This window comes from Pezoporus wallicus, unplaced genomic scaffold, assembly GCF_028554395.1.
Source record: "Pezoporus wallicus isolate ANWC-B61680 ecotype Strahan unplaced genomic scaffold, APGP_CSIRO_Pwel_v1 contig_6658, whole genome shotgun sequence".
NCBI lineage: Eukaryota > Metazoa > Chordata > Aves > Psittaciformes > Psittacidae > Pezoporus > Pezoporus wallicus.
Window position 1 is genome coordinate 4,532,175 of NW_026642312.1, and position 71,603 is coordinate 4,603,777.

At 40.4% G+C, this 71,603-nt stretch overlaps 2 protein-coding genes across 3 annotated transcripts; one reads left to right on the plus strand and one right to left on the minus strand.

Annotated features, from left to right (window-relative positions):
- Positions 1-15,100: 15,100 nt before the first annotated feature.
- Positions 15,101-23,285, minus strand: CCT5 (chaperonin containing TCP1 subunit 5). The gene is made up of 11 exons (XM_057428803.1): positions 23,096-23,285; positions 22,352-22,412; positions 22,083-22,247; positions 21,388-21,586; positions 20,436-20,628; positions 19,347-19,496; positions 18,927-19,046; positions 18,353-18,538; positions 17,233-17,370; positions 16,682-16,862; positions 15,101-15,388 (listed from the first exon to the last, which is right to left on the minus strand). Exons 1-11 carry the CDS (start codon positions 23,198-23,200, stop codon positions 15,261-15,263), a joined length of 1,626 nt encoding a protein of 541 aa, XP_057284786.1. The 5' UTR covers positions 23,201-23,285; the 3' UTR covers positions 15,101-15,260.
- Positions 23,286-24,070: 785 nt separating this feature from the next.
- On the plus strand, positions 24,071-34,668 carry ATPSCKMT (ATP synthase c subunit lysine N-methyltransferase). 2 transcript variants are annotated; one of them, XM_057428813.1, is made up of 4 exons: positions 24,071-24,363; positions 26,577-26,714; positions 27,720-27,770; positions 32,528-34,667. In XM_057428813.1, the coding sequence occupies exons 1-4, from the start codon at positions 24,085-24,087 to the stop codon at positions 32,723-32,725; spliced, it is 666 nt and encodes a 221-aa protein (XP_057284796.1). In that variant the 5' UTR covers positions 24,071-24,084; the 3' UTR covers positions 32,726-34,667. The 2 variants fall into 2 exon arrangements, with proteins under 2 accessions (XP_057284796.1, XP_057284797.1); XM_057428814.1 differs by lacking the exon at positions 27,720-27,770 and having other exon boundaries at positions 32,528-34,668.
- The last annotated feature ends 36,935 nt before the right edge of the window (positions 34,669-71,603 follow it).

A 71,603-nucleotide genomic window follows, 5' to 3' on the forward strand; every position in this document is an offset into this window, starting at 1 on the left:
CTAAAAATGTTGTGTCCGATAAAGTAAATTCATAGCATTACAGTACACAATTTGTAAGGCATGACCTATTGATATAAAGGAAATTCGAGTATGCTGTATTGATTAAGAAGATGTACTATGACAAGCCAATAAAGCATAGTTAAGTGAACTGAGAACTTTTAGTGGACAGGAGAAATAATTGTCAGCTGGAAATGCTGTCTGGTTATTTTGGTTGGTTTCTGCAGGGATCAATATTTGAAAACGATCTACATTTCCATCCATGATTTGAAGGTAAATACAAAACCACTACAGGTGGAACACTGACATCTTTGGGGAAACAGATAAAACTGTCTGATTTCAACAGGACCAAGCATGTCTTCTTGCAGAAGCCAATCATGTTGATGAGGATCAGGGATTCAGTGCTGCCTGACAAAGATGATGTGACAGAAGCTACTGACAGTGAGCAATGGCAATGAAGAGGAATGTTTCTCTTTCTCCTTTATCACAGAACCTTAAGACTTTGGCAGAAGGGGTTTCTGCTTCAGGAAGTTGTGTGATACATAGCTAAGTGATGAAATCAGCACTGTGGCTGCAGCATATGTGTGATGGTGATACGAGCAGGGTAACAATGGAGCTAGCACAGCAGCGCGCACAGTGGCAGACCTGCCCCGATCCAAGCCCTCAGCCTGGTCTCCTCTCCTCAGCGGCTTAACCATAACTGCAGCTGGATTTCTTAAATCAGTGAATAAACAGACCTGTTGAAGCCCCCCCAGGGGGTCTGAAAACAGATCTGCTTGTCCCCATCACCCCCGCAGCAGCTGCTCGGAGAGGCTGAATGGAACGGAGCTGCGTGCAAACATGCTGGCCCTTCGCACACACAGCCACTGGTGCAGGAGAGCTGGCCGGGTGCCCCGCACTGTAAAGGGTAACATTTCAGCTAAGGCAGGCACTAGGATCTGGTGTCATACCCGAAGAGGCATCAGGCGGCTCCAAAGGGGAGGGAAAGACCCAGTACTTCACTCCTCTCCAGGGTGGAACGAAGAGATAAATTGGGTAATTACAGAGCTCGCCAGACTATGTGAATTCTGGCAGCAGCATCTGTGGTCCAAGAAGTGTGAATCCAGGCACTAGTGCCTAGTGCAGCATACTGCATGCACAGGATAGGGGCATGGATCCAATGGCTTTTGGTAGGACACATGGCCTGTTTCTGGATTCCCCAGTGGACCTCACTACAGATTCTGCTCCCTGTTCTGTGTGTACACTCCTGAATAGTCATGGTCAGCAGCAGCCTGGGGTTTGTGATACAAACAAGAACCTTCAGAGTGTATGGAAGGTATTTGCCAGCACTTTGGTATTGTAGGGGCAGGGTGATGAGTCGAAACTGGATCCATTAATTGGACATATCCTTTAGTCATAGCACTCCTTACGCATAGGAAGTGTTGGTAAGAAAAAGTGGAAATGAATGCTCTTTGCTACAAAGATGGGAAATCGCAGGCAGATAGGAAAGTGATTAACCCAGGCTATGATAGTGGTCAAACAGTGGCACAGATGAGTCATCTCAGAATTAAAATGTTGATTATTGAAGGGAACACTTAAGCAAATTATCTGGGCTAACCACAGGTCAGCAATGCCCCCAGCGCATAGACCATATTGTGCTGCTGCCTAGACTCACGACAGAAAGGGGAGAGTAGGACCAGGGTGGATAGCAGGGCCAATGTAATTTCCTCCTATATGAAGATTAATGAAAGTCACTCAATTGGACTGGCTGACTCAGTGAGCAAAGGCACAGCAGAGGTCCAGCCTTCAGGACCTCTCCAGTTGGGCTTTTGGTGTAATTTCTAGAGCGTGGAGCATATAATCTTCTTTCTACCTGGTTGACTGGCATTATGTCACTTCCATCCCTTCCCACTTAAACATTGTAAGATATCATTAGTGGGACTGTGACTGAAGATTTTTAGGAAGGTCAGCAAAGGAATAATTCTCCATATTTCCCAGAGTTCCTTTGTAACCTTGTTTCCTGAGCAAGACTGCATGCTGACCATCGCGTGTGACCCTTCCGTCTCTGCACACAGATGCCAGGAGACTGTAGAGGGACCCAGAAATGAGTGGGAGAAAGCATCTCAGGGAATGCGATAAAGCAAATGCAAGACAACATAGTGCCTGTGCCTCCCTCCACCAACACTGCTTATTCTTGAGTTTTGACTTTCACTTCAAAGACAAAGCAGGCAGGACCTTTGATAAAAAAAAAACACAAAATATGACCTGTTGTGAACAACTGTCCTTCTGAGCACAGGGATGGAAAGAGATGATGGAATTTGTTGCCTTTCATTCTTCTTCGCGTAGGAACATTTTGGCAACAACTGCAACCCAGCTGATGTGTTCTAGAGCTGCTTGTAGCTGAGAAGCCATGAGAAGTCATAAAAACCCACATTGTCATGCCAAAGGACAAAGAGCTACAGGATTGAAACTGTCTGGATCAGAAGATATGTGGTTCCTGACTGGGAAACATGCAATGGCTCATGGAGTTTCAGCTGTTAGCCTGAGTGGAGATGCATGAACTGGAGGGAAATGCTTTAGAAAAGAGATCAAAGGTGTTTGATCTCTGCCTTGGTGTTTCCCACATCCTGTAGCTTGGGTTGCACAGTATCTTGCTACTATAATTTTAGTTCTTGTGTTGTGCTGGGCTATCTGTGTCAGTGCTGACCACAAGAAGAGAACTGACCACTACTAAATCCCGCAACGATTCTCCAGTATCCTTGGCTTCCCTACTTACAGTCTGTTCAAGGTCTGACAGCCAGCCGTGCCAGCCAATAGTCCAGGCTTGTCCATATACAGTCCTGCCTGTTGCTGTGGGTGTGTTTGTTGTTTTCCCCTGGGCTGACAGGCAGCTGAGCATGTTTATAAGCCCTGTGTCTTGGCCCAGATTTGTGCAGGAGAGGGAGGAAGGGGGATTTGGCCTGGCCCAGTGTGGTGACAGAAGGTGGTCACAGTTGTCATACAGACTAATTGCACTTCTAACCCTTCTTTGCTGTTTACAAGCTGCACCCCACTGAGGACACATGTCTCTGGCCGGCTCCTGTATCTCTGAGTTAAATCACGAGGCTCCTGCTCTCGCTTTAGGCCCTGATAGCCACCTTCTGTGTGCTAACTCGGAATGCAGCTTCCACCTGAGCTTTGCTGGCAGGTTTCTTAGCAGAGAGTGAGAAAGTATTCATATCTTAAGTGGTATAACAGTCTGTTATTTAGTTTGTATCTGATATCTAGCTATTTAGAGCTGGCTTCAGGAAAAACAGCCCTGTTGCCATGATTGCTGCTGAGATGTCTGCAAACAACCACTTGAAACAGGCAGATCTGAGTCCCCTTGCTTTGTCCCCAGAGCTACTCTGCACCTGGCTCACCTGGTTATTTTCCCTCCTTCAGCTCCTGAGGAGCTTTGAGGGGTCTTCTTTGTGTGATACTATTTCTTTTCTCTCCCTTGCTTGCTTTTCATCCATCTTTCTCACTCCTCCAGCCCTGCTTCTGTATCACTTGTCCATCCACTAAATTTCACTTTTATGGGGGTTGTCCTGCTGCCGAAGAGTTATCCCTTGATACAAAACCTTGGAAGGCTTTGCTCTCTCAAGAAGCAATAAAGGGTGCTTAGTGTACAACCTGATGGCTCCTTTCACTTGGCTGGGAGAGGTGCTACTCTCACTCATGACTTATTTGAATCACTGCTGATGTGGGGAGCTGTAGCAAGAAGAGGCATGCACTTGTGTCCTCAGGTTATACCCATACTGCTCACAGTACTTCAGAGAAGATTGCAGCACCTTTACCCTACCAGGACTGTTTATTGTTCATCTAGAAACATAAGTAAGCACTTCCAAGAAGAGCAGCTGCTGTTTGGGTGCTTCTGGTAGCAGGGTAGGAGTGGACTTCAGCAGGCAGGTTGGGTGGCTTCTATTCCCAGTGCTGGAGAAGGTTAGGGCAGAGGGACGCTGGGCCTCCTGGTGACTCTCTGCTTGTCTTTGAAGATAACCATTGCCAACCTCTGTTTGAGTTTACTGTTGCTGGGCTACCCCAGGAACTGCTTAACTGGTTGGTCTCTTCTGTTCTGCTCCATAATGGAAATCTGAGGATTAAGTGAGAGCCACAATAGGCAGCCCCTGAGAAGCCTGCCACCCTCCCACTGGTTCCTGACTGCATAAGGGCATGTCAGGAATTGGATAGGGTTGGCAGAGATCTGGCTGTAACAGGATGCTCCTGTCCTTTTCTTCTGTCACTGCAGGAGAGAGATGAGTTTATGGCATATGGTATGTGGCACTGGCCAAAGGAATGGGAGGGGGGGGGGGGGAAGGAACTGGCCACTCACAACCAAGAATAGCTTTGGTTCAATGGGTGGAAGCCTCACTGATGAGAAGTCTGGACACAGGGCAAAGTCCTGAGCTGTAAGTTAGGTCATCCAGTAAGCTGGGAGCAGTATTCATTAATCCTGACTTCATGTCTCCTTAACCAGTAAGGCGTATTACAGTTCTCTCAGAGTTAGACACAGAATTGGAAGACTTGATCCTGAGTTCTCATTTTCCTTTCCACCCCTTCTTACCATTAGCTCGTACACCTTGGACTTCAGCTTAGGACTGTGTTCCTTGAAACAAGAGCCTTGACTTCCTTCCACCTTTTCTTCAGTTTACTGTACACTGGACTCCTTGCTCTGCCTGCATTGTGGTTGCCATCACTTTCCCATTGTGCATGCCAATACCCCCTGTCTCCAGAGGTCAGAACCAATATTTCTCATTTTACTCTCACTACTATGTGATTTCAGCCAACATATAAAGGATTTTAATAGGTCTTTCTGTGTTTCAGTCCAGCAACAGACTTGTAGCCCTCCTCAGAGCTCGTCAGTAAGAGACCTGGAATTAGTCTCTTCTCATAAAGGACTATAATGAGTCTCACAGCTCTGGAAGACAATTCCTGTAGTCCCTAAACAGGACTTACATACAGCTTGATCAATTCTACATCAGATCCCCCTTTGGGAGTCTCTGGGATGGCCATATTTTCCACCCTGAAACATTATCAGTTAGTTGGGGCACAGCAGGAGCTGCATTGGGGGATCTCCCGGTAGTTACAGACCTCCCCTCTGAGGCTCTTGTGGCGATTAGCCAAACACTTTATTGTGAAGGTGGCTAGGAGTTCAGTTAGAGTTGGCTCACCGTCTCAGATCAGCCTATTGTCTCATCTATACATCTGAATAGCTGAGGAGTTCCTGACCACCAGGGGAATTATTGATGTAAGTATGCTAGATGTGGGTACAACCGGCCCTGCCACTCAGCCACACAACAACTCTAGAACAAACCTGAGTTTCACACTTGCAACTTAAATTCCGTATCTCTTGCCACAGACTAAATCACTAGAGAAGAAATGGCATGAACGTTTAAGTTGATCTCATTCAAAGACATTAACAATTTGCTGTTGTTACAATTATTTTTGCTGGGCTGTTTGGCTGATAATTCTTGAAGTCTAACAAAGCTATCTATCTGCACAACCCCACACAGTATTTGCACGCAAGTGAAGTATGTTGCGTATTGTTGCTGCTGGAGTAACAATCATTCCCAATGAAAGAAAGGCACCAAAACCAGTACCTCTCTGTTTAGTCAAAACGATTTCCTCTGAGCAGCTCCAGTAGCTCCTTTCTGCATCACTTAATGACTTGTTTCTCTTGCCTTGATTAAAATAGACCAGTCTACATTCATGGAGTTTGGATCTTATACCAGCAATGTTAAGTGCACACCTCACCACTATCCATATAGGTGCTAAATTTCTAATATTGGAGAAGGCAGGGGCAATAATGTCTGCATGGATCCAGGTCCTGTTTCCTGTATGTCTGGTTTTTGGCACAGCTACTCATTTTGCTAAGCTCTGATATAGATTTTGCTGCTCTTCAGTGACTCTTGAGACTGTTCAGCTTGCTAGAGGAGGATGGCTGGATAGTATCCACATGTTAGAATTATTCAGAGGCAAGTAGCATATCAGAACCAATGCTCAGGTTGGATTAAGTTGGATTTCACAACCCTCCTTATAAACTTTCTTGTTCTTAGGGTCTGAGACAATGGCATGGGGAAATTGCTATTCTCCTGTAGATAATCCTAATCAGATGATGGTAAGGAAAAAGAAAGGGGAATGGGAAAATCTTTGCTAGAAGTGAGGAACCTTTCTTTACTAAGAGCAAAGACAAACCATTTGCAAGGCAGGCTAACTTTAGGGTGGATAGTGTTCAGCTTGCTTTTCTGGCTTTTCCCTTTACTCCAGGGTTTCATGGGATGCTGGCAGCAATTTCCATGCTGCTTCACAAAGCTGTTGCTTTGCAAATCTCCCTCACTAGCCTTCATTGTCTTGTGATTTGAACATGTATTTACTTTAGTGGTAAATCTGCTCACTGTTTCATAGCCAAATCACTTTGTTTAATTAGGAACCAAGGGCTACAACCTGTCAGCCTGCAGACAAGGGAAGAGGTCATGTAGACACACACTGCTTAGATTAAAACTCACTTTTTGATATAGCTTGTCAGGTAAGGACTAACACACCAGTCAAGTCTGGGCAGTCACTAAGGAAAATAATTTCTTGCCTGAATCCTGGGGCTGAAAAGAAGCATTTAAAAACAGAGAAACAGCCAGTACATGTCTTGAGACAGACTTCAAGGTCTCACAGCTGAGGAATTTATTGGATTGTCTTCACATCCCCACATTTTCTTTCCTTGTAGTGCTGTTGATAGGCTAATGATTAGGGAATAGCTATGAATACTTCCTGAGAAAGGGCTGTATAGCCTTCTTAAACCCAGTTTTTCCGGCCTGCAGCTTTGCCATGAGAGTCATTTATGCTAGTACACAGAGAGCACAAATGTACACATATTACCACATATGTTGGTAAGATGTACACAGGAGAAATTCAACCTGCCTGGGTTAGGGGTTAAATTGGCAGCACATAAACTGGGATACGTGTAAATGATTTCTTGCACATCTTTCCTGTATCCCTCTTCCACGATGGAGAAGAGCCTATGTACGCATTGCTAAAAGTCACTGAGGTCCTGTCGTCCACAGGAATCCCAGTACATAGACCAGAAGCCAACAGGACCAGGTCTCTGATTTGTACAGTCAGAACACCAGAGCTGCTGAATTACCTTCTCTGTGTGCTCTGCAAGACCTCTGCTCTCTCATCTGTGGCACTACTTAAACCCTCATAGGAGCTAGCCCATCTTCCTTTAATGACCTGGAGCAGAGCCTACAGCTCAGGCTTGGAGGTAGGTATCACAATCCCACACTGGTGTGCAAAGGTCCTCTCCCTATTCTGCCTTACGTTCAGAGCGAAGCAGGAATATGTTTTTTGCAGTACCTTAAAGGGACAGATACCTTAAAGGGACAGTATGACAGGGATTCTCATTACCACATCTTAGTGCCTCAAATGCTTGCACTGCTGTGTTGCAGCGGCTGAAGCTTCCAGTGCTGGAAGCACGCCAAGGATTCAAACACTCATACCCACTAACTGCTGCATCAGGAATCAAGATTTGGTAACACGACCTGTTTTCCACCAGCTCCAGAGTGCTCTTTCCAGAACTAAGTTTCATCTTCTCCCATGCTTAGTTTCAGCCAAGAAATGAAACCACTGTTAAGCATTCACTGAACTTTGTTGGCCTTTAGCTTCTGCACTTCTACTCAAAAGCAATAATAGTGCTCAGTTTTGAAAAGGACACATCTCTGATTATGTTCTCTGCTATTCCTAAACAAGCCACAGCTGAAGGGTGCATACATCTTGTATTAGCAAAAGAAGAAATTGCTGCAAACTTTCTTTGTCAAAAGAGACACGACTGCGCTGATCTGTCCATCTCCTAGGCATCCGCATGGTCTCAGCATGAACGAGTAAGAAAGAGAGCCTGACCCAGATCCTGAGGAGTCAGAAATGGAGCTCCCATAGGATCTGTAGCAGTAGCTTTTCTTAGAGAGTGAGTCAACATAGCTGAAAAGCGAGGCAGAGCAACAAGTATTAAAAGGATGTGCCATTGTAAACTTGTGCCAAAGTTATTCAGCCAAGGATGGATTTTCGGTCATTTCAGTCACTCCTGCTTCCCCAGCACTTGCCACACATCACCTTCTGATCCTCTGAGCTCATTCCCAGTCACTAGCACTTGCACTATTTAACCTTAACTATTAGTGTTAATAATAGTTAAAGGCAGAGCTGGAAACTTGCCTTTCCCAGCCTTTGGCCTTCTTCCAATTACAAGAGATGTGTTAATGAGAAGACTTCTTATCTAACTGTCTAGTCAAGGCACTTGCAAAATGCCAGCCAGCACAGTAGCTGGATGTGAAAAGCAGGAAACCAGCTAATGTCAGCTCAGACCAAGACTCAGATTAAAACAGCAGCAGAGAGTGGGTCGAATAGACAACCATCTGGGCAAGTACATCAAAAGGTGGTTCAAGGCTCCTTGGAGAAGCTTTACGTTCACTGGAAAACCCAGCCGAGTGTGAGGACCATCACCTCCCGATGGTGGGTTAAGGGGACACATACCTGGCAGCAGAGGAGTTGGTGGTGTACACATGGGAGAAAGGTCAGGAGATGGCAGAGAGCTTTTCACTTGCGAGCTGGATGAAGGGAATGGTCAGTGAGTGATGAATATGAGCAGCTGGTAGAGAAGTTCACCATGAGACATCCAGTTAGAGAGCAGGAACTCAGCAGTTTTAATGTTGGACAGGCTTTTTACGATGCTCTGAGAACTAGGTGCCATAAGGCTCATAAATCAAATCAGCTTCTTGAAACCGAGACAGCATGAGGCTGAGCCCTGAGATCAGAGCAGCTGAGGTGACATTAGATAGTCCCCTCTGTCCATGGGCTGTGTTAGTGCCAGCAGGGAAATCACTGCCTCCTGATCTGGAGAGAAAAAATAAAGGGCATCTTTGAGGAATCAGCTCGACTACTTATGAGGTTTAGGGAAATGAACGGTTTTCTTTGCACAGGGTAAGGAAAGCACTATACTGTTTCAGAAATCACAAAATCTTTAAGTTCAAATGAGACATTTAAATATTTGAGTTCTATTTATTTTTCTTCTAAGAACAAGCCACTACAAATTAAATGTGAATTCAAGAAAATATTTTCAAGACTCTTCATATAATATTGAACCTATAAAAAGATTTTGAGGAAAAGCAATGCTGCTTCAGTGGCAGCTCAGTAAATTGTAAAGAGTTAAAGCCTCTTTGCTTATTGAAGTGGTACAATATTAATTCAAATATAAAACAATTGTATTTGCTTTTTTTCCAGAAATTAGTGTATGGAGAGAATGCACTGTTCCTGTAACTTTGGGCTATGATCCAGGAAAAGAGGTACATTTAAAGACCTCTTTAAAAGTCTAAGGCAGCTTCCTAATTTTAATAGCTACCTTATGAGAACCAGAAAAAAACATGTCAGTTCACCAGTGTTAGCCAGTTATTTGTTGTTCTTTAAACCAGATGGTTTTATCTACAACACAAAGAATGAGAAGCTTGCATAGTCATACTTAGTATATGTCATATTATGCTAGTCATACTTAGATAGTATGATTATTCAGCATAGTCATACTTAGATAGTAAGTATGATTACTCAGCATAGTCATACTTAGATAGTATAATTACTCAGCATAGTCAGATAATAAGAATGCCTGTACCACATCAGACCAAAGGGCTAATACAATCCAATATCCCACCTCTTAAAACAATAAATATAAGAACACTGATAATTCCTCAAAGACCCTTTCCAGCTTTCAGCAGGTTTTGGCTTAAGGGGAGCCTGCAGAGAGATGGAAACATTAGATTTAGCAATCCTTAATAGTTTTTCCCCCTGTGGATTCTGAGAGCTAAACTGCACACTGGAGTTCAGGGAAGGGAATATATAGTCCCTGGCAGCACAGACAGTTGGTGCAAAGAAGGACGAAAGAAATCTCCCTTGGTTTGTATTGAGGCAGAGAAGTGAAGCTCCAGTCGAGTAGAATGGGAATCCCTGAGACACAGTACAGGTGAGTAGACAAGTGCAGCACCTTCATTCACTCATAGCATTTTGAAGTTCCTTGTTGCTGCTGTTCCTTTGGCCATTGCATTGGGATACTTTGAAGATGAAGCTGGTGCAGTCATGATCTTTTCCTCATGGCAGAAAACACTGTGCTCTATTATGGGCCCTAACGCAAACAGAAAAAGCATTAGAATCCACACTGAGCATTTATAATCCTGTGCTGCTCAGCTGCTCGACTTTTCTGAGAGGGAGAGAGGGATTATGGTAGTACCCCATCCCACAGAGCTGATGCCTTCAGCAATCCTTGATAACATCACTCACATCTGTTTTCCTAATTCTAATGTCTTATTCTTCTTTCCCTGACTGAAGTCCCAGCTGTCCACCATTCACTGTAAGCAAGTGAACAGATTTTGCTGATTTCTTTGAGGTTCCTCAGCTTTCCTTTGCTCACTCCACCTTTGCTTGCACAGCCCTTTTTGCTCATACAGTGCAGAGTAGCTGTCTCCCCACTGCCCATCCCAAAGAGTTGAGTCTCCTCTAATGGCTTTCTGAGGTGTTCTTTTCAGACTTCTGGCCACTGTTCTCTTCCAAAGATCCTTGACATCCCTGTACCCAAGCAAGAAAAGCAGAGCAGGTCCAGCCACAGTGACCTGGGTCAGTGAATTGTCAAGATGACTTAGGCAAGGCTAAGGACAAGCCAGGAAGTCAAACCATCATCGGTACCAGCAAGGCACAGGCATAACTGAAACATAGTTCACGCAAGAAGCAAGGGCACGGGCCTGAGCTTAAACGCAGCTGTGGAGCAAAAGTTTATTCTGCTGGGATTCTCCCAGCTCTTTCTCACCCCCACTTCTTCCAGCAGTGTGATTCCAGGTGACACAGATGTGCCATGCCAGAGCTGGCCTTGAGTGAAAGTAGCCAAACCTCTGGTGGGGAGCAAGAGGAGAGCACTCACAGCCCTGGTAGCAGTGTCCCATGTTCGGTAAGCACCCAGGCACCAGAAAGCTGCTAGAGACCTGTTTCTTTTAGTGCCCATGCTACTGCCATTCAGCACTGCAGGGCAGGAGCATCACCATAACACAGTTACTGGTCCCAGGGAGGAATCTCACAAGGATGTGGATCCTACTCCATGTACACCAGGCCTGTATCACAGGGTCCATATCTTACAGAGAATGTACTAAAGCTCTAGCCCGGAGTCATTTGAGTTCAGCAAACTCTCTCTTGTATCACAGAGATGAGTTGTTTACAAAGCAAACACTGTCAGTCCATTTAATTGGCTCTTTAACATGGTGAGAAATGTTCCCTGGCAGAAAGTTCCTGGGAAACCCTCCAAGAAGTGAAATGGAGACGCACTTGTATACTAGGAGGACAAACAAGGCTACTCTTCCAGACCCAAACCTCACAACTGAACCATCCCTCCTTGGATGGTGGTAGGAGTCCAGAGGGTGTAATAATGATCCCTATGGCCAATATAACAGTAATTGTTACAGTGCAAGGGACAGTCATGCCATTCTGCCACAGAGGAGAGCAGCTCCCATGGCACCCTCTTTTCTGCACAGCCTTTGCGTAAGGACATACAGCCTGGCAGGACCTGGAGCCAGTCAGCATAGCTTAGGTAGGTCTGGGTCTAGATATCCTAATATCCAGGTGTCTTGATATTACAGAGGGAGTTTGCAGACCTGTGTGTTAGGGAGACTGCTTGACTTGCTGCACTTCAGACCCTGTCTGTGGCTGTCTGTAAGCTTATCAGATCAGCTTGTTCAGACAGGAACTGCTTGCATTAGGAGGCAGCTTTTCCCATGCAGAACACAATCAGAAAAGACCAAACATCAGGTTCTTGTCTCTTAGAGTGTCAGTTTGTAGAGAAACCAGAATGTTGTTTCACAACTCTGTTTAACACTATTCCTGACAAAAATCTGCTCAGACCTGAATCACTGTGGCACACCCAAAGCCAGAGCCCAGCCCCAGGTGCATGGCCCGGGGCTGCTGTGGGCCTGGTGTGACCCCTAGAGCTGGAGAGGAATCTGCGTGCTCTGCTCCTGGCAGCCTTGCTTGTGTGCCTGCGAAGATGAGCGCTGCGTCAGCATGGAGGTGCGAAAGATTGGAGAAGGAAAGGAGCCCAGAGAAAGAGAGGAGGCTGGGAAAAGCTGGCTGGTAACAGGGGAACTAGAACTAGCAGGACAAGGTAGGGCTAGGGTAAGGGTCCCAGGAAGATGTGAAAACCTGGATTTGAGGGCACATGAAACTAGGTGAAGCAACCAAACCTTTGAGGGGGATCCGGAAGGATTCAGGTCTTGCTGTTGACATACTCGTGCCATGTCGGGGGTGCTGGGAAAGTCCTGCCTGGGTGCTCGCTCCATTTTGCCCTGGTTTCAGCCTGCTACAGCAGCGGCAGGCGTGTGTTGCCCTCCAGTGGTGAACGTCGCCTTCCCGGGTGTAACGGAGCGGCACTTGACGGGACCGAGGGGCCTGCAGCCCTCAGCCCCACACACGCAATGGGGCTTGCTTTTACTTCCTGATGGTTACAAACACCCTATGCTTAATTTGAGTATCAGTGCTTGTCTCCAAAATCGAACTGTTATTTACAACTTTTGCTCTGTTGTATTTGACTGGAGGCAGACCACAACAGAAAAGCAAAATACCCGTATTCTCACTGTTCCTTCAAAGCACAAATTCAAGTACTTACTGCTTGAAAGTGTACCAGTTTGAGCTGCACTGGTTTCACTAATTTGGTTTAATACTTGCACAATGTGATTAAAGTTGTTTGCCTTCCAATTGCCTCCATGCACCAATTATCAGTGCTAGCACTACACATTCATAATATTGAAGACCAGAAGTACAAGCCTCTAAAAGGACTTTCTTTTGTACAATTGTTTCAAAGTTCCATCACCAAACTTCAGAGTTCCCATTTTAAGATCTGACTCAACAGTAAAACCATGTTTATTTACAGAGCACAAAACCTTTATTTTCGTAAGTCATATCAGCAAAACCACAGGATTTCACCAGTTTTGAAGTAAATTGTCCTGAGTTCCAAGACGCTTCTGAACTAGGCTGGGGTTTACCATCAAAACTTGCCCTTAGAAGAAAAGGCAACCCCAAAGGCAACACACCACCTCCTAATTCTGAGCAGGTCTCAGCTCACACATCCTTGCTGAACTACCAGCCCATCACACTGAAGATGTGTCCACTGTTAATGGGCCAAAGCTCCAGTGCTGCATACCAACTCCATGCACCACCTGCAGAGCAAGACGACAGGCTTTCCCCTCTGCCTGCCCACTGCAGCAGTGCCTGCACAGAACCCTCCCTCTCATCTCCTCCATCCTCCTGGTGGGGACATTCAGCAGCAGTGCAGGGTTATGGCATTCCCCGATGCAGACAGGACAGGTGTACTGTCTCTGCCTGGGATGAAGCCAGTTTTCTTCACAGTAGGTAGTAGGATGCTATGCCTTAGATTTGTGACCAAAACAATGCTGAAAACAAAGCTCAGTCACACAGCATCAGGGCTTACCCTGCTTCACGCTCCATCCCCACCCCCCAAGAAGCAGGCTGGGGGTGCGCAGCAGGTTGGTAGGGGACACAACCCAGTACTAACCAAAGCAATAGCCCCTGCCACATAGCACCCTGCTCACCTCTAACAGTTTGGGGGAAGAAGAGGGGAAAAAGGCTCAGCATTTTGGGATTTGTCTTCTCAAGTAACCATTACTTGTGACAGAACCCTGCTTCCTGGGGATGACTGAACACCCGCCTGTCCATGGGAAGCAGTGAATGAATTCCTTGTTTTACTTTGCTTGTATGCGTAACAGTCTTTACCTCAACCCATCAGTTGTCTCACTTCCACCCTTCTGATTCTCTCCCCTATCCCCTGTGGGAAAGCAAGTGAGGAGCTGTGCTGCCAGCAGGGCTTTAACCACAACAGGGAACAGGAGTTGAAGGGAAAAACTAGTGAAATGAGTAAAATGTAACTCTTTCCTCACTTCCTATCATATGGACAACTTCACTATGAGGTGGAAGAGGTACATTAGTACAACTGAATGACCCTCTTGAATTCTAGCTACACCCCTTCTCTATTTGTATTACTGGAGAGATAGCTGTATGTGAGCCAGTGTGCTTTTAGACTCACAGTTACAATCACAAATCGACATCGAATGCCAGACTTCAGCAGCAGTAAACCTAATTTAACTGGGGTGGTCTACAGGAGTACCTGTAAATTACGCTGATTTAGGAAAAGGCAAAAGAGTAACAACGAAACAGCCAGTGTACTCATTTTCTAACAATGAAAATATAGCTGGTTATAATGAAGTCCTGGAACACACCCATGATAAAAGTCAAACTTGTTATTTCTAAGCTTCTTTCTGTATCAACACTCATTGAAGGATTTTGTTTGACTCAAGTGATGCACCATCACAGCACGCAATTATCAGAACAAGACCTGCTAGCTAAACATTTCCTCTGTACTACTAAGCTCTGAAACTTCAAAATGAAGTACATGTAACATAACACAAGTTGTGCTCAGTTGGTATTTTCAATAGTTCCCTAGCTTTTGAAATCTGCAGAAAGATTTGCTCATCAGTTCTGGTCTACCACTTTTTTCTTGCTACCAGTTTCACAAGCAAGGCACCTTACTAGTAAATTTTACTCTACCATTCTAAGATAATAGTAAGTGCACTTATCTGTAGTGGAATAGACAGAACTTTTGGATAAAACCCCACTTGCGTGAATGGGTTTAGCCCTGAAAAAAAACCTTGCACATAGATCAGGAACAGGGTACTACAACAGAAAAAAACGGAAGCAACTAGAAGCATGAAATATAGCTCCCTTAACTCTGCAGACTGAAACTTCACTCTTGATCTATTTAATGTATGAGAATAACTGGAGGCTACAATAAACTTCTGCTTGCTTCACTGACAATGAGAATTTACATTCTCATCTAAAAATGAGAATCTGTGGGCTTTGCATACAAGCAGCTAATGGAGTTACCTGCAGAAGCAATGAAAAAGGACCCATGGAATTTTATTACAGCATTATCAATGTTTGTCTCCTATACATTCAATAAGTGTTTTCTATGAATATTCACACCTGCATAAGAAAATATGCAATGATACTTCTGAAACAAGTCTTGAAACCACCAGTGCTCAATTGTGTTTTATTTCCAACAATTAGCCATTACAGTATCTGAAAGAAAAAGTATCCAAAATAAATAGCTGAAGATGAAGCATCAGAATACTACCGTCTTCGCTACTGTGGTGGCCCCCTTAATGTTTTGTGCTTTTCAGCCTTTACTCTTCAGACTCTCCAGGCCTACGGATATCATCAATCTTCAGAATCATTCTAACGACCTGAGTTGCCAGAGAAATCTGCTGTTTCTTGCCAATCAAGGTTTCTATAACATGTTGCTGCTTCATATCTGCAAAAAAAAGAAGCAGAAGAACTAGATGCTCTCCTGAAAACTAGACACAACATTTAATCTGAGGTAGTAATTTCAATGTCATTGTAAAGACCATTTTAAAATTACTGCTCGTGGCCACCATAGTCGAGAAACAATTTGCACAAATTGGAGTTTTATGTCTGGGATCTTACCAAACATTTTGGACCATGAAGATGCAAAATCTTAACTTCTTGGCACCACCAAGAGCTTGGCCCCATTCTCTTTGCATCCTCCCTTCAGATACTTAGACTCATTAACCAGATTACCCCTGAGCCTTCTTTTCTCGAGGCTGAACAGGCCTGACTTCCTCAGCCTTTCTTCGAACAAGAAACTCTCCAGACCCTTTATCATTCTAGCAGCCCTTTGATGGACCCTCTGCAGTAACACCATGCCTCTCTTCAACTGGGGAACCCAGAACTGGACACAGTATTCCAGGTGATGCCTCACCAGAGCAGAGTAGAGAGGGTAAATAACCTGCTCCAACCTGCTGGCAGCACTCCTAATGCAGCCCAGGATACCATTAGCCTTCTTGGTTAACTGCTGGCTTGCTGACAACTCATTGTTCACCAAGACCCCCAGGTCCCTCTCCTCAGAGCTACTTTGCAGCACACTAGCCCCCAGCCTGTACTGGCGCATGGGGTTATTCCTCCCCAGGGGCAGGACCCTGACTTTGCTGAACTTTGTTAGGTTTCTCTCTGCCCAACTCTCCAGCCTGTCTATATCCCTCTGAGTGACAGCACAGCACTCCAGGATATCAACTGCTTCTCCCAGTTTTGTATCGCCAGCAAATCTGTTGAGAAGGCAGTCTATCTCTTCATCCAAGTCACTGATGATTAAGATAAACAATACTGGACCCAGTATTGACCCTTGGGGAACACTGCTAGTTACAGGCCTCCAACTAGACTCTGCTGCTGATCACAACCCTCTGAGCTCTGCCATTCAGTCAGTTTCACCTCTCTGTCCATCCAGCCTGCACTTCCAGAGCTTGCCTGTGAGGATGCCATGGGAAGACCTGTACCACCTGGTGGCTGAATGATGAGTTGCCACAAAATAAAGGTTTTCAAGCAATTAAGATATTTTCTATCTAGTAGACATGCATGTATCTGTCCACCTGCATTCCCACTTATTTTGACAAGGGGCAAGAGTTCATAACTGAAGTGACATATATGTTAAAAAACCCTGCCAAAACCATAAAGCAAAGGAACACCCCAAGACACTTTGTGAGAAAGAAAACCCCATTGTGCTCCTCCTTCTCCACACTGCAGTTCTTACCATTTGTTCCTTTCTGCAAGCAATCAATGCCGAGGGCAGGGTTGTTTTCTTTCACTTGCCTAGCCCGCACTTCGGTCATTGTCTGTATTGGATTCATACCACTGTTCTCAGACAGTGCCATAGGAATTACCTCTAGGGCATCTGCAAAAGCTCTCATAGCATACTGTTCCAAAGATGGGCACTAGGGGAAAAGAAACTTAAGTTCATACAGCTATTATGAACAAAAATGTTAGCAAAAGCTGATTTTCACACTAGCTACGAAATATGCGATGTGCAGATTTTCTTGGAAATAGTATCAACTGAATGAATACCTACTACTTGCAAATTAAAAGCATTTTAAACTGCTGTTATCATAAAAGAAAAAAGTACTGGGAATGACATTTTACAGAAGAGAAGGAAAACTTTCAGCACTGGTTATCAACGAATGTCAGAAAGTTCTATAACATACATTGTGGAAGCTCTTTGAAGGTTTTTTTGGAATCTCTTAAAACAAACCAAATCCTTATTTTCCCTGCATAAATTAAAGAAAGTTGCAACTATTTCTTTCTTACCTTATCTGCTGCTTCACTGACTGCCAAGGCACAAGAAATTTCAGCTGCACCACCACCATATACAATACGATTATCACGAACAAGATTCCGAATGACACACAATGCGTCATGGAGAGATCGCTTTGCTTCTTCAATGATCTGCAATTATAAACCAGCATGTATTTTACAACATATACAGGTGAAGGCTATGAAGATGCATTTCCTAACACAGAAATGGAAACTGCAAATAAATTGTAGGATCTTTTAATGGCTCTAATGCAGCTACATTAATGCTATTTCCCAACATAAAATGTTAGATATTCAGTGGCAGAGCAGGAATTAAAAACCCCCAACACCTTCTCAGTGTTACTTGTAAGATATGTAAATTCAAGCAACAAAAACTTGCACAACAAGGTTTTCAATGTTTCCTATTTCCAAAATGTAAAACACATAAATTTAAATGCCAACATTATTTTCAGACTGCAATCTGTGTCAACTCCCAGCTTCAACAGATGCAGGAAGATTTAACAAGTTACGCTAACCTTTAAAGCTGCATTTTTCTTTCTTTAAGAACTCTTCACACCAGAGGTTATATTCTTTTCTTCATAAGGTTTTCACCTGGAGTAGGACTTGATTTAAACTAAATGTAATTTAACACTAACACTACAACCAAGAACCAGTTTAAATTATGTCAGCATTTAAAGTGGTCTCATTCAGGAGGTGGAGGGGGGGGGGTGCTGGTTTGGGCTTTTAAAATTTTTTTACTGGTTTAAATCAGAGATTACATGCCAAATTTATAATAAAACCCAATCTTTTAAAAATGGTGGTATGCCTTTACCCATAAAAGTGACACCCTCCCATGAGAAAAAAGAAATTAGACCATCCACAAGTAAAATTACTTCTCTATGAACTATACGATCTAATAGTGAGAAACAAAGTTTTCATTCAAAAACTTAGTATGTGAATCTAACAAGTGATTTCTAACACATATTCATCACTGCCTACAACCCTCCTCCCCTTCTATTTATCCACACTGCAACGAAAACTTAGAGAAATACAAGAAGAGTTAACATGGTTTTGAAAGAAACTACACATTCTGCAATGTATGTATAAAACACTTGTAACAAACCAAGCATCTCACCATTTTATTTCCTCCTCTAATGAAAATGGTCACAGCTCTGGAATTCTGACACTGCTCAATGACAAGCATTCTGTCCTTGGTTGTTCCAAAGGAGATCTCTCGGACAACACCCGCAAAACCCAGTTTCTCTGCTGTGAGTTCACAGAAGCGAGGAACAATGCGGCCTCCAGTTGCAATGGCGATTAACTGAAGTTAAAGAACCATCAATTATTTTGAGAAGACTTTTCAATTGCCTTTTTCATAACAAACTAGCGGGAGAGACTGTCAAATGCCTAATCCAAAAGGTTACCTTCCCATCACTTCAAAGTATTGCAGGTAATATCTTGTTTCTGCAAAGAGCAAGACTAAAAGCAGAAACATTCCTAGCCAATATGCATACACTCCCACTGTAAACCATAATCCCATTCAGTGTAGGTTCTTCCCACAGATTCCCTACAGTTTTTCTCCAATACCTACCCATACACGTAATTACACAGTTCTACCCAGAAAGCCCAAACTTTTAACTGGCACAGCATGATACTTAAGAAATGTTTGAGAACTGGTACAGAGCTGAATTGTAGAATATTTTACTTACTTCTATTTCAGCTCCACCAACCCAACGAACAGCAGGCAGCTCATTCTGGAGCAGCAAGTGATTTGCCTCATCATCAAAACCCCACTGGCAAATAGCAAGGTTTGCACCGGTGTCTTTTATCTGAAAGCAGCATACAACATCAATCTCCTGATCAGAACTAACAGAGTAAAGAAAAACAATCTCTTCATGATTTTAATTCTCCTCATTTTCTCAAGATGTAAGTCCAAAAAAAGAACTATTTGGCATACACAGAGTTCAAAGTTAATTTCAAACTAGCGTGGTGTCTTTCTTATGTCACCTTAACTTTTATTATTATTGGTTGGATGTTGCCTCCTATCTGGATTATTAGCTCATTTCCAGGCACTATGCTATTTTGTGTAAGAGTCATGGAAAATGTAGAAAACAGAGGAACAATCTTACTTGTTTCACCATCTCTTCAAACTTCTCCTTTTCATATTTCTGCAGTGCCTTGTAATCTTCAACAGATGTGACATCAAGCTTATGCTTGGTTTTAGGCTTAGGTGGTTCAAATGGACAAGTAAGGATTGCAATTTTAGCATCTTTAAGCTCCTGTAAAATTAAAAAAATCCCAAAATAGAATAAAAAAAAAAGAAAAGTTGAGTTTTGACCTCAGTAACACCTCTGTCTTATATCTGCAAAACATACAGATGTATAAAAACACAGGGATAAGAGGAAACTCAAGGATCATTTGACTTTAAATTGAAACTAACTATATGTAAATAATTCTTTCAGAAGCCTCTAACCCATCTAGAGCAAATTCCACGGCTTAGACACTGTTTAAGCCCATAAAGAGACATCAGTGGTAGAGATGGTTATCATTAAAAAAATACAAATAGAAAAAAATCCTCAGTGAAACTATTATTTGCCCAATCCACTGTGACTACTAGAAGTACTACATACTCATCTTCACAGCCACCTTTTATGTACATGACTGATATTATGTATCATCCTTTTTCTAGGATAAACAGTATCAACTACTAGAAAAATATTTTAGAATAGTCAAAATTTAAAATTGCATCCTTCGTTCTTGAAGTATGTTGCACAAAGACTTGGGGGACCTTAAATACACCAAATATAATAGAAGGAGAGCTTCCTGTTCCAAACAGGACAATGTGGCAAAGCTTATGAAGCTTCATAAAGCTTAAGAAGCATTTCTTGATACCAAGTTGCATTAAGCATCTCAAGCGCATTACACATTATGGATGATTATTTCTGCTTCAAGATAGAACTATGCACCTGTCCTCACTTGGCCATACAGTGATCCGTCCTGCCATCATTTCTCAAGACTGCTCTAAAATTCTACCTTGGTCTCTTCCAACACCAAGAATGTAATGCTCCTCTCCCCTTCCTCTGTCGATATATGGTTGAAAAAACAAGCCAAACTGCAGCACTGTTTAAATACTTAAGAAATGCTAGGACAGCATTTAAAGTGAGCTAGACAAGCTATTTGATGATTACAGATAAGACGCAAACAGGGGTATCACTTACTTTAGGCATCTGTGGATGACTGAAATCTTTATCCACAATCACTCCTTTAACCAATTGCGTATCTTCCAGTCTACCACCCACTTTGCCTTGTACTTTGATCAGCTCAAAATCAACATCTTTACGTTCCATATCTGCTACTGTCAGTACAGCATTTACAGCAATTTCTGCCATTTGTCTGTGACAGCGATTAACTCTAGGTTTAAAAAAAAACCATAAAGTTGCATTATGTTTCCACAGTTTGGAAGAAAAAAGCTATTCTATCAATACTGAAAAGAAAAACTACCACTATAGCTAACAACTTTTGTACAGAACAGGGGGTCCTTCTTGTTTGTTCATAGAAACAAAGGTGCTAAATACGGCAGAAAACAGAACACATAACATGATTTGTCTAAGTAGTCTTTGTGGGCATAGTCTCAAAATACGTATTTGAAAGAAGCAAGGAGAATTTGTTAACAAACATTCAAGTCACAGAAACCACTAAAATACCATTAAAAAGACAGCTCTGCAAAGCACTTACAATGTCTGAATTTATATACACTTAGAACCTATAATGAAATATGCGGTTATAGAGCAATCTAACAAACTTTTTTCTTTCTAACATTAGGAAAAAAAACAAACCCAACCTTTGAAATGTAACACACAATTATTTTTAAGAGGTCTGCATTACTCTTGGAATTTGCTATGATGAAGAAATCTGAAGTTATCAGGTTAGAATTAAATTAATTTTGCACTCTTTAACCTCAAAGAACTGTCCCTTTAGAGAAAAAGCACATTTTTTTTTACCCTGAGACATAAGTCCATTGGGAAATTAGCCAAAATCAAACATAAGAAAAGCCTTCGGCAGCCACTCCAATAATGCAAACAATTTAATAAACCGTCAAATCACCAGGGTTTCACCTTTCAAGCATTTATAATGAAACTGATACATTTTTCTGAAGTTTGTGTGACTTACACTTTAGAGCCTAAGGTTGTCTTTGCTGTCTGGATCAGCGGTTCAATGTTCTGTGGATCAACCGTAAAGCTGTCACTGATTTTGTCTAGATGCTCAATGGCAATGCGAGCTGCCTGCTCGTAACCGTCTGCTATTCTGATGGGGTGAATACCACGATCCAGCAATTGCTCAGCCTGTTCCAATAAGGCTCCAGCCAGAACTATAAAACAAAATTTTATAATAACATTTACTCTTCCACAGGTCACAGCATCAGCTTTAATACATTATCAAAAGATTAAGAGTACACCTTCTAATTTTTACTGTAGTATTTTAACAGATCAAGCTTTCCTGAATGACAAAAAAACCCTAAACAACCCTGGACTTGCTATGCTTAGAAAGAAAACTGCATGCTCTTAGACCAAAAAGCCACATGGCCACCACAGCAGGACAAATAGAAGGTTATGAAAGAAAACCATGAAGAAAAAATTCTGAAAGTACAAAGAGGACTCTCAACACCAACTTAAAATGTAACCACAAAAGTCTTTCTTATCACAAGGCTTCTAATACAAGAACTGACAAGAATACTGAAATAGTAAATACTCTAACAACGTGCTAAAGAAAAGCTACTGTTACTTCACATAACATTTCTTAAAATAACTAAATAAGCTTGATGTTAAAGCTGGAAAAGCCAACTTAAATTTAAAACCTTGTCTTACCAACAACTCCAGTGGTTCCATCCCCAATCTCATCATCTTGAGACTTAGACAGCTCCACCATAAGTTTGGCTATCTGGTGGTCCACATCCATCATATTCAGGATGGTAGCACCATCATTTGTCACAGTCACCTCACCATCTTTATCCACCATCATTTTATCCAAGCCTAAAAATATATTCACAGCATGAAAGAAAATATAGAAAATGCACAAAAAGGAAAAAAAAAATTACTGAAAATTACTGAAAAGGAAGCATTAAAATTATTATTACCATTGGGACCAAGGGATGTTCTCAGAGTACTTGCTACAGCCTTTGCTGCCATTATGTGAGACTATAAAACAAAGGAAAAATTAAGTCACTATTATGCATCCCAAAATCATAGTATTAAGCTAAGAAAAACATAAGAATAAGCTGCTAACTCGAATTTTGTAATTTAACTGACATAAGTTAATTACGACTGAAAAAAAAAGTCAATATATATGTATTGCTTTTACATCAAAAACATTTTCTGTGCCTTTTCTTGCACTGCTTGCACATGCACCGCTATAGCTTGCCAAAGCAGAGGACACGACAGCCCCGAAGCTTAAAAAGGCGAAACAACAGAAGAAAGCAACGCAAGCTTCAGAGAGAGAAAAAAAGCGGGATCTAAAGGAGGATGCTGCGAGGAGCCTCCCTGCCCGCCGCGCCCAGAAGGCGCTGGGAGGGGCGCGCCGAAACTACAGGGGAAAGGACTCCACAGCCACGGAGACCTCATACACCTCATCATGCCGCGGGTGGCGGATTCACGGCACCGGGGGGGGGATGCCTTCTCTCCCCCTGTCCCCATCCCTCCCTCCCTCCCTCCCCTGCAGGCCCACGTGCGCCTGACACGAGACAGAAGACAAGAATCGCACCGCCTCGCCCCACCGAGCTCCATCCTCCCGCTGAGGCCTAACGGCGCCCGTTCCCCGCCCCTAACGGCAGCATGGCGCGGCGCCCAGTGAGGGCCCGCGGACAGATCGGCGGCCCGCTCACCTTAAGCGCCTCGAGCCCCATAAGGCGCGTCTTCCGCTCCTGATCCTTGAGGATGAGGAAGGGGCGCCCATACTCATCAAACGCCAAAGTCCCCATGGCCGACATGGCTGCAACTCCTCCTGCTGCTCCCACACACCGGGCAAGCACGAGCCGGATGCCGCCACGCCGTGACGCAGCACGCTCACCCGCACGCTACTCCGCGCATGCGCGGCCAGTAGCTGCGCGACATATTTGGTGGCCGGGACCTATATGGCGCCTCCAGCGGACTTTCTGGAAGCATTCAGAACGGAAGTGCTCGCGGCCCCGTTCCCTAGGTGCTGGAAGGGGCGGGGAGGGAGGGGGGAGAGAAATAGAATACGGGAGCCAAGCGCGGTGGCAGTGAGCGGTACCGGGTGACTCTGTTAACGTGAAGTGGTAGGGGCAGTCACGCGGCGGAAGAGTGAGCACGCGCCGTTCCTCTGCGAGGCGCCATCAAAAAAGGTTTCGGTCCCTCTTCCCCCCCGCATGGCTAAGTGGTATTGCCCTCTCATATAAATATGGCCGGCTAAGAGGGGGTCCTTGTTGGGGCTCGGGAGCCTCTGGGGTTGGTGGTGAGGGTAGCTCGTGAAGGGGTGCGTTGTGCTACGAAGAAAAGTTACTTCTCGGGGAAGACCCATAACTACTCTGGGACGGTTAGGGAAGCGGGCTCCCGGCTGCCCGTGGCGGGGAGGTCTTTCCTCACGCCGTCCCTGAGCTGTTCCGGGGTGCTGTGCTTCCCGGCTGGGTGGGGGGAACTACAGGCTTACATGGAAACCGGTTTTATGGCTTGAAAAATAACGCTTTAGCCTCTAAAAAGCAATAATAGTGACGTTTTCAGTAGAGTCTTGGTATCACCTAAAGGGGTGTAAGTAGTTACTCTTTTTCCTTCCAGATATCCCAGTACCGCTTTATCTTAAACGCGTAATAAAGCCATGAGAGAAATTACTCTTCAATGTCTCTTTTTAGGTGTGATGTCCAAGGGGGTAGCAAATGAGAGCCATGCAGCAGCCCCGCAGGACGACTGCAAGGGCTCCTCAAGAGGGAGGAGCCGGGGGCTGTTGGTCACTGCTGGTGTTGGTGGGACCTTAGTGGCTCTTTATGCTGTGGTCATACCCTTCGTGACGCCGGCTGTCAGGAAAGTGTGCCTCCCCTTTGTTCCTGCAACTTCCACCCAGATCCAGAATGTGCTGAGAATGTTAGAAAGCAGAAGTGGCTCCCTCGTTGACATTGGTAGCGGGGATGGCCGTATTGTAAGTCTTGGGCATCACTTTCCTTGTATATTGCCTCTCAAAGAAGTGTCAGATGCTCTAGCTATGGCTGATGTTGTTTTCTCATATTTATGAATGTCTTGTCTTTGGCATCCAGTGTTTTTGTCGGAGCCTTAGAAAAAGGCTCAAAGCGAGAAGGGTTTATATTCAGTTTAGGTGAGTAAGCAATGTTTTTTTTTCTCCAGTCTTGCCTGCAGCTTGATGATGCAGTGTATAAAATGATGAACTCATCCTGTTGGCTTGCGGGGATTGCTTTGAATTCGTGTGAAAAGATGCAGTGGAAGTATTGGTATTGTGATTGCCAAAGAGCTGTGATTCCACCCAAGTTTATAGCTGCAGCATGTGAGGTTTTGAGATTAAATAGCACTATGCTTTTGGAGCTGCAGCTCTATGCTTATTGTATAATGGTGATAGAGGAACAAAGAATGAGAGATGAGCAGTGGATTACATAAATAACAATCCTGATATCATTAGTGTTGTATTTTTCACACCTTTGTGCAGTGCTGGCTGCCCTGCTTAAAAAATCAATGTGAAACTAGAAGAATTCCCAAGAGAAATGGTGAGAATCGCTAAAGTAAAATCAATACTGTGTTTCCAGGACACTGTCTGAACTCTGATTTGGAAAAGTGGTGGTGAGGATGTAGTAGAGAATGGTGTCTTTTTTTTGTAGTTGTGATGTTTTGTGAACCATAACCATCTGTTTCAAGTCAGGTTTAGTAATAGGATGGTGCGTGAAGTGAGTTTTTGATGGAAATGAGTAAGCTCTTGAATGCTGCCTTCATCCATAGTTCATGTGAGTGAATCAACCGTTTCTCAACACTAAAAATACTTGATTTGGAAATCCAGACCTGTTAAGGTGGCTTAGAAGGAATTGTACCCAAATAGGAAAATGGAGAAGAGCATGTAGGTATACAAGCTGCAGTTTTTGATGCTCTCTCTTCTCAGCAGTCTGACTTGACACTCACTTGAGGCATCTAATTAAATAGGCACTCTGTGTTTAATTCTGATATTTATATGTATATATATATTTATTTGTGTTTGTGTGCTGAAATGGAGTCTGAAAACTGCTTGGAGAGCCAGGCCTAAAATTGAATACTTGGTGTGGCCTTAATGTGTCTGTCCTAAAAAAAGCTGAGCTTCTGTTCAGGAGTTTTTAAATAGTTGGTGCTTCGGTGTGATCAGTGGATAAATATGATCATATTTTTATTTCCAATCTTGGTAAAAATGTCAGGTTTTTTTAGTGTATTTGCATGTGCTGTGTGCATTATGAAAGATGCGCTATTTTAATAGTGTGAAACACTGTCCAGGTAATGCTGTTTGAGATGTGTACTTCCTGATTGCACCTTGCCTGTTCTGTAATTCATAGTTCATCAGGCTTCTCTTGGTGAGAACCTGGCAGTAGCCTTTTAAATTATGACTTAAGTCTTAATTCTAGGTAATGGTGATGTTTCTATGAGAATAGAAACTTTTTCTAAAATCTCAATAGGTTTTGATCTTGTTTGAAGACACTTGGCAATACAGCTTAACAATTATAAATTTTAGGGTCTAATTTAGAGGAATGTCTTTAAAAATCTATTTATCTGAATTACCTTTTGCCTTTTAAGATGATATATGAAGCTTAGCAGTGGATGAAAGCTCTACTATGAGATTTGTATGTGGGGTTTCTTTTTCAATTTTTTTTTTTTTTTTATCCTACATTTAAATTTTACCTTTTTAAAATGTAGGTCAGCAGTTTATTTTCAAGCTCTTTTTATTGGTGGGTCATTTTGTCTCGGATTCAGGGGTCTCTCAAATGCCTACCCATCACTGCTTTTCAAATAAGTAGTCTCACTGTGAGCTTTTCTGTTTGTGTATTTCACTGTTTTCTCTATGGCCAATTTCAGTATTCCAACTCCAAGGCAGTGTTATGAATATGTTAAATTAAACTCTTATGCGAATCATAGACATACTACAGGCTTATAGCTTTGCCCTGTGAATGTTTAAGTGGTTCATTTTGTTCATGTGAATGTATCTATTAATTTCAATGGGACTAGTCATAGTACTAAAATGTAATTTGTTCGCTATACTGCTAATCTCTTGGGAATTAAAATCTGTATGAAATACAAAATGCATTCCTTTGATTTATATTGTCAATAAAACTATATGTGAATACACTTTTTCTGCTTCTAAGTGAAGATTTACTTTCTTCCTTGTAGGTGATAGCAGCTGCGAAAATGGGTTTCAAAGCTGTTGGCTATGAATTAAATCCTTGGCTGGTCTGGTACTCCAGATACCGTGCCTGGAGAGATGGGGTACATCACAACACCAGATTTTATATTTCAGACTTATGGAAGGTAGGTGGTGAAATACATAAGAAAAAAACTGGTCTATTTGAGAGATTTCCATAGTTTAGAAATTCTTTCTTCAAAGAACCAGAATACTGACTGGCCACAAGATGCTGTACTGGGCTTTGAGAAAAGTACTTGAGCCTGTAGAAACTAAACTCGCAGGACAATTAGCTTCTCTGCTGATTTTGTGCTTTGGTGAAGTGCTGTCCTTTTTCAGTACAGACTCCTTGAACGTACTGTGGCATAATTGTGCCTGATGACTGATGTGGGGTGCTGTAATGTCAGGTATTGCTGAGAGCTGATACTGTGGGCTCAGTAAGAAGCCTTTATTCACCTAATGTGTGAGATCACAATTTCATCTGACATTTCATTAGATGTTTGTCCAGCTGTGTAGTGTTTTACCTGGTTTTGAGTGTTGCTTTAAGGTAGCTTACATGTGACAGATTTTTTTCACAGTTTACTGTCATTTGAGTCACAATTGCTTTTTCAATGTGGTGTGCCTTCTTGGGTCATGTTTATGTGGATAGTAGGAATTTGGAGGAAAAGTGCTAGTGTATTATTTTTCCTTTTTTCAGAAGGGAGCATTGGAAAACTTCATGGCACTGAGTGGGAGAACTTAGGCATTGGCATGCTTGGCAAGTTCTTGTAGCTAGCTAACATTTAACAAAAGAGGGGTGGGCAAACTTGAAACATACATAATTTTAACATACAGGAGCTGTGGAAAAACTAAGCCATGAGTAAAATCATGTTCTAAATTAACACTTTCTGTGCCACTATAATTAGTGCTGTATTCTTGGCCAGGTGGTAAAAGTTTTTTGCTGTTCAGCAGTATAAAGTTGTCTGTTTAGAAATTTGTGTGATGACAAGTTGATACAGGACATCCTTTCTAATTTTTGGTCTAAATCCCTGGTGAAAGTAGTGCAGCTACAGGGATTAGGGTAAAGAATGGTGAGAGCTTCTCCAAATACAGACGCCATTTTCATCAAGACTTGTTCTCAAATTTTATTTTAGGTTTCTTTTTCCTGTTATACAAATGTCGTTGTTTTTGGGGTGCCTCAAATGGTAAGTTTTTTTGCATTTTTTAATTATTTTAATACTGAGGCATTCAGTGTTAGTACATTTATCTGTAAAATGTCAAAGGTAGTTAGTACTAATATTTTGATACTTCATTGTTGCTTATTTATGTCCATGATAAAACCTGATAAAACTTGTGACTATGCAGACTGGAGCTCTGAAAATAGGCATGTTTTTTTTTCTGTCCATTAGTTCATAACCAAAATGAAAACTGATGTGCTTAAGTTGCTTGGAGGGAAGGTGATAGATTGATTCTTGACAATTTTAGTTTTTCATACTGAAAAAATGAGGAGCTTGCAGGGAGAGGATGGAATAGGATATTGGCTACAGCTTATTTTTGGGAACCTTCTTAGAGGAGACTATTGAATTTTGCCTGTAATCTCCAAAACCCGGATTACCTCAATTAGACCAGCAGCAGATATATTGTGATAATCTCTTGCCCATGTTAGACTGTGAAAATTTAGCAATATTTCAAGTATAATTGCTTAGAGAACAAGTCCACAAATTCTTTGCCTTATAGGAAGGCTTTATAAGCCTATGTTCATTGGATCCCTGGGGCAAAAGTGTTCTTCAAAACTGGTGTAGCAACTGAGTTGCAGTGACTGCTTTACTAATACATTCGATAAATTTGGTCAGATGATGTAGGTTTTTTGTTGCTGTTTTTTTAGTTTTTACTATGAAAGAGGAAAATTTCTTAAATATTGAAAATATTTTTGGTACTTTGATTTTTTTACTGGAATCTTGTACATAGGTTGAATGCAGATGGAGAAATGAAACAGAAATATCCTATAAATGTTTTTGTGTTGCTTCTTCCTCTGCTAAGGCAAATGTGGGATGAAATGAGTGAAGAGTTTTATGCTATACTGTACAACGTACACTGATGATATTTCTGTAGCAGTAGCATAAAGATGCAACAAGAAGCATAATAAAGCTTCACTATTCTCTGCTTTTTCTTTACCAGCATTGGAATTAAGATACGTACTTCAGATTTAAATCGTAACACATGTTGGAAGCTGAAGTGAAAATAGTTATTTTTCTTTTTCCCTACTTTTGTGGTGGCATATCGGTGGGAACTGTTACGTTAGTTGTGCTACGTATGTTGCCCGGTTTGGATATTAAGTGCTCTCTAGCTTGAGTTCCGGGAGGGGGCAGTATAAATATTTGAATTTGCAGTCAGAAGTTCTGCAGTTGCACTGAGGGGAAAAGTGCAGGTGAAGAAAGAAATTTCACTAAACTAGAAATAAACAAGTGCCTTGGGAAAATGTGAGTAAACCCAGCAGAAATACTGGCTTAACTTTAAATGTAATAGTATAAAGTGGGATAAATTAGTAACAGGTGTGATAGAAAGAGTAGCTCTAGGGCTCCGAATAATGTCAGTAAATTCAGTAAACACTGGGCTAAATTCTTCCAATAAAAATACTGTCATAAATGTGATAGATCCAAACATATGAACTACTGCATTTCCTGAGCATTTGGTTGCTCATGATCCCCTTTAAATTTACTTTGGAAGTTGTGAATGCTTAGCTACCTGAATGATTAAATTGATTTTCTAGAAACTTTAATGCATTTTTTAGTTTTTACTGAGGGCAAAAGGTTTCTTCAGCTTTTTTAATAATACTGCTCTGATTTGATGCTGTTAAGCAGTGCTTTTATTTCATATCCAAGATTTGCTTACAGAACGCGGAGTTATTGATTTTCAGAGAAAACTAAGACCTCTCTTGTTTTTGCAAATGTGTGGGGAAAGGTGGGTTTATGAGTAATTGCAGGGGCTTTTACTTACTCAGGGTGAGATGACAGAAATCTTACCAGGTGTGCATGTTCTCAGGTTCTCTGTATTTTAACTGATTATATACTGTACAGAAGGTTTAGTAAGCTGTATATCTGTGTAGACATACAAAAAGCCCCCAACCTGACTTGGTGAAAGATACAGTATGATTGTAACACCTAATGTTACTGATTTAGCTTAAAAACTAGTTTGACTGTTTAGTTCAAGGGTATGATTCTTTTTTGCCTGAGTATTAATGATGTTTTGTAATTTGAGCTAATGTAGACCTACAGTGTCACTAATTTTTATAATTACTCATTAAAAAATAGGCTATATCTGTATTTGTAATTTCTGTAATAATTTAGTCCTTCATTTTCCAGAGTCTCAGCTTGGTTTGAGATTCTGAAGTGGGCTTATTTTTAAGTGCAGTAGCAAAAATATTTTAAAGTATCTGGTGTATGGATTAAATCAGAGCATAGACTGCTCAAAAATATCCATAGGTAACTCTCTGATGTCTTAGATCTATGACTATAATTTTCCTAAAGTACTTTGTTGTAGGCTTAAGTGTAGCTGTAATAGGATGTTACATCAAAGGCACCCTGTGTGAGTATATGATAGTGGAAGCTATCTGCAGCCTTGGGAAATACATTTTCTTCAGTCAGTCTTGTTTTCTAATAATTTTCTGTTGCTTTCTTTTTCTTTTTGTGAAATTTTCATATGTTTTGTGTCCTTTGTGACTTATATTGATTTGTATTTGTAAATAATTGCTGTCCTTTTAACCTTTTGATATCATGACATTTAGATATCAAGTAAATAGACTTTTCCATGTAATAGAAGTAACCTGTGGAGCTTGCTGCTGTTATTAACTCTCTGAGATAGATACAGTATGTAAGAAATAAAGGAATTCCAAATGGGTGTGCACTGATCAGATAAAACATAATGTCATTTTTTTCCAAAGGACAAAAATGGCTAAGTTCCCCCCCCCCCTTTTTTTTTTCCTCTTCTTTTTCTTTTTTCTACCCCCTCCCCCCCGAACATAATTAATATCTGGCATGGACAAGAAATTTCTCTGAAGTCTAGATGTGGTAATTTATTTCTCACTTAATCCATAGCAGAATTTGCAAATTAAGTATTGGAGACAGAGTATCTGACTGGGATGGGTGTTTCTCTTTGGAAGAGTAATGATATTTCCTTTTGTTTTGTATCTGCTCAATTTTTGCAAATGGAGGAAAGCTAGACTACAGGTCTTCAACCAGCAGGAGTGGTATTTTGACACAGTCCACCACAGCATCATTGCATCCTTCTTTCTGAATTGGGGAGGTATGGATTTGGTGGATGGGCTGTTCAGTGGAGAGGGTATTGGTAGGGTAGTAGCAACTGGTCAACAGCTCAGTGTTCAGCTGGAGATCAGTCATGAGGGATACTCCTCAGGAACCCTTATTAGAACCAGTACTATTTAATATCTTTATCAGTGGCACAGACAGTGGGATCAAGTGCACCCTCAGCAAGTTTGTAGATGCCACCAAGCTGAGTGGTACAGTTGACACAGCCATCCAGAGGGACCTGGACAAGCTCAGTAAGTGGGCCCATGTGAACCTCAAGAGGTTCAACAAGGCCAAGTGCAATGTCCTGCACTTGGGTTGAGGCAATCCTCAGTATCAGTAGAGGCTGGGGGTTAAGGGATTGAGAGCCCTTCTGGAAGGACTTAGGGGTACTGGTGAATGAAAAGCTAGATGTGAGCCAACAGTGTGTGCTCATAGCCCAGAAACCCAACCATATACTGAGCCACATCAAAAAGCGTGACCAGCAGGTCGAGGGAGGTTATTTTCCACCACTGCTCTGCTCTGGTGAGATCCCAACCTGGAATACTGTGTCCAGCTCTGGGACCCCTAATGTAAGAAGGATTTGGACCTCCTCGAGTGAGTCCAGAGGAGGGCCACGAAGATGATCAGAGGGATGAAACACCTCTCCTATAAAGAAAGGCTGAGAGATTTGGGATTGTTCAGCCTGGAGAAGGGAAGGGTCCAGGGAGATTAGTTATAGTAGCATTCCATTACCTAAAAGGGGCTTATAAGAAAGATGGGGACAAAGTTTTTAATAGGGGATGTAGTGATAGGACAAGGGGGAATGTCTTTAAACTGAAAGAAGGTAGATTTAGAATAGCTATGAGGAATAATTGTTTTGCAGTGAGGGTGGTGAAACACTGGAACAGGTTTCCAAGAGAGATGGTAGATGTGCTGTTGCTGGAGACATTCAAGGCAAGGCTGGATGTGGTTCTGAGCAACTTGGTGTAGCTGAAGATGTCCCTGCTCATGGCAAGGTGATTGAAACTACATAACCATTAAAGGTCCCTTCCAACTAAACCATCCTATGATTCTATATGCTGTTTCATGCAGTGCAGCAACTTCCATGCATATATTAACAGGCTAGACCCTACAAAGTTCAAGTTCGATAGTATTTAACATGCCAGTACTTTGCCATACAGTGGCAGCAGTGTAATTGCTTTGGGTTGTTGGCTGTGTAACTTTTTGAGTGTCCCAGGATATGCCATGGGGTTAGACTGGAAACTACAAGATGCATTGGCCTTTGAGTATCACACACAAGTTCATGTGACTTGGGGTATCACAAATTCTTCTCTCTACAGAGAATCCCACTGAAGAGAATGATAAATTGGGACATGCAAAGTCTTTACTTAATGTGTGGTTATCTAAGGGCTTATTTATGGGGTTTTGATAGACTTTTTAGAAGTTAGAGCTACAGTTTTCTTGATCTTGCCAATCAGGGCACAATAACCATTTTCTAGTTTCAGATACTCTTTGTCAATGCATCAAAGGCAAAATGTATGTCATGAATACTTTCCTACATTTCTTTTCCAAAAAGTTTTCAAATCTTGGACTTCTCTTAAATACTTGAACTAGATTCTAAAGAGAATGGTTCTGTTTTTTACTGCTTCTGAAAGCTTTTTCTTGTTATTCAACAGATGCCACAGTTGGAGAAGAAGCTGGAAGAAGAACTGGAATGTAATGCCAGAATCATTGCCTGTCGTTTTCCTTTCCCTTGCTGGATCCCAGATCATACTACTGGAGAGGGAATAGACACTGTGTGGGCCTATGATTTGAAACATTCCAGAGGATGTGAAACAAAAGGATTGGAAATTTCACCAGAGACAAAATCCTAAAAATCTAATTTGTTTTTGAGCTGAAATTTTTGGCTTTGAGTTCACATTTTAAAGAGTGAACAGAGCCCCAGGATATGGAGATATATAGTCACTAAAATAAATTAAATACACCAGTTATCTGAAAGCAGACAAAGGTTTGTGAAACGTGTAGCTAAGTGGCTTAATGCAGTTAGTAAAAATTATGAAAAAGTTGTATAAGAATCAGAAAACTTTAGCATGGAAAATGGGATAAAACACGGGTCACTGCTGTTAAGGGGAATATATGTACTAGTTAAGATGCTCAGATTGATGAACTTAATATATGCATTCTTTTTGAGCCTATGTGGCTTTTGCTACTGGTGTTGGAAGCGGTGTGCAAGTGGCTTCTCAAATGAGCCATGGCTCCCAAATGTCCATTATGTGTGCTGAGTAGGCATAAAGCTGAATCAAACTGATGCAGATTGAGTGTGATGATGATACCAACGTTCTGCACCTCAGCCTTGAATGTGTATTTTTTGAAGTTGAATAGGACACAAGCAAATATAACAAGTTGCTTGCTCATTTACACAAATGCAGCCCTTGATGAGTTTTTATTTAACTTGTGAGGTGAAGACAAAACTACAGAAGTGTGTTCTTACTGAACACTTGTTGGTATAAGCCTTTGCAAATAACCATAATTTTTCCTAACCTCTCTGATTTAGGAGGGGTTTCAGAAGTCACCTACTTGGCAGTGAAGTTTCACCACTTCTATGTGTTCAAACCTTGGATGAAGTATGGGTAGGAGCTGCTTACTTGAATGTGTCATAGAGACTGTCTCTGATTCTAGGGATAGTTGGTCTGGCTAGCTTGGTTAAATCTGATTAGACCTCATTAATTTATAGTGAGATGGGAAAGGAGATTTTCAGTCAGGCTTCTTTTACACTTTTCTATGCCATCTGATGAAAGCTCAGAAACCCATGGTATGGTTGCATGGCTTTTCCTTGGAGGGTTAGGCAAGTTCTCCCCTTGTCTTTGCTGATATGCAGTGAGGTACTGCTGCTACTTCCGTGACGTTTTCCTTTTCTGAGATGGTTACGGCACTTCATATTTTGTCGCAGTCTGCTTACTTGGTCTGTGTTTTGTTTCCCAGGTAAAATTTTCACAGTTTCACCCTTTAAAAATTAGTCAAAGTTCGTAGTTAACCCCTCCTGGCACCATTTAACATATAGACTGTTAAGCAATGGCTATGTAAGTTTGTCAGACTTTTACATGTATGATACCCATAGAATGAAGCTAAAACAGGCTTGGGAATTGCCACCTTACTTTTAGACTTTTGTTACCACAACTAAAGTTACTTCAGGACAAGAGAAGTGCTGAGATCCTGTAATTTCAGGTAAATACAAAGCCTGTGACATTTTATTAGGCATTGATTTACTAGGCACATTTGCTGGACTATAGTGTCTGACTTGAAGAGAAGTTAGATGTTATTTGGGATGTGTAGTCTACAATTACACTGGTACCCAGTTTTTCATTCTTGGTGGGAGGGAAGGAGTAGGAAGAATCTAAATTACAAATCTACACTGAGGAGCAGCAGAATGGTTTTGTCCTGATATTTTATACAATGCAGGAGAAGAAAGGGGCAAAAGTACCTGCTATGGATTTTGCAAGGAAGAGCTGATTTCAGCCTTGCATGGCAAAGCACAGCTGTAAGCTTGGAGACTATGTACTGAGGAACGGTGATTTCTGGCAATCAGTCTGTTACAGCCTTTCACTGTAGTGTAATGTAGTGCATCTTGTGGAACTACACTGAATGCTTTCTACTATGATTTAAGTGTTATGATTATTACACAGTGACAGGAGAGGGCTAAAGCGACTTGCCTAACACGGCTGAATGTACTTTAATATCCCAAGGCCATAAAACCTCAGACAAAGGAAATCTGAAATTATTTCAGTTGGCAAAAACACATACAAAGGGGAAATCAGCTAATTATGCAGTTGTTCTGCAAATGTTTATAAAGGCAGAGGCAAAACAGTTTGATCGAATGAATTGTGACTCATCAGCAGTGCAGTGCGCTGACCCAGGTTTCTGCTGCCTGCTTTCATGAAAGTTAGTTTGCAGGGAATGAGGCACCTATTTTTCTGCTGTGTTTGACTATATATTTCTCTATTGCATTATCATTTGCCTGTTAAAAGGTAAAACTGCGTTTCTCAATTCTGCTCATGGGAAAGGCTTTGGGGTGTGTCATTCTTAGTTCCTACCTATCAGTCCAGAAATATTTGTTGAGGAGGGCAATATAGAATTGATGTGATGGCCTGAGCTTTGGGGGCACTAAGTACTGTCCTCACAGCAAGGAAAGATGTATGAATGCTTTTAAAGGCAGAGAGCTGTTTCTTGCTGTGGCCATTTACTTTTAGGGGCCTAGACTGAGACAGAGTAGTCTGAAGGTTCAGAATTCCTTATTACAAAAGAAAATGTGCAGTATTTCTTGTTTTCATGGCAGCAGTATGAAAAGGAAAGCAAATTGCTCTAATTTACATGGGAGCGGAGGGGGGAGCTGGGAAAGCAGTTTCTTGTCCTCAATTTTTCTATCACTTGCTATGTTCATTTGATAGTTCACAAGGTTAAATACTTAACTGTGACTTCAGTTATCACTGCATGGATTATTATGTTGATACAGTTCCAATTGCTAGGGTAGTGTAGTACGATTTCATTGATATTCTGCTGCAGAACACAAATTTCTTTCTTCTGAAAAACAGGAAAGCCTTAGAGAACTGGCTTAATCAAATTATAGCATAGGTCTGAAGCCAGTAGAAGGAAATGCAAGATGTGCATGCTGTTCAATACCAAAGTAATTCAGATACACAGTAAAACCTATAGTTTATCTTTGTTTATGTCTTCTAGTAGAATCTGTTGCCTCTTGGGACTTGCTTGTTTTATTCCTTCCTTGCCCTGCCAGATCTTAGCAAAACCAGTTGCTACGTTGTTGAATAAGTAATGCTTTCCAGAAATAACGTAGAATTTGATCAGTTTGAAAGTAATGCAGGTCGGAGTTCTCCAGGAGTCAAACTTTCAATGTTTTTTTGTTTCTTTTTACATTGAAACATATTATGTCCCCACAGGCTTTGTGATGCAAGATCAGTTGTACCAATGTGGCATCTGAATGCTACAATTCAAATTTTATAGTTTCCTATTTTGGGTAAATTTGTTTTCTCAGGAGAGGGAGAGGGGTATGGCTACAAGAGAGGCACTTGATATGCAGGTTGCTCACAGTGTATGCACAGTCACTTCAGCTACACAGCAACGTTAACCAAGGTTGTCCAGATTTGTTTGTGAAATGTGCACATATTTTGTGAGCATTAGGCACTTCTCTATTACTGGCTGTATAGAAGTTCTTGATTTATCCTCTGGTCTGATTACATGCTACCACTTAATCTAATGTTGCTCCAACTAATTTAATCCCCCGTCTCTGAGCTGCTCTTTATTTCTGACTCATGAGTTGTAGCCAGGTAAGACAGTACAGAATCAGGTTTAAAGTAAAGTATCACATTTCATACTTATGTATGAGTATGGTCTGAGAGGAAAAAATTTCTGAAGTCCAGGCTTTGGGAAAATCACCTTTAATGTGGGATGCAGCTCATGAGATGACTGAGATCTCCTGAGCTCTGCATAAATATTTTAAGAAGGACTTGAGATTTGCTTTTCTCATGTGTGTGTACTTTAAATTTTTTACCACAGTACTACCATTCTAAGATCTACAGGAGAAGTAAGCAGAGATAGCATTTGTTTATCTTCTTATGTTTTGAGCTATGGGAGAAAAGGGGCCAAAGGATTCCCTTCCTTAAGTGTGGCATTTTGAACTTTTTCAGAAGCAGTTTGACAGACTTGCACGTGAGCTGTGCCTATTTCTCACTGTCATGAGCATGCCATGACTCAGCAGTGGGTTCATGTCTAATACCATTACACTTGAATGAAAACTGATTATTGATAGATCACCTTGGGGCGGATGGTGAAAGAGTCTGGGGCTCAAGTGATCTTCTCACTCCTTCCATTTTCCACTGATGATGTGGGAAGGAATGGGAAGATTCAGTTCATAAACGATTGGCTTCGAGACTGGTGCTACAGGCAGGGCTTTGGATTCTTTGATAACAGCTGGTTTTATAGGGCACCAGTCTGGACAATGACAAGTGGGAAAGGTTTATCTCACAGAGGCAAAAGGATGCTGGGGCACGAATTAGCAGGGCTCATTTGGAGAGCTTTACACTAGATTTGAAGGGGGATAGGGTTGTAGCTGGGCTTGCCCCAGTGGGGCAGCACTCCAGAATTGATGAGGACTGGGAGGCCTCCTATAATCCTGGGGTGAAATCGGTGTGCTCAGCTCACTCCCTGGAATGTCTGTACACCAATGCGCGCAGCATGGGAAATGAGCAGGAGGAGTTGGAAACCTGTGTTAAGTCAGGAGACTATGATCTGGTGGCAGTTACAGAGACGTGGTGGGACAGCTCACATGACTGGAATATAGTCATGGAGGGCTATGTCCTCTTCAGGAAAGACAGGCCAGCCAGGCGGGGTGGTGGGGTTGCTCTTTATGTACGAGAGCAGCTACAATGCACCGAGTTCTGTCCAGGGACAGATGATGAGCGAGTTGAGAGTCTGTGGGTGAGAATTAAGGGGCAGTCTGGCAGGGGGGATACTGTTGTGGGTGTCTGTTACAGATCACCAGATCAGGGTGAGGAAGTTGACGAGGCCTTCTACAGGCAGCTGAGAGCGGCGTCACAGTCACAGGCTGTGGTCGTCGTGGGGGATTTTAACTTCCCTGATGTTTGCTGGAAGGACCACTCAGCAACCCAGCCGCAGTCCAGGAGGTTCCTCCAGTGTATGGATGATAACTTCCTCCTGCAAATGGTGGATGAGCCAACCAGGAGAGGAGCGCTGCTGGATCTCATCCTTGCTAACAAGGAAGGTCTGGTCGAAGCAGTAAGGGTTGAGGGCTGCCTTGGTTGCAGCGACCACGAGATGGTGGAATTCAGGGTCTTGTGTGGTAGGACTAGTAGAATACCAAGTAGAATTGCAACCCTGGACTTTAGCAGGGCAAACTTTGGCCTTTTCAAGCAATTGCTAGGGGAAATGCCATGGGCAAGGCTGTTTGAAGGTAAAGGGGCCCAAGATAGTTGGTTGGCATTCAAGGATTGCTTTTTCCGAGCTCAAGATCGGAGCATCCCAACACGTAGGAAGTCAAGGAAGAGGGCCAGGAGACCTGCGTGGCTAAATAGGGAATTGCTGGGTATGCTCAAGTGGAAGAGGAGAGTTTACAGGTCATGGAAGGAGGGGCTGGCCACTTGGGAGGAATATAAAGCTGCTGCTAGAGGATGTAGGAAGGCAGCTAGGATGACTAAGGCCTCCTTAGAATTAAACCTGGCGAGAAGGGTCAAGGACAGCAAAAAGAGCTTTTTCAAATACATGGCAGACAAAACTAACACCAGAGGCAATGTAGGCCCACTGATGAACGGGATGGGTGCCCTGGTGACAGAAGATACAGAGATGGCAGAGTTACTGAATGCCTTCTTTGTCTCTGCCTACTCTGCTGCAGGCAGTCCTGAAGAGCCCTGTACCCCTGAGACCTTAGATGAAGTCAGGTCAATGAAGCGGTTTGCCTTAGTCGATGAGGAATGGGTTAGAGACCAGTTGAGCAATCTGGACATCCATAAATCCATGGGTCCAGATGGGATGCACCCGCGGGTGCTGAGGGAACTGGTGGAAGTCATTGCTAGACCACTGTCCATCATCTTTACCAAGTCTTGGGAAACGGGAGAGGTGCCTGAGGACTGGAGGAAAGCAAATGTCACTCCAGTCTTCAGAAAGGGCAAGAAGGAGGACCCAGGTAACTATAGACCGGTCAGCCTCACCTCCATCCCTGAGAAAGTGATGGAACACCTTATCCTTGGTGCCATCTTAAGGCATATCAAGGATAAGAGGGTTATGAGGGGCAGTCAGCATGGCTTCACCAAGGGGAAATCATGCTTGACCAATCTCTTAGCCTTTTATGAGGAAATAGCATGGTGGATGGATGATGGCAGATCGGTGGATGTGGTCTACCTTGACTTCAGCAAAGCATTTGACACAGTCTCCCACAGCATCCTCACAGCTAAATTGAGGAAGTGTGGTCTGGATGATCAGGCTGTGCCCTTGGGGCCAAGAAGGCCAATGGCATCCTGGGGTGTATTAGAAGGGGGGTGGTTAGTAGGTCAAGAGAGGTCCTCCTTCCCCTCTACTCTGCCCTGGTGAGACTGCATCTGGAATACTGTGTCCAGTTCTGGGCCCCTCAGTTCAAGAAGGACAGGGAGCTGCTGGAGTGAGTCCAGCACAGGGCAACTAAGATGATTAAGGGAGTGGAGCATCTCCCTTATGAGAAAAGACTGAGGGAGCTGGGTCTCTATAGTTTAGAGAAGAGGAGACTGAGGGGTGACCTTATTAGTGTATATAAATATATAAAGGGGGAGTGTCACGAGGATGGAGCCAGGCTGTACTCAGTGGCAACCAATGATAGGACAAGGGGTAATGGGTACAAACTGGAACACAAGAGGTTCCACTTAAACTTGAGAAGAAACTTCTCAGTGAGGGTGACGGAACACTGGAACAGGCTGCCCAGGGAGGTTATGGAGTCTCCTTCCCTGGAGACATTCAAAACTTGCCTGGACACATTCCTGTGTAACCTTATCTAGGTGTTCCTGCTCTGTCAGGGGGATTGGACTAGATGATCTTTTGAGGTCCCTTCCAATCTCTAGCATACTGTGATACCTCATATTTCTGTAGTTTCACTTTTCATGATGGTTTACAAATACTGAAGCATTTGCTCAAGAAAGGACATGAATCCTTCAAGTTCATGCTTGAAGGGGGCAGCCTAGCATTAGATATAATACCAACAAATTCTGCTTTCAGTCATCTATTTTTCTTTTATATTTGCCATATTTGTAGTTCTCTAGTTTTACAATGTAGCCCCAACTTGTTTTTCAGATGTAACATAAGTTTCTTCTAGAAGGCTTCTTGAGTTCTTGATAGGACACTGTGGTATCCATGTTTAATTTAAAAAACACCATTAAGTGAGCTGCACAATTAATATTTCCAGTATATCTCTTTGACTGATAAACTTCTGTTCATCCTTGCATGCTTCAACTGGGGGGACTTATACATGGATAGGTACTTTTTTCTCATTCTTTTTGTGAGTTGTTCTTATTTCAGTGTGGGCTTTTTTCTTTTTTTTTTTTTTCATACTTTTTATAATTTGACTTCATAAATTCATCAGATCTTTTCCTGTTTTTTTTTTTTCTCTTCTTCCATTTAACCTGGTTGCCTGTTTTTTTTTTTCAGCAGCTTTGCAGGAAGTGTGCATTTGTCAAGGAATGTCCTTTTTCTCTCCAGTGTTTTTAACATGTATTTAACTAACCTCCTTGATTTATTTAGGTGTCTGTGTGCTGACACAGCATGACTTTTGTTTCCACTAAATGAAAGAAAAACATCCACCCATATGGTACTTAGACTAAAAAATAGCCTTGGTCTACAACAATTCTGACTATTTAGTAGCTTTAAGTACTTAATTTCACATTTTTATTGTATTTCATCACTTGGCAAATGAATACAGGCCTTTTATCCATTCAGTAGTTCTTTGGATTGGGGTTATTTGTTCAGGTGGGAATTTTGCTGATTTCTTTTTCTAAGTATAATGTTGGGGTTTCTATTAGGGGCTTTGGTTGAAATGTCAGACTGATGTTTTTCCTGCAAATTGCTGTGTAGTCCTCAAAAGATCACGGTAATACAGTCCAGTGAACTGCTAGCATTGGTAAAAATTAAAACCTGCTTACCAGTAAATATGCAGGGATACTTTTCAGCTTCCTGTATGTGTTGTGGGTTTTAAAACTGAAGTAGGCTTTTGAAGACCCATATAAAGCTTGTGGCATAAAGTTTTGAGGTGAGCACAGGTCTTTACAAGGTCAGAAGCAGTAAATTCATGGCTTTCAACCTGAGGTTTGTGGTTACTTTCTGAAGAGTCCACAAAAAGTAATTTAAAAAGCAGATCTGCTATCAGTAGGTTTATATTTGCTCCCTGTGGTTGTGTCCTTCCGTTGCAAAATTTTAATATGTCTGAAATGATCAATTGAGAATCCCTGAAATAAAAATACAGTTTTATGTAAGACAGTAGCTAAATAGAAATGAGTTTGACAGAGTGAGCATTTTTGGTTTTGTTTTTTTTTTTCATTCTTTCTGTTGTTGCTTGCATGCACTGTTGAGCCTTCAACCTACGCAGTGTACAAACGTATGAGCCTGTGTCAGCAAATCACAGAATGGTTTGGATTGGAAGGGACCTTAAAGATCACCTAGTTCCAGCCCTTTGCCATGGGCAGGGACACCTTCCACTAGACGAAGTTGCTCAAACAGCTGATGCTCAGTGTGCAGATATAAGCAATGAACCCATCTGTGATTTAGAGGATGGCATGTGATTTAGAGCTGTGGCCTTGTCCTGAAAAGCCAAGACCTGACTTTTCTGGTGCCTCTTCTGATAAGCATGAAACTTTGCATTTCACTATGTGAGAGCAGCCACATGGTTTTGCATGTTGCCATTGCATTCTAGTAACTTAATAATTCTTGCTTTTTAGTTAATCTATGGTAGATCTGATTTAAGGGTCTAACTGAGGGGTTTTTATTGGTGGTTGGTTGGTTTGGTTTTTTTTTCTTTTTAGGAATTATTTAAACATGGCATTTAATTTTTAAAACACCTGATCAGCTGCCACTGAAGCCTTTCTCAATATCTGACAGACCCTATGAAACTCCTTAATGCTCTAATATCTGCAGATGACCATGCCAGAGCTGGGATTCACATGAGCAGAAATGTGCCTAGCTCTTCCCTAAGCCCTCTTGATTTCCTGACTGAAAATGAATGTATGAGGGGAGGATACAAAATGAATGATCAAAACTTGAGGACCAGTATAAGTTCTGAGAGCAAAAAATGAGTGGTATGGGATATAGTAAAAATCTAAGGGGCCTTCTCTGCTACTATCATTTTAGCTGCTAAGGTTTGAGGCTTTTTTTTTCTTCACCTAAGGTTATATAGCTGCTCTTCAAAGCGTACTCCTTTTTCTCCTTCACATTGTTTTTTCAAGTGCTTTGGAGTGTACAGAAATAAAAATAATTGATATGTCCCCTTCTCTAAATTTGTTACAGGACTCTCATTATCTGTGTTTGTGTATATTTTATTGCTTCTTCCCTTTGTTTTCTCCGAGCACACATAGAAGCCAGATTTATACTCTTGACTACCTTTATGCTCAATGCGTAACTAAGCTTTGTGGGTGTGATCAATACCAATTAAGTTTATTTGGAAACAGAGATCTTGCACTGAAGCAATTCTAAAAAGATTTTGAGCAGGAATGGGACTAGTGATGGTCATGATGTGAAACCACTAATGTTAGTTAGTGATAGGTGTGGTAGAGCCTCTTGCTATTGAGGTACTTTTAATTCCAGTTGTCAGTCTGATGTGTTAAGCAAAGCCAGGGAATGAAAGACTAGTAGCAAAGCAGCAGTGTTGTGTGGTAGCTTAAAAGAAACTGTATTTTCTAACAGTATAGTCAGAGGCTGCCTTCCCAACAAAAAAAGTCAAACCAATGAACCCAGCCTTTAGGGTGTCAACATTACAGATATAAAATGGAGACTACGTTTATCACTCTTAGAAAATTCTAATATGGAAAAAGTTGCCAACTTCAGCAACTGGGTATTATTTGCGAGAGTGTGTGAAGCAGATCCAGGCTGACTTAATGAATAGTTTAAGTTTGTTAGAAAAAGTTAGCACTTCTTGTGACGTGCTATTAGGTTGTTTGCTTATTCTAATGAAAGTGCTCATCAAACAGCACTCTTCTCAGGGTTATTTGTCTACTGCATGAAAATAAGGTAGTCTGTGTGCTTTCCAGGATACCTGGATGCTGGATCTTTTATGAGGGTTTGTCTATAGCTATTTTCTTCATACTTGTCTGTACCTTGGGTGATTGTGAATGTCAGATGATTTGAGGGGCATCTTTTACCCACCTGGGTGATACTTACAAGTGTAAGGACAAATTAGAGCTTGAAGCATACCTTCAATCCCTTTCAGGGTAACACTGATGCAGCTTTCTTGTTAGAGTGCTCCAAGCGGTGCTTAACGCCAAGGGTATTGGAGCTCAAGCTCCACAGCAAATAACCCAATCAAAAACATTGGGCTTCACTTTGCATTTTTGTTTTTAGCAACCACCTCCTCCCTGGTCACTAACTCCCACGCAAAATAAACAGGGCCCCCATGGCCTCATTCATCAGAATGTGTTCGTGGTTTTCAGCTGCTGGTGCAGGTGACTGCATGACTTTCCAGCTTTGTCTAGGCGAGGTCTAGCAAGGCCTTCCCAACTTAAATTTTGGTGTAAGCAGGCTCAATGTCAGCTTCAGCTGTCTCAATCAAGGGTCTGCCTAAGATACCTTCTTAGTGTCAGAAGTCATTGAAACAAGTGGGCTTTGGGTGCTGAAGACTTCCTGAAGCTTGCTGTCTTAGCGTGATGGGACACAGCATCAACATTTTTGGCAAACTTTTATAAAGACTGCTTGAGTTCTGCTGAATTTGATCTTTCTACTGGTTTAGGAACTCTGTGAAGCAGATGATAAATTCACTCCAGTTTTCCCTTAGCCTAATAGCAGTAGAACATTGTTCTTTAGTTTTACACTGCTGTTTGTTTCTGCTACAGCCTAATCTTTCCTTCACTTGGAGGGAAAGACCTAACACCAGAGTCCTTCCTCTCCAGCACAAACTTGAGAGCAGGGCTCTTTCTTCAACTGAGGGTCTTCCCCTTTGGAAAGTCAGCAGCACAAAGATCCTTGCCAGAAGTGTTGGCAAGACTTTCAAATTCTTGTTGCTGATACAGATGCTATTTGTCAGGACACAAGTAGGAACAGCTTGGTCTTCCACCAAGACTTGGTATAATTACCTGTGGCTTAAGGTTAGTTCAATGGGCTTGATAATGGGTCTGGTATGGAGGCTTGGATTAGCAGTCCTCTGCCCTTTTGGAGAAGATAAAGAATCACAGTTTGCTTCTTATGGTAGCATAATTTCTTTTATATGTCAATATCATAATCATATAATGAAAATATAAGAATAATCTTCTGATACTGATACTCTGGCAATAGGCTAAGCTGAGTGCTACTCAATGGAGGTTTTTAAGTTGGAGGAAGAGAGACAAGTCTGTTCTCTCTGCAGTAAGCATGTGTTGCTCCTGTTAACTTTGAGGGAATTATTTGCATGTGTTTAAAAAAAACAAAACGTGGAAGATGGCAGTTGGAGTGCTCATTATTAGTTTGTGTTCAACCCTGCAGTAAAACGCAATATTTATACAGCAGTATTCATTTTCAAACTGCTGCTGAATAGTAAATCTAGTAACACTTTTGTAGGGCTGGCTGGCATTATCTTCCCCCTTTACAACTGGAAAAAAAAAATGTACTAAAGAGCTAATTTGTTCAAGACCACCAAAGTAACAGGTGGCAATGCTGTGATTAAAATGATTAAATCTGCAACGACATATCTGTGTCTACAGCTGGAGCAGTGTATTTTTTAAATGGCTGCTCCTGAGGGTAGCAGTACTTACGCAGTTTTACAATTGATGGAGCTAGAGGTATAAAGGTCAGATGCTCATGTATGCCATTCAGTGCTTTTTTACTGCTTAAGAGTGTAAGACACAGTGTCTGCAGTGATTGTTTCTTTCAGGTTCATGATCTTGGTTTTGTTTTCTTCAGTCTTGCCTTTTTGTTAGCTGTTACAGTGTTTGATGTCTCATGGTTACTGCTTTTAACTGCATTTGGGTGCTTGTCACTGTTTATACGTGCTACTTTGTTGTAAAGCACTATTTCTATTGAAGGATAAGAGTTTGTGATGTGTACTACATATTGGTCTATCTTTGTGTGAGAGTCCGTCTGGTTCTTCCCCTTTTTTGACGATTTCAATTTTTTATGACAGGAAAGTTCAAATCTTTGAACAATTTAAATCTGTTGTTAAGGTTGAGTATTAAATATAAAATGATTGCAATCCAGCATAGTTACTGTGACTTTTGTATCTTACTGTTTTACTTGCCACATTTATTTTAACTTTTGTACATGGTCTGTGTTGTAATTCACTGAGGACACTTCACTAAGCATACATGAAACTAGGTTTTTGTGAAGTCACCAGATTGATCTGTCATGGCCTATGTTAGTAAACCTACATGTTCTCATTTCTCACTTCTGTATTTGTTCATAGGTACAAATGAGATGAACTGAGAGAAGAACTATTTTTCTTAGGCCTTAATAACTTTATCCTTCATCAAAATAGCATATGAAATTGATTGAAAAAGTTTTCTGTTGGTGTGACTTGTCAACAGTTCTGGCTGTTACAACTTCTTGTCCTGACAAGCCCCAATTCATTTTACCCTGACATAACCATCAGTTTTAAGTACAGTACTGTCTTGATCTTCTCATTCAGAAGCTGATAGTGATCACAACTGGCACTGGTGCATGTTACATTTATCTGCTTGGAAAACAGGCTGCTGAGATCATGTGTGGAATCTTACTAGATTAGTTGCTTTGACTAATTTTTCTAAAGTAAGAGGCAACAACTTGACATCATCTTTAAATATGAACAAACCCAAGACAAGAGATGTCCCTGCTCATTGCATAAGGGTTGGGCTAGGTGACCTTTGAGGGTCCCTTCCAGCTAAAACTATTCTGTGATTCTATGAAAATACTTTCTCTGCCATGTGCAAGAAAGTACATATTGAGCAATGTATGAACAAATACACTACCCCCACCATGCCAATCAAACTGCTTATCTACCAGTTAAGTAAATACAATCAAAGTCTGCTAGTCCAGGAACAACATAGTAAATGGCATTGCTGGTTTCTGCCTCTTATCATGAATCATGAAAAGCAAGTGCAAAATCATACCGGTCTTTCCAAATAAAAGAGCAATTCAGAGTGAGTATAGAGACAAGACTGCTTGAGAATGTTTTCTGCACAGCAACAGGGATTGTTTGTTTGTTTGTTTCACCCTACCTGAAAGATTAGTGATAGCCCTTCCCCAGCCCTGAGACTTTCCTCTGCATTGCCTTATGCAGAGTACTACTTTGCTTCAATATGTTGATTCATGTAATTCATGCCACTAGAATTACATAAAAATCAGAAGAGGTGCTAGGGAGGACAGAGGTTACTGTCCCTTAGGTAGTGTTATTGAGCTGTAGTAATGCTTGAATGTTTGGCTTTCACTTTTTCTGTCATGACACATTGATGGTACAGCAAGAGTTGTAACTTCAGGTACAAATCAATACACTGTTTCTGCTGGGGCCAAGAAAGGAATGAACAATGCAAAAAGGCCAACAGAATTGCAAAAGTAGAAATCTCCTGAGGATGAAGAAGCCTATATGCTACCTGTTTTAAAAATGTTTATTGAGAAGTGATAGAGAAGAAATGTGTGTGTCTTGATGTAAATTGTCTTGCTTATTAGAGAGTCATTACACCATCTATTAGATCCATGTGTGTTAGGGAGTCTCTGTTCTCTAGACTGCTTTAACAGTGACAGATTATGCTGAAAAAACCTATTTGAAAAAACATTTGTCCTGCAGCCTGTAGTGATAAGAAAAATAAGAGCTGTTAATTAAGGGTGAAAAAATGTAGGAAATTGATAAAAACTCTGCCTATCAGTAGCATAGGTTTGCTGTGCTATTGTACAACAGAACTTTAATTTTCAAGGATGAGGAATCTGTACTGCAAATGCTAATTTTCAGCCTGTTTAGGTGGATAATCTGCTGGAACAGATTACAGTCCTTATCTTTTAGATTTGTATACCATACATAGCACTATGAATTTATACCATATGCTAGCCTGAATAAAAATGTATTTTCTTCTATTTTGTGGGCTAGGCATGTTGTTGGTACATGGTACCAATAGGCACCAGAGATTTCGGAACAGATTGCAGCTCTTCTATTAAATAACACTGAAGGTACTGAGATTTCTGAAGCTATGACTTTATATCACCTGTCCAAAGAACAATTTGATACCATCTCATTTTAAAACAAAATGTTTCAAAATCTTGGCATGTGCCATGAATGCTCTATTTATGATTGATTGATATATTCTATTTACAGGGTACCTGTAAGTTGTATGACCTGCAAGGAGTCTAATCATTCTTCCACTTTCATATTGTTCTTGCTGCTTTCACTTGCTTTCCAATTTTTGGGTTGAATTCTGTTAGTTGGCCTCCAGACAGAGGTCAGGCTTTTACCAGTATATCAGTCATTGCCTCTACCCACCTTCTTTTGCTTCCTAAGTGCTACCTTTATGGAATTCTATCTAAATGGCTGCAGTTTCTGTTTCTACAATAGTTACAATTTCTTAGTTTGGAAGTTATCAATAGGTGGATTTAAGTCAGTGCCTTCACCAAATAGGTTGAAGTGTACTTTAAAGCAGCCTTAGAAAAGCCCCTTACAGCAAATCTTTTTCAAGGTGATGGACTGAAAAAGCAGTAAAGTAGATGGTATTTTCTAGAGAACTGTCTTAATGCCTGACCAAAATGAATCTTTAAAATACAATCTAGGCTGCAGCTGCTGATTGCATCAAAGGGGGGAGAAAGCAGAGACTGAAAATCAGATGATGGCTATCTTGAATATTGCTAGACTAGATGTCCATCAAAATATGCATAGAAGAAAAAAATGTTGAATATATGAACTTTTAGTGAATGCTATTGCTGCTCTTTCTTAAACAGTCCTGCTCTCCTGAATGTGAGGATGAGAGTCCATCTGCAAAATAGGCTGACTGGTGTTTGTCTCTTTTCCAGAGGTCCTAGTTGTACCTATACACTGACAGAGCCACAGCTAGAGTAGCTGAAAGCCCTAGTTTAGCATTTGTCCAGCAAGTGAGGAGAATGTGAATGCTCACACAAGGGGACATTCACATGGGCTTCTGCCCCTTCTGGAAGGATCAGGTTATTTTAATCACTGCCTCCTGGTATTTTCTGAAACAAACTTGGTAAGTCCATGCCAGCAGGCCAAATCCAAACTCTCTGAAGTGCATACTGTAAAGGTGGCTAGCGATATCACAGTGAGAAGCTCAAGAGGTTTTTTCTTGCTATTGGCAAGACAGTAATAGTGGTGGTGTTCTCATGACTTACAAAGTATAATTAACTTTGTCTCCTAAAATAAATCTAGATATAGGGAGTAAATATATTAATTAGCCTTTCTTAGTGATAAATCTCTGAAGAGTAATTGTCCAGACCTACTATTACTTTTGCTGTTTTTTAGTTGATTGAACAGTTCTTGTCCTTTGACCTATGGAAAATGAAGCTTATCTCAAGACCACAGTTGCAGACAGCTTCTGCAGGCACAGATTTAAATGATTGTGCACAGTTATGCTGAATTCTACTGAGCTACCCTAAATTCCTCAAATTGCTCCGACAGAATTTAATGAAACTGTAACAAAAACAAAACCTAAATTAGTTTTAGTCTGGTCGCTATTCTTGGTCTGCTTTTTACATACATTTAGATCATTTAGAAGCTTCATTTTGGTTATTCTGCTTATCTTGTTCCTGACGTAACTTCCATATTCTCCTTTATTAGTATTTATTCAATGTCGGTATAAAAACATGGGAAAGAAGCAACCTCTTTCAGTGGGCTGCAGCCATCATTTTCATGTGAACTGGTCATGAGGTCACTGAGAAACAGTAACATTTAGACCTGTTAGAAAGAAAATTGAAACAGTAATTGAGATGCAGGCTTTTAAATCAATATAAACCTTGTATCTAAAAGACTATCTTTGTATTGATATTCGGTTAAACAGCAGTAGAGCAGTCCTTAGCCTTTTACTGGATAGTATTACATGTCACAATATTTATAATGCAACGTATGTTTTACACTATAATCCATATAAAGCTAGTTGTTTATTGCTTCTAAGCCTTTCTAGATGTAGTTGAATTTCTTTTGCTAGGCAAATTGTTAATGATAAGGTAGGCAAATAATAATTTTCTTGTAGTATGCTATTCTGTCTCCTCAAATAGGGGACTCTGAGATATCGAAAGTAATTGAATACAAGGGAGATGTAACATTTCTATCACAGAATCCTCTAGATAAATGTCCATACTTCAATTATTTTATCCACTATAACTTCTATTTCAGTAACTATTGGAAGGTTGAACTGTAACTGAAGACTTAATCTTTACTGCATGTGAAGAGACCCATAATTAAGTTGGGCACAGTTATTTGCCTTGTAGCATAATTTATATTTTAGATGAGATGATGTGGTTTTTGGTTGTTTTTTTTTTTTTTTTTTTTTTTTTTGTTTTTTGCTTTTGAAGTAAACTGGTTTCTCTTCTTCCTATTTAGTGCATAGGCTTGGTGTTTTCTGCCATTGCTCTATATACTCAGAACTTGCTGTGTAGTAACATGAGAGGCTTTACGTTGGTGTTTTGTCAGCTTAACAAAGATTACACAATGGAGATATGAATACTTACTGTAATGCTGCTCCTCCACAAGGTGTCTGACTTACATCTTCAGTCTTTGCTTCAGCAACATTTCCTCTTTCTACCAGTTCCTGGTAAATCTGATGTTTGAGCTGATGCTTGTGTTACATGAATGCAAAATATTTTTCATGATTTTTTTTATTTATTTAAGAATTGATTCATTACCTTAATTATGGGAAAGGTAGAAAATCTGTGAAGGACAGAATTGGTCATGATACATGTTAAGTGTTTAACTTGTGCTTCTTCCTGTATATTTTTTGACTCTTGTATATTCCTGTTCTGTTATGAAGTCTAATACCAGTGTGCTCGGACCTGATCTAGAAAAAGTGATGTGTTTTGCTTCCTGAAATGTGCTTAATGATATTTATTGACATTAAGACAATATTTGTCTGAAGTGATTCTTATTTGTGGAGGATGTTTTGAAAAGGTGAATTTAGGGCACAGGTATTTATTTTGCTCTTTGCTAGAGGTATGCAATGGGGAGAAATTTTATCAATGCAATGCGATATAAATCCTTGATCACCAAGTATTATAAAGGCCATAAACATGGCAGACCAAAAAATGGTTTTATATAGCAAAATAAACAAAGTGTAGATATCCTGAGAATACTTAGCTTTCCTGCAAGCAAAATGTTCTTAGACTTTTAACTTTCTAAAGGAAAACGTTGAAGGAAAACATTCTGATGTATATTCTTCTCCCCACCCCTGTTCCCCCCCGTCCCCCACCTTAGGTAAAGCTATTTGCTGAATAAAGCTAATACACAAATAGCTTTGACCCTGGAACTGTATTTTCTGAAAGTAAATAAGCTTTGATAAATTTTTGCACAGGTCTGTATGCAGCATCCCATACAAAGCTGTATATAGATAATTCTGCTCTGTCTGGGTTCGTTTGATTTCTAAAGTATGTGGATGACACAGCTATTTTTACCAAAGCTGAGAAGAGAACTTGCATGATTTTTGTCCAGATAATACCTTATTCAGGAGAGTACTATCTGGTATAATGGGAATAGTCATGGCTTATTTATGTATATATCAGAATTTTTATTATTACATTGCATACTTTTCAAAATTTTTGGCCTAAATAATATTTGGATTTATATTGAATATAATTGAATTTAATTGAATAGATTTTTTTTTTTTCCTTGCTGAAATTAGATATAAAAAGTGCTCTGTTTTTCAGTGGAAAACACTCTAGTTGCCTGGATTATAGTGCTTCCTCTGTCTGAGGGAATTTGAACTCTGTGCCCCTTAGTGCTAGGGCAAAGAACTCTTTCATTCTGTATGAATAATTTAGCAACCCCTGCTGCAGGGGCTGCAAGCTGGGAGTCCTGCATCTTGGTAACCAATTCTGAAGGACAGCTTTGGCATTAAGAACCTAACCAGTGATGGAGTAATTTCTCTAACACCAGAGGAAAAGACCAAGTAGGAACTCGTTTAAATTTCTCTTAACCTCTAGTTCTCCTGTATTGCCCATATTTTCAACAAAAGGGTATTGTCCATGCATTATGGTGTGGAAGTGGCATGGAAACTTCTCTGTCCTAGGGAGGCTTTGCCCCAGTGTTTCCCCAGCAAGGAACTGCTGTCTACTCTGCCGTCTCCTTCACCCAAATGAAGAGTGGGGGGTGCAGGAAAAGGTCTACTTGCTTTGCCCAGCCCACAAGTTTTGATGCCATTGGTGATGAGGACAAGCCTGTTCCTTTTCTGTCTGTAAACATTTCAGGCAATGTGAAGGCTTCCTTTTCTGTTATTAGAAATCTTTTTCTGTACTTAAATGACAATAAGAGACGTACCTCTGTTGCTATCCAGTAAAGTGTCACTTTGGATCATGTTCTAAATCCTTAGATCTGAATATCTGTATGTTGAAACTGGAAAGGCTGTCTTGATTTCCTGATAGCTGTTATATGTAAACTAATTGATATAAAAACTTAAATATGGAGTATAATTAACAATTTCTTAATATTCAGTCCTTTATAATGTGATTTATTTTATAGTCTTCTACAATGCGTAAACTTGGTAAAGCATTCTGTTCTAGTACAGTGGAAGAATGTACAGTACCATGTTAATATACTTATTGTAGTCTACTGTATTTTAAGCAGATGGAAATTTTTCTTTCCTGTTTGAAATACTTCAGTGTGCTTTGTGATGACAGAAACTAAAAACCTGTCAAAGCTTAAACTAGTACAGTATTTTAACTGAAAACATAACCTGTGGCAGTTAATGGAAAAGCTTTTGTTTATTTATCTTCAAGAATGTTTAAAATATTAACAAATTTCCAAACACTCTTTAAGACAAAAGTGATATATTTTCCTTGAAGATACTGGTCAGTAGATGGAAGTAGGTTGCCTGTTGTGTTATTTACACAAGTTTGCATCTTACGTTCACAGCAGGAAGGTGAATAAAGCATTTCATATTTAATGCTATTTACTTGAAAACTTTTAACAGCTAGTCATCAATTCCTTTCCACAAATGGAATTCAGAATCTGTGATTGAATGACACTCAAAACTGCGATGCTGTTTGGAAATGAATAAACCCAGATGCTAGAGAGGAAAAAAAAAATAATTTGAGGTAAAAATTGAGAGAAAGGCAGCTATTGAAAGTATGTTAAGATTTCACATTACTGTTCTTGTAACAATGAGGTGACTTTGTAAAGCAAACAGTTTTAGAGTACAATAAATTTGCTAGTCATATCAAGCTATAAATGGTAAGGAAGCAAGAATGGAATAAAAACAAGAATATTATAATTTGAAAGTAAATCTTGCAGCTCAGTTCCTGCATGTTGCAGTGTTTGCTTTTGTTATGGAAGGTTCCTATATAAATCCACTTGAAGCATGTCTATTTTTGTGTCATTTGCTCATCCTTACAAAGACTTCCTCATTCAAGTATTTGAAGATCATGAAAAAAGAAGTGATGGTCTGTTTTCAGAGTCATAATTTTCCTGTAATTGTTGATAAAAGTCTGTAGTTGAGAGGATTCCAAGCAGTTGCTGTTCCTGGATTGTTTTTCTTTAAATGGGAAATCGGTAAGTGTGAAGGTGTTTCTAAAATCAGAAGTTTTCCTGCAGTATATCATTTCATGTTTTAGTCTTAGGGTGTATAGCTTTCTCAAAAAATGAGCTGCTTAGGAAACCTTCACCTTAACAACGACTTCAGGTTATGCATGCGTATACTTGCAAAAAGTTATTTCAAGCATTCTCTAACTACTTTCCTACTTAGCTACATTTTTAGTAGTTGATTTCCCATGAAAGAGTGAAACCATATTCACATCTAACAAAATAATTTACCGACTGTGTTCAGATATGTTGCATAACAGGAAGTCTCTATTTTGATGTTGGTACAGGGAAACAAAGAATGTTTATTACTGAAGAGCAGTTTCAGCAAGGTGATTTTGCTGGCTGAAGTTGTCACATAAGCACAACAATTGCAAGAGAGTTGGTTTCCTTCCTGCAGAAAAAATGGATGCATCTTAAAAAGGGGTGAAGTTTAAATATCAGCTTCCATATTAATGTCTTTGATTTTTTTTTTCCGAGATATATTTTGTACTTTTTTCAAAAAGTATGTCCAGTGCTAAAAAGGTGAATGGTCAGTAATTGTACAAAATAGGAATGACATAATTATGAAGGGAAAATAAGAACTTTAAGGTTGGGTTTTTTCTTGACATGATGGAACCTTATCACAATATCTTTTAAATAATGCAAGTTATACAGAAGCTGTTGTTTTCTTAATATGTTTGAGGATAAATATTTAACCAGGAAATATATTTTTATTAGCATTTTTGAAACGGGAGCCTAGCCAGAAAAGTGGATGTCAGAAGACAGTTGTATCTGCATTAATGTTATGTATTTTCATGCAGTCATGATAAAATTTGAACCTTTTTTAATCTTTAAATAGGAAAATGCATCTAGGTAAATAAAGAGATAACTACATGAGGTTATTGGAAAAGTGAATAGAGGTCATTATCTGAACTTGGTAATCTGTCAATAGTGTGAATGAATATTGAGTCTGTGTTCAGTTTATTTTAAAAGTTGAAGATAAAAGAATATTTTTTTTACTTCAGGCAGGTGAATGCACTTCAAAAAAGCCATTAAAAGTGTTCAGATGATTACTGAGATAGTGCTCTGGCGATTTGTAGTCTGGGAGAAGAGTAATGAGTTATTAATTTAATAAAAATATGATTACTATTCATGTATCTCAAACTTAATTAAGTATGGGTAAAAGTATACTGAAGTTCTTGGTTATTTTTCAAAAGCTTACATTGGGTTAGTGGTGGCCTTGGCAGTGCTGGGGTAAAGGTTGGACTTGATGATCTTAAAGGTCTTTTCCAACCGAGTTGATGCTATGCTATGCTTTCTGCTATGGAAGGGCATTTATTTATTTCAAAATTTGTCTTCAAACTAGTTTTATATATATCCTAGATATTGCTTATGCCTTCACACTTTTTTTTTTTAGTTGGACGGTTGGCAGTTCTTTGAACATTGTAAACTCTAGAAGTACTTGCAGAAAACTGTGGAGAAGGTTTATAGAAGGTCGAGTGTCCTCTTCAGTAGTTCTGAGCTTCAAAGGAGATTTTACAGTAGCTGTAAACCCTTCACAGTTTCTTCTGACTGCTGTAAAAATCTGGATAGCACATTTATTAGCAGGTGTTTCTTTGGCAACAGTCAGATTGCAGTGTGTTTTTAGTGCAAGTCCTCTCAGTCTTCTCTATGGAAGCCTCTTTGGTCATTTTTAAATTTACTACGAAACTTCTGCTGCCCAATCTTTAATATATTTGTGTTGCCAATAGATTGAATACTTGGGGAGTGTGCAAACTATGACACAGATTTGAAAACAGGAGCACTTTGGGACACTGGTTTTGAGTGTAGCATTAAATGTAGACAAGCACCTTCCAATGTTCATTCTGGTATATCTTAAATGCTGCGCCTCACTTAACCTAACATATCACCTTGAGCTATATGCTTTGTCAAGGAGTTAGAAAAGGACAGCAGCTTTGAGGGGATGAAATTACTCTAGCTTCCACTGTTATCAATTGAAACTGTGAAAATCTAAACCCGTGCTAAAATCAGGCCAGGCGTAGTCTAAGGGCAGTGTCCATTTGTTGGTTCTTGAAGCCACTGATAAGACTCTGTGCTATGTTGAGCATTGAATTTGACCCAGCAGCAAGGGTTAACCAATGCGTCTTTATTTTTTTAGTTAGTTTCATTACTCTTTTGTTTAGTTTTCTGTTAAGAAAAACACAAGACTAAAACAGATTTTAACAGAAGCTTTAGTCCAGCTCCATGGATATTTTGTTGTTTCTTCTTTTTTTTTTTTCTGAAGATTGTCATGGAGAGGAGAAAAGTTCTTGAAATGCTTTTTGAAATATTAACATTAATTTTTAATGGAAACATTAATGAAAACATTCATTTTCATTTTAAACCTAAAATATTCTAGTTGTGTTTTCTTCATGAAGTCTGCAGAAAGATTTACCAGTGGTAGCTGGCATGAAACACAGCAGATGCACTCAGCTCTTTGAAGCACAGAAAATGACAGGATCTTGCTGGCATCGACTCCTTGAGCTTATCTGTTTCATGGTAATTAATACAACACTTTCCATTTAGTTTCTTGTCAATGCAGTTCCATTGCCTGAGGCTTCCTTTGCCTTGGTGCTCCATGTTGAGAACAGCTGCAGCCCAACTCACAGGTTTCTTGCTCGACTTTTTCTAATCACAGTGAATTTGTGGGACAGGAAAGGGATTGTGGCAACCTTAGTATTCCTGAGCTGATGAGAAGAGGTAAATTTGTACTTGGGGAAGAAACTCATTTAGCTTCCTTATTTCCCGTATTCCCATATGAATTAAGTATTTAGACTGAAAGAAAAGGGACTTGTCTCTTTCTTTGTGCTTTGCCTTTCCTAGAACCCTTTTTAATCCTGCTGGTCCTTTACAGTATATTTCTGTGTCCCTATAATTTGTTCCTACCTATTTCTGTATTCTTTGCTTAGATTCTAAATCTTGGTGTTCTTTGGTTTCTCCAAAACACCTGTATTTTAATCTAAAACACTTTCTTGAATGTTCTCCAGTTTTCTGCTTTCTCTTGCACCTACTATGTGTTTGTGGAGACCATGAAATGGTTCCCTCAGGTGTTTGTAAAGCTCATATTTTTTGGCCTATACTTGCTCCAGGAAAGGTTATGAAACTATTAGGAATTTGGCTCCTAGGTTCCTGTATATTTCAAAATTGTGTCTGTGACACCCACTCTGGCAAGCTAATTCAGGAGCTGCCGTTGTCTCTGCCACCACAAACTAGGTTTTGAAAAGCATAATATGTTGTTATGCTTTATCACTGCTGGTATAAACTATAATGCTGGGTGGAGAAAATGTGCTTTTATAACCTGAAGACTTCTAAATTTCACAAAAGGTTTTGAATGGCCTAGGTTCATGTGTGGTTTCATATTAGTGTTGTGTTTCTTTAAAAGTTTCACAAAAATTTGTTCGTCATTTCTTTAAATGGTTGCATAAATATATGGGAAGAGCTAGACAAGGCATGTCTGAAGTTTTTATGCTCAGGTAATCTGAAAACAGGTGGTAAGTTTTCTGACTTGAGCAGGGGAAGATCATTGTATCACCACATTGTATACTGTAAAAACAATGCAGCTCTTATGCAATAATATATGGCTGGCATAATACAAAGGCAAAATGCATAGCTTTCCAATTAGATTAACAGAGGCCTTATTCTAGCATATTTTCTCATTGTTTAAAAATATGGGTTTTTTGAACGTTATTTTCAACCTTCCAGATTTCCCATAATTTTTCCATTTCCATAGAGATGTCTCTAAGCTAGCTGTTATGTTACATGTAAGTATATCAAGATGACTGTATACTGCTCTGCCTACCCGAATATGATGCTTTTTTGATCTATCTGTTGTTGGATTGAACTTAATGCATAGTTGGTCAAGCCAAATAAATTTGTGAAAGGCATTCTTGATGTGGAACACTGCCTTTGTGTCATGCAGCATGTTGTGCCAGCTGATGGATCTGAAAAGTAAATACCAAGCCGTCATGCAGGTATGGGAATACAAACCAGTTGCTGTGATGAATGTGTTTTCTGGCATATGCTGATTATTTAATATGTGGTAGTAGATTTTATAGGTTTGTAGTTTACAACAGTAGTTCATAAAAAGAAAGTTCCTGTATACAACAGTCTGAACGTTTTGAAGACTGAAAAAGGTGTAATTTCAGGGTGGGAAGGAGGGGAGGGGAAGAAACCAAAAGCCACCCACACAAACAAAAAGCCCAACCAAAGCCCAGCAAAACCCCCACAAACAGTTTTTAAATCAGAGGGAAGCCCCATGGGCAGAAACTGAACTTCTGATACTGTCTGTGTGGGGAGAATGTGATGAATGTGATTATAACCTACACTATTCACCTTAGAATCCTTAGAAACTTCTGTTATCTCAGCCTCACTGAAATCCACCAGCAGCCCTGAGATGGTGAAAGTGCTTTCTATAATAAATACAGTAAAATAAGCAAAGCGTTAACCTCTTTATTTCAGTAGCATTTTTTCATCCTAAAGCTTGTATCAATTAAAACTAAATTATGATTCAAACATTTAAGTTATTAAATATAAGTAACGCAATGAGTGCCAATATTAGTGGTAGTTGTGTAGCTTAATATTAAAGGCTTTTTGCTTATTTGTCTAAAAAGTCTGAAGTCAGGTTTCAACTTGTCATGGATATTTGTGTTTACAGGCCATAACTGCATTGTAGAAGTCAGTGTGGGGAAAAGCTGAAGGCTTCTGTAATTGCATAGGGAACAGCAAGTGTCACCACTGGGACCAGTTTGAGTTCTTGCATGCTCAGGGTCAGTTAAGGCTTTTGGCATGTGGAATGCCTTTTTACTTTTCCCTTGGGAGTGAACATAGAGCTGTTTTTTTTGACATCAGGGAACTATAAACTCAACTTCCCATTCTGTCAAGTTTTAAGTGCACCCACTTGCTTATTCTGCTGTTAGCTAACAAAACAAATGGATGTATTAGTTGTTTGTGCTGAATTATCAACCATAAATTTAATAGCACTGAATAGCACATCACTATTAAAAAAATTAGCAGTGGAATATAAAGTCAACATTAAAGCCTGTGCTGAGAAGATCATGGGTATTCAAATCGTGCCCTGCTCACTCCCCAGTGTATTTGCAGGCTGAAGAAGTTACCATTTTGTTTTATGCTCTGTGCTACATTTGCAAGGTTATGTGTGCAATCATTGAGCTAAAACCATTAGCTTTCCTTTATAGAGTGTCACTTATAACAGGACAAACACATGATCAGACTACTACTAGTTAGCACTGATGGTGATTCTGGTGATTTCAGAAAGCTGTCATGTTCCTTCATAGAGACCAATAGCTATTATTATTGATTGCTACTCAATTGTGTTGAATTTAAAAAAAAAATCTGATATACAGATAAGTTTTCTCACAGGTCAAGTAGTATCTCACTGTAATTATTGTCTTGAGTACAAATATTAGAAAGAAATCGTACTTTATGCAGCAAGGAACAGAAAACTGATGTGAACATGGCACAGTGGGGATGGAGCAGCTGTGAGCTGTAAAGTAGAGATCTTGAACATTGTTAGTTTATTCAGTAAAATGCTTCCTTTGGTTGGGAGTTATCTCAAGAGACTTTTGAGCTATCTGAAGAGACCATTTACACTGATGAGCAATCCAGGGCACTCTCTAACATGATATAAAAGATGGAGAATATGGTGGAAAGGGAAGATCAAGGTGTATATAAAACCCTATAAGCTTTTCTTTATGAGTTGCCTCAATGTTTTTCTAGTTGAGACAAGCAAAACCAGCTTGTATCTGGACATCTTTTATTGCAGTCCAAGTCTCTCCTTCCAGCTATAGGGACACAAATACAACTTCATGCTGAAGGTAGAATACTAGCCCATGCATTAAGGCAAATATAACCAATTTTCCTGATCCTGTAAAACAAAATCCGTGTGTATTTGAGAGAGCTAAGGAGAACTGCAGGACATAATTCATGGGCAGAAAGTAGGAATGACTTCCCCAGTTCTCCAGTTTACTCTAAAGGTAGGGCCAGGCATGCACATACGTGTTGTAGCCAAGCAGTCTATTTGTGTTTGATCATTGGTTTCTTGTTTAACAGTAAATGCACTAGACATTTCCTTTGTTCCTTTTTCTTTTGAGATCTCCTCTTGTCCATGTATATAAGCAGATGGCAGCAGTTCTAGATGAAAGTTTTTTCACCTTCTTAATTATTTTTTCTGGGGTATCAGGAGAAAATGGATGTAGATAAATTTGATTCTTTACCTTTCTGTGCTGAAGTTGGCAAAGAATGTTCATTTAATCAAGCATTTAAAAATGCTAGGGTAGAGTATAGGCCTGATATTGGTCTAGGTCTGTATGAAGAACCCTGTCACATGTTCTTAAGCAAATTTCACTGGCTGACATTTGATTTCAGTGGGAGCTAGACACCTAAGGCACTGAGATCTAAGTCCTGTTAAGCATCTGACTTCTGCTGATGCTCCTTTCATTGATTCTGCTGTAATAGTGCTTTTCCTTTGCCTGGATTTGTCTGTAAAAACACAGAGCTATAAGAAGAGGTATTTGAAAAATACTGCAGCACAAATGGTAATCGTGACAAAGGCTATGTTGAGATGTTAGCCCCTCATATTCTGGGAAATCACATTTTCTGCCCTTTTGCAAAAGTGTCATCTTTTATTTGGAGAGCCTGTCAAAGGAATTTGGGGTTGTAGGTTTGGTTTTGTGTGTGTGTGTGTGTTTGTGTTTTAACAGAACAATAGGCATACTTTTATGATATGTAAACTTTTTTCTTAAAGGACTGGGAAAATATATTTATATTTATTACAAGATGTTAGTGCATTTTGACCTTTTATGGAATATTAATTCTCCAGGAGAAAGCATCAGATTTATTTTGATGAAAAGAACTTCTTCAAAAGATGTAGGACATAGTAATTACAATAAAGACTATTATTTCTATATACTCATTTTGCATGTTTATATTTACTTGCACAGACATGTTTTTTGTTATTGAGAAAGTGAATAAGTTAGAACTGGTTTGTTTATCTGTATTTGAAGAACTAGAAATAACAGGAGAGGGGGATCTTGTGCTATCACAGGAAAAACAGTCCATGTGGTGTCAAAGGACTGATGATTCATTTTTCTATATAGAGTTTGGAAATGTCCTGGATTTGCTGATCCATAGCTGAAACCCTCACTCCTCAAACAGGAAAACCTTATTATTTTCTGAGTTCAGAAACCTTAACCAGACCACACCGCATGATTCTGATTCATTTGCTGGTTGCTACCAGTGGTTTTCATCTTACCAGAAAGACCTTTTTGTTGACTGGGAAGCACAGAAATATCACATTGTCTTAAGAAGGAGGACGAATTAGGAGGATCCTCTTTCTTTCCAAAGCCAACAGCAAAATCTTGAAGAAAGGATTTAGAATGTTATGTTTCATTTTTTATTTACTTACTGAATGGATTTTTTTAGGGAAGGAACAATTCACTTCATATGAATTTTCTTTGGACGTCTCAGATCTACCTTGGGGTCTGAATTCCAGCTACAATTTCTAACTGCAGTTTTACTTTTGCTATGACTACCTATTTCTCCTTTGCTCAAAACTGTGACTTGCTTAATTTGCAAATTGTTGCTGGGATGGAAGTTTGGTTTGAGATGTATTAATCAAACTATATGGGAGAAAATTTTTCCATTCTCCCTCCTTCCTGGTTTTGCATAAAGTTTTTAATAGTTGAGTAAACTCCTCTGAGGGTGCAGGAATTCCCAGATACTTCCTTTGCAAAAAGGAGATCCAAGACAAGCCTACATCTTTTCTATTGGGCTACTTAGGCCAACTTTTAAGGGGTGGTTTGACATCTGAATAAAGTATAAGAATCTGCTGGAGGGAAGATAAAGATAAGAGGGGATTGGTATAGAAAGAGATATTTAGATCTAATCTATGCTGGCTTTTCCAGCAAAGTCTACTGGCTGCAGATGCAGTTCACTCTTGCCGAAAGATACTTTTTCCAGGTTGCTGAAATAACTATGTTACTTGTCGAAGTACACCATTAAAAAGTGGCTGTCTGGACTGAAAAGCTCCTCTTCCTGGGTGCTCCTCCTCCTTTCCAACTTCTTTGGGCCCAGGTGCTTGGTTTCCTTCCCTTATAACTTGGAGGGGAAAGAAAGGAAGGGCCAAATAATTGTACTCAGCTTGACACGGAATTAAGGACATGGTGACTGAATCATGGTCAGTGTTTGGCCCTAGGACTTTTACTGGCATGTAAATATTTGTGTACTTTCACATTAATGTTATGCCAAAATTTTCACCAGTACAATAAACGTAGTTTTAAGTCCTGAGCATAACTAATGCTAGTAATAGATGGTAACAAAGAACAGCCATCAAATTATGCATTTTCCTAACCCACTGCAGAATCTAAAATAGTTTGTGGTTTTTTTTTGGGGGGGGGGATGACCCCAACCAACCAACCAAACACATAGAAAAGCTTCCATATAAGCATACCTTTCTTACTGTAGTTTCAGTACTGCCTCCTTTAAATAGTCCATGATTGTAAGCTGATTACCAAAATATTTTGAGACTCATTTAAAAAGCAGGAATTTTTAATTGAATGGCTTTCAGATGTCTCCTATAGCTGTTACGGCTGGGTAACTTTCATAGTGTGCTATTTCCACATGCTTACTTATACAGGCAGAGGCTTTAGTGAAGCAGCTTTGCTAAGTATAGGAAACTGAGGGTGTAGGTCAGAAAATGTCAATTTGAATAATAAAATAAAAACATACCCAAGATGTGCACTTTCTTGGTGGGTGTATTTTATGCTTTCCTGGTACCTCTACTGTGGAAAATAATAATAATAAAATAATAAATGAACAAAATAAAGCATTGCTCAGTCAGGACATTAATTTACAGATACCATGAGAGGGTTCACTGGACAGGTTGCATGAGTACTCCTAATATTCTAGGGATTCATTTTATCCTGGGGACTGTCTAAGAGAGTCAGATGTAATTCTTTGATTTCTCCTCTTTGCTTAAATATTCCAGTCATTGTAGTTTGAGGTTTTGCCAAAGTGGATGAAAGGTTTATATACTTTAAGATGTGCTGTGCAGCTGGTTAAGGCATGGCTGCCTCAATAAAAAAAAAAAGAAAAACCTACAATAGAAGTAAGTCAGAGATAGACTTCAAATCTTTCAGTGTTGCAAATAAGCAGGAAGAGTTGTTCGCAGCTGAGCACATAATTCTCTGTAACAAGCAAAGAGATTCAGACTGCTTTGCTTTATCAGTGTGATCACAGGAATGCCTACCCTGCAGCACTCTGTTCTGTTTCCCTTTACACCTTAACTCCTTGCTCCCTGCCATGTCTTTCCATGATGAGTTTTCATGCTTAATCTGAAATGAAGACAATGTTTCTTTAGAAAGCTGTAACCAAACTGAATATTCTTTCTGGTTCTTGGATACTGGAATATTTAAAGCTTTTCAGTTTAAGCTGGTACTCTGATGTTCATCTTCTCTTAACCCTCAGGATTTGTTTTCAGCAGGCCATGCTTTCCACAGCCTCAGTTTTGTCAGAGCAAGTGCATCTGTCTTGCTGCAAAATACTTTCATTTTAAGATTGAAATATTTCAGCACATTATTTTCATGGCACTGAGTCCATTCCTTCCTCCTTTTAAGAGCTTTTAGCATAGTTGTCAGGCACTGGCAACAAAACCCATGGTCTTTAATCAATCCTTCAGGCACCACTGTGTAGTGAGTAAATGAAATGGGCATATGATTTAGAAATAAGTAACTCAAGCAAATGTGATAAAGGAACTGCTGATCTCTAAATCTTTATTGGCAGATGTACAAGTTTTAATTGAGAAGGGATGAACAGGAGCACACAAAATGTAAATTACTGTGAAAGTTCAATCTGAACTTTAAACCAAAATCAGTGGTTTTTAATATTCCAAAAATATTTCTCATTTCCATGCCCTTTAATGTGGGTTTCCCCTCCCTGCGATATAAACCTTGCTGAGCTTTGGGAGAGCAGAGAGGCACTGTAAATGCCCAGAAGCTGGGAAATATAGGAATGAAAATTAGTTCAGCATTAGGATAGTGTTGAAGTACAGATTTTAAAATGTTCAGCAAACAGAACAGGAGTGTGGTTCCTGCACTGATAGTTACATTTGAATAGCCAGAGTTAAAAACAACAACAAAAAAAGTATAGCAACCTTTCCATACCTCACCTGATGCTCTATTTAGTGAATGATTTAAATTTTCTCCTGAAAAGATAATTTCTAAAACTAAGTTTTCTGCTGTAGTATGGGTTTCACAAGTATCACAGAGATGCTGTGAAAAGAACATGCTAAAAGAGGAAATAATTTATCTTCATTTTACAGAGAAGAAAATGAGGTATAGAGAGATTTAAAGCTAAAATTGACACTTTAATTTTGTGTGGTCTTTTAAATGTCCAGAGCACTGGGAGCTATTGACATTTTTATTATGAAAATAGACTTCCCAGTGTCTTCTGATGTACATTTCTGTATTATCAGCGTTTCTGTGAGTATGAATCTCGGCAGATGGATGCACAGAATATTTAGTAATCAATTGTGAGGAAGTTTAGTTTGCTTAAGACTAAGAGCTCCAGCACTGAAGAGGTAAAGATCAAGTCAGTCAGGTCTCACAGGAAGGCACTGAACTGCCTTAACCATAGGACCATCCTTCTATCTCCTGCAGTCCCAGGACTCATTTGATATAGACCTTTCCAAGTCCAAGGGTGCAGGCATCCCACATAGAGAAGACTAATTCAGTGGGTGACTTCCAGGAAAAGAATATTTCCATCTTGTGCAAGGAAGAAGTTTGGCTTCATCTGGAATAAGGAGGAAGTGCAGAAAAACTGAATAGTACCCCATTAGAGTTGCATGCAAGAGTGGTGAGAGTAGAAGTTGCAAGAAATTGAAGCAGGGATGCATCATTGAAATAGATTGTTTAGGGTTTGTTAGTATTTTATAGGGAAGTGAAAAGATGGAATTTCAGCTAGCAAAGCGTAGCAGCCTTCTTGCTGCTTATCCTGTTGTCTTCTAATCTTAGCTCTCAGAAGTCAAGCCTTTTTGGTTTTGTTCTATGTAAATGTGAGGTGTGTTGTCAAAGGTCATGATGTGAACCAAGTGTCCTGAGTTTTAGTGCAGAGTTCTGTCTGATGGATCACAGGTGGGAGCCACATACAGAAGATTCGTTGTCTGTCTACTAAACAGTATTCGGGCTGGTTTTTAAACTCTGATGAAGCTTAGTTGTAAAAGGCTTACTGGAGCCCATTAATCTGTGCTTGTCTTCCACACTTAATTATCGATTTGATATGATGATAGAAAATGACTGAATAATTTTTAAAAATATGAGATTTTGCTGCATAAAGCACTCTACTTTCTCTGTAAGTGAAGTAAGAGCAAATTATACAACAGACAGTTATTTGGTGTACATAGACAGTTCTTGATCACAATTAATATAATGTCCCACACATGCTTTTTGAATAACAATCAGGCTGAGTATCTGAAATCATTAGGGAAGCATAATCTATTCAAAATTCAGATGAAGAGATAGATTAGCACTGTCGCTTGTTTAGTGCTCTCATTTGTTTGACTTTCAACACTGAAATGCAATAAATGAGGTGACTCAAAGAGAATAGCTCACTGTAGTTGCTGTCTTTGTGTTGTCTAACTCTGTGCAGTCATACAGCAATACTCTGTATATATAATTATATAAATATAATGCTCTGATAGCCAAGGAATTCTGCCGTGTAATTCAGATGTTGTAAATTGGTATGAGTTCAATGTTTCTCCTTACTGCCAGGCCTTTCAGAATTAATGCTAAAACATTTTGGCAAGAATTTCCATAGTAATTGGTGTATTGTGTTTCTGTTAAAGTGAGGTTTAGTAAAGTGTTCCTTTAAAAACACCTTCAGTCTGTTCTGATGTGTACATGAATTTATTCAAGCACGCATTAGGAAAAAATCCTGTCAGCCAGCTCTCTCTGAATGTATGCTTTGAGTTTGCAATATCTATCCGGAAAAAAATCCTGCTTCATTTTGCATTTTCATTGTACTTCATTCCCCATGTAGCACCTGTATAAATGGCCTTTAAAATGATGCCTGGACATTCCTTTACGAAGTCGTTGTGATCATCACCATGACCTTGTTTACCCAAATGAAGTAACAACAAGCAGAGCCCATTCCCTGAAATGGCTCACCTGGCAGACTTGGGGGGCACTTCCAGAGAACTGAGTTTCCTCACTATCCGTTGAGGAAAACCAAAAGAATATGGCTGCTTGCAGTAGTTTGTTTTACACCTTTTACACCAGATCCATTGGATTTAATTGCTGTCAATGCAACCAAGAATTTTACTGCTGCCCAGACATCAGGTTCAAATGAAGGGATTGCAATGTCTGCAGTGCCCTGCTACAAGGGTGTGCAGGGAAGGTGTTGCCAGAAGCCTTCCTGCTAGACTTCATTCTGTGAGAATAGCCTGAAATATTTTACGTTAGTAGTGCTTCTGGAGTCTTCAGCCCAGATCTGTTCCAATGGGACCAAGCTTCTGCTCTCGGATGTCTGAGGAAAGCAGTGCCTGGGTGGCTGTGGAGAAGTCTGCTGCAGACCCATTGTGATACGTGCTCTGTTGGATGGCAGCCTGGCCTCTCTACCCTTCTTGGAGCAGCTGCTGATCCTGCTGAGCTGCCACCTGCTCCATTCCTCTTGATGCTGCTCTCATGAGGTGTGCAAGGGCTCGATGTTTTATCCCTTTCCAGGCTCTGCTGATTTGCAGGAGATTCTTGTGCTATATATAAACAAGTATTTAACCACATAAAGTGGATAGTTAAAAATGGTTCCCCTCTTTTTCTTAATTTTTTTTTTCCCCTATTCCTTGATAAATAAGTCAAAGCAACAGTAATATTGGTGTCAATTTTTCCTTCAAGTCTAGGTCATAGGTCTAGGTCTTCCTAATATGAAGGAACTGACTCCACAAATTCCTTAAGCTCTCTGGCTGGAAAAACACTAGATCTAGTCTTGGCGCTATGGAGAAAATGTCTTCCTTCCTGTGTAAGACTCAAATGTGTGCCATGATCTGATTTCAGAAAAGGGTTGCTGAAAGTGTAGGATCTATCATCTTGTACAAGTATCTTTTCACTCACAATTTCATCAGCGACATCTTCTCTTTTGTTTCAGGGAGAGTGGTGGTAGTTTCTTACCTACCCGTGGCTCTGCAGCTGTTAACATTGCTCCTAAGTCTGCAAAGCTAACAATGCTAATAGAAGAGCTACCCCATATGAAGACGTGGTTGCTTTTAACTTCAGTCCCAGTTGCTCTATGCTGAATCTTGTTTTTTTGACAGGAGCACTACTTGCATACTGGTTTAGTGCAATGTTGTAGTAGATTGGATCCTTCTGCCTTTATTTTTCTGTTTTTTTTTTAAATTTGCTTTTTCCTTCCTTGGTTTCTTGTGTCTTTTTTAGCTGGATAGTTGTATCCTCTGACTTTTTAATAGCCAGAAGTGCTATTTTTAAAGGGTAATACATAACATGAAGAAGCAATTGCCTGCAAATTGTAATTTAAGCAGAATTTGCTCAATTCCTTTATGTCATCTGTGAATGGATCTAACTTACATCATAGAACCATCATGCATGTGCAATTGAAATGTAACTTGATCAGAAGACCACTATTAAGTTTTTGTGTTCCACTTAGGTTTTGGAAAGAGATCACAGCAGTAGTAGAATTGCAGTTTCCAAAGCTAAATGGAAGTTATTCATCCAATTTGTGTATTTCAATAAAGAGACAACGTAAACACCCATGGTTACAGTTCTGCTTTCATTTTCATTAGCTGTCCCATGAGGTCTCTTTTGCGTTAACCAAATGTAATTCTTTTCTGTCCTACTCGAAATAGCTTCTTGCAAGTTTTGTGTATTTAGGGCAGAGATTACCTCTTACAGCTTTAATTTACAGCTTGTAAAAAGAATTCAGCTGCAACAGATGCTACCTTGTTTGTGCTTCAGATAGCATGATAAATTGAATTTTGTGGCTAAAACAGTCATACATTTGTAAAATTCGTGCTGTTTCCCAGACATTTTAAAAGTTCAATTTATTCTGAATTGTCTTCTAATCAAAACTACCCCCCCCCCCATTTGAACACTTGTCTATTAGCATGCCAGATGAAAAAAACTGAAATGTTCATAACTTAAAGTGGAATCCTTTTGCTGTTTTCATTCTTAATAATAATTCATTAGTATGTGGTAGCTTCATTCCTTCCTGAACAAACTTTTGCTTTTCTGGAAGTACTTATGCTACTCATAGAATGACAAGAGGGCCATTTGGTTAGAACATGTGATCTTTACCACTGTGGTACCAGCAAAGGACGGAATTTTGCTGGCCACCCAAATGTCAGATTTCTGTTGTAGGTTGTCTGTATTTTATTCATCAAGTGGTATTGGAATGGTGCAACATTTCACTCCAAGGTTTTTAGTCTCAGGGCAATTTGTGTATGTGCACACAAGTGATTAAGCCTTCGAGAGCAATGGCAGAGCTTATTGAACACCTTAATCAGTTAAGCTTCAGTAGCAGTGGTAATTGGGGGAGGGGGAGGAATATCCTACTTTATTCTGGATGGTGTTGAGAAACCGATTAAGAATTCCATCCTAGATTACCACATTGCAGTCATAACTCAAATTTCAGATCCTTAATGTGCTCACGAGTTGGACCTAAAATATTGTATTGGGTTTGCATTACAAGGTTTTGGCAATGGGGGGGCGATAGGGGTGGTTTCTGTGAGAAGCTGTCAGAAGCTTCCCCCATGTCCAATGGAGCCAATGCCAGCCGGCTGCAAGACAGACCCACTGCTGGCCAAGGCCGAGCCCACCAGTGATGGGGGAAGCACCTCTGGGGTAACAGAGTTTAGAGGGGAAATAGTTACTGCACGGAAAAAACTGCAGCCAGAGATAGGAGTGAGAATATGTGAGAGAAGCAGCTCTGTAGACACCAAGGGCAGTGCAGAAGCAGGAGAGGAGGTGCTCCAGGCACTGGAGCAGAGATTTCCCTGCAGTCCATGGAGGTCCGTGGTGGATCAGATCTCCACCTGCAGCCTGTGGAGTTCATGGTGGGGCAGACATCCATCTGCACCAATGGAGGTCCATGATGGAGCAGAGATCAACCTACACCAGTGGAGGTCCATGGTGGAACAGATCTCCACCTGCAGCCCATGGAGGTCCATGATGGAGCAGATCTCCACCTGCCACCCATGGAGGACCCCACACCAGAGCAGGGGGATGTCTGAAGGAGGCTGTGACCCTGTGTGAAGCCTGTGCTGGAGCAGGATCCTGGCAGGACCTGTGGCCCATGGAAAAAGGAGAGCATGCTGGAGCAGGTTTGCTGCAGGACCTGTGACCCTGTGGAAGGGACCCACGCTGGAGCAGTTCATGAAAAACTGCAGCCCATGGGAATGGCTCACATTGGAGAAGTTAGTGGAGGACTGTCTGCTGTGGGAAAGCAGCTGAAGAGTGTGAGGAGTGCTCCCCTGAGGAGGAAGGAGCAGCTGAGACAACGTGTGGTGAACTAACCACGACCTCCATTCCTCATCCCTACTGCTGTTGCAGGGAGAGGAGCTGGAGAATTCATGACTAAAGTTGAGCCTAGGAAGACGAGAGGGGTGAGGGAAGGTGTTTTTAAGGTTTGGATTTATTTCTCATCCTACTGTGATTTGTTCATGAATAAGTTAAATTGATTTCCCCAAATTAAGTCTGTTTTGCCCATGGCAGTAATTGGTGTGTGATCTCTCCCTGTCCTTATCCTGACGCATGAGCCTTTTGTTATGTTTTCTTTCCTATATCCAGTTGAGGAGGGGAGTGATGGAGCAGCTTTGGTGGGCACCTGGTGTCCTCCAGGGTCAACCCATCATATATGGAGGCACCTGCCATTCTGTGAAGCTGTCAGCTACACATTTCTATCAGGAAAATACCTTGAATTTGTTCTGAGCATTCCTGTGTCATCCCATGTTCATTACTTCTGGGTTACAGTAGTAAACACCAGTAAATTTAAAAGTGAAATGAAGCACATACTTTTGAAAATGGGCAGAGTAATAGTATTTTTTAGCAAAAGATCACAGTAGAGAAGTGCAGTGCTGTGACTAAAATGTAAATCTACCACTTCCAGTTTTATCCCAAATGAATGTTTACTTCACATTTCAGCTGCCCAACTTTCTGATTGACTGACTGAAATGAATGCTGTATACACAGCGTATTAATATGCACTGTGTTTTAGAAAAGTGAGATTAGTTCTGTTATATGGCTGATGTTTAATTAAAATGCTACAACCTAGTATTTTAGAAATTACAAAATGCATTTCGTAAAGATCTCCACAAATCTAAAGCTACATAGTATACATATTGAATCAAAGATGGCCTAGAAAAGTGTCAATGCTATGTTTTGTACATAATAGTATAAAGTAGTGAACATTTTGCAGGGAAAGTTGAGTAATTTCCTAAGTGTTTTGTTTTTTTAGTTTTAATTCTGTAAACTCTGCACCAGTTGTCCTGTTCATTGATTTGTTTGACTTCATTCTTGCTATCGTTAACAAAAGACTACTAATGCCTGTATAGAAAACAAACTTAGGTTTTGTACAGAAATGTAACCCTTTTGTTCTTTGTCCTTTTTACATTCCTCTTTCCTCAGTCATTGCTTTCTCATAGCTTTTAGATGCCATATTGAAACTTAACATACATATCTTCTTCACAAACTCAGTGAGACAGGAGTATTTGATGGAACTCCATCCTCCTTTCCCCTTCCCCCTTTTTTTCTTTAATGTCACGCCTGACCTAGCAGTACCTTACTATTGTGAAGTTGTGTCCGCAGCAACCATTATGTGCATGTTGAAGATGCTGGATAGCTACTTTTCAGCATACAGTGGAAGAAGCTGTCTTAATCAGTTTTCAGGACTGCTTCTGCAGCATTCTTCAGTAGTTTGCACTGTTAGATGCTTTTTTATTTTCTTCTGTCTTCTGAATGTTGGTGGTGTCTCTTTTCTCATCCTTTTCTGCCAGAGGCAGTGTGGCCACCGAACATCACTGCTCTCTGGATGAAAGCTGATCTGTGTGAAAGGTCCTTCATGATATATTGCTTCTAGCTCTGGTTTTGTGTCCTGCCAGGAGCCTAATTGCTACTCCTGAGAAGACCTAAACTTGACCCTTTCTTCCTGAATGTCTAATTAGGGTGGGTAGCTTGTCAGTGTTTTGAATTGTCTTAGGCATTTGGGGTGTTGATCAGACCTGGGACCTTCAGGTCTTCAGCTTGTCTCTGTGTTTTTGGACCCTGTCTTGCTTAATTTTTTACTTCTATTATTTTTATTTTTTTTTTTCAAGAGCTTTCTGCTACCTTACTTCCTCACTTTCAGAGGCAGAAGCATCCAATTAAGTCTGACAGAGAAATATGCTGAACTCATCTCTTCTCCCTTGTCCCCTACGCTGTGCTCTCATCTGGAGCACTAGAGGGAAGAGCAGAAAGAGCTGAGCAGTCTGGTGAGTTCATGTAGCTGGCAAGTAGCAAACACTCTTTCTCTGCTCTTTTCTTCTTTTACATTTAATGTAGGCAGGGAGTTGAGGGTTTTGTTAAGGGTTGCTGTAACTTGGGAGAAGAGAGTGAAGAATGTTGGAGAAGAAATGAGGCTGAGGTTCAGTCAGAACTGGCAGGTTGAAGTCAGGGGCCAAAAACCTCTGAGGAGTTTGAGGTGACCACAAGGCAGGTGTGCAAACTGGAGTTTAGAAAGGACCTACAGCATGGTTGTATCAGAAAGGATTTACATTACTTATATATGAAAAAAGGCCTGATTTGGAGGGTGGGCAGTAAAATGAAGGTGTTATCAGGGACCTGATATTGGCAGTATTGAAATAGTAACAAGTAGACACTGTTCTGTTTGCTTGAGCTTCACAGTACCTCTCTGTTTAGTCTTTTGGCTGTGTGTAAGCCCTTGGGATTGCTGTTCTTTAGAGGTACCACTGCCACGAGCCAAGTAGCAATGCAGGATGCCTCAGTGTTTTACAAATTCTGCTTGTGCTCCCCACTTCAGTACATGGAAACTTTCATAGGTCTCAGGGAAGTTATTATCTGAGAGTAATTTGATGCTACCTCTGTGTTTTCTCTCTCTTAAAAACCCTTGGCTTTACCAGCCTTACTCTTCAACACCATTTCCTGATTCAGTTCAGCCTTCTAAAGGCTATATTCTTTTTCATGACAATGACCACGGACTTTAACCTGTACTTTTCACCACTGTTACAAAATTGTCTCCTTTCCCCAGGCCTACTGCACCACAGTTTTGACAAAATTATGGTTTCACTTGAGAATATGTGACTTGTGATGACCCAAGCATTCTGAAAAGCATTCCCTAAAACTTTGCTCTTTGCTCAGTTTCCAGGCCTGAAATTCTGACCTGCCACTTCCTGTCCAGAGACATAAGGCTGTGTAATTTTTGATCCTTCCTAATCAGTTGGTTTCACACTTGCCTTACTAGTATTTAGATGAGCATTTTAGCTGTGTCAGATAGTGTTTATAAGTGTAGTCCTGTACTTTATGAGCATTATCTAAAAGTGTTTTCGTAAAAACCCTGTATGAAATGCCTGTGCTCTGCCATGTGTTCTTTATGTCCTCAATATACCTTTGATTTCTCCAAGTGGTTTGGGTAGTATCTTAGTACAGGTTCTCATTACTACTACTTCTATTCATCCACATTCATGATCATCATTACAGAAGCACAGGAGCATTTGTCTTCTCGAGCAGGAACTGAAGGCTTTTCTTTTGGCTCTAGGGTGGTTAACAACTGCTATTATTATTATGACATCAATATTTCAGCTTTTACCCTGACTTGGGAATTTAGTGCTGGTTTTGTGATTTTTCCAGTTGCATGTTTGAGCAACAGCCCCCTTACCTCCCCACAATTTGTTCAGCTGTTTAATAAACTATTTCCACTTCTATTGCATGTGTAATCTATGCCAGAAGTAGTAGCTGTATATTTTACAGCTGTTGCTTAGCTGGTATAAATATCATCACTTGGTTTTAATTACCAAATTTTGGTAAAACAGCTCTAGTGTCAATGATTACACTATTTAAAATATGAAACAGTCAGCATTGGTACAGCATTTTCTAACTCAAAAAGACATTTTACAGATTTTCTTGGCTTTGGAGAAATTAGTCTTTGAAACCTAAACTTTATAACTGGACTGTTCCTTGAATTACAGCAGAGCAGGCTACCTTGCAACTAGGATGATGAAGGATGCAGTTGTTCCTTTCAGCATTGGTTTGAGAAGTGGATGGCTCATGGTTGTTTCTTCAGTGTGGAGTATATGATAGTTGAAA

What these genes read in the sequence shown, in the direction of transcription:
- CCT5 (XM_057428803.1), bottom strand. Translation starts at nt 23,200, where the DNA reads ATGTCGGCCATGGGGACTTTGGCGTTTGATGAGTATGGGCGCCCCTTC. An exon ending in TCAGTGAAGCAGCAGATAAG is followed by an intron (nt 16,863 to 17,232) that starts GTAAGAAAGAAA and finishes CTTTTCCCCTAG; the next exon opens with TGCCCATCTTTGGAACAGTA. An exon ending in CTTGCAGAAAGGAACAAATG is followed by an intron (nt 15,389 to 16,681) that starts GTAAGAACTGCA and finishes TTTTTTTTGCAG; the next exon opens with ATATGAAGCAGCAACATGTT.
- ATPSCKMT (XM_057428813.1), top strand. Translation starts at nt 24,085, where the DNA reads ATGTCCAAGGGGGTAGCAAATGAGAGCCATGCAGCAGCCCCGCAGGAC. An exon ending in GTAGCGGGGATGGCCGTATT is followed by an intron (nt 24,364 to 26,576) that starts GTAAGTCTTGGG and finishes TCTTCCTTGTAG; the next exon opens with GTGATAGCAGCTGCGAAAAT. An exon ending in ATATTTCAGACTTATGGAAG is followed by an intron (nt 26,715 to 27,719) that starts GTAGGTGGTGAA and finishes ATTTTATTTTAG; the next exon opens with GTTTCTTTTTCCTGTTATAC.